The sequence below is a fragment of the Scomber scombrus genome, chromosome 2, assembly GCF_963691925.1.
Source record: "Scomber scombrus chromosome 2, fScoSco1.1, whole genome shotgun sequence".
In the NCBI taxonomy this organism is placed as follows: Eukaryota; Metazoa; Chordata; class Actinopteri; order Scombriformes; family Scombridae; genus Scomber; species Scomber scombrus.
This window is the reverse complement of record NC_084971.1, coordinates 7,597,102-7,669,190: the sequence shown is the minus strand read 5'-3', so window position 1 is coordinate 7,669,190 and position 72,089 is coordinate 7,597,102. Positions and strand designations below refer to the sequence as shown.

The window sequence follows — 72,089 nt, the reverse complement described above, 5'->3', positions numbered from 1 at the left end:
TGATCACAACCAAACCATCTGTCTAAAGCAGTGGTGGAGGTGAGGTAGTCCTGTTGCAACAGGGAGGAGAAGAAGGGACACCTGCGGTTCGCCCTCTTACATGCCTAGGTAGACAGCAATCCCCCCGGGTCCCAGCCATGTGGAAGGTTGCCAGCTTCACTTAGGTCAGATACTTTATATGGCTGGCATGGTGGCAGGGGAAAGAAGAGTTCAACTCTCAGCATGGTCTGTGCAACGACCTGTGTGTGATCTCTTTTTGCGGGTGTATGCAGAGAGCAAACAAGCATGAAGAGGGCCTTATGGTACACAATAAGAAGGGGAAATGTTAAAAAGGATAGGGACTTAGTGAATGAGAAACAATGTAGATGAATGAACGTTGATACATTAAAGAAATGACTGCGGTCCTGCCCTACATACAATATGAGTCAGCCTCTGTGTGTGTGATGTGTGTTCATAATAGTATGTGTCATTCCCCGGGGTGTCTTTGACCACGGCTACAGCCACTCCAACAGGCCGTAGAATCAGGTAGCACCAGGTACTAGCAGGCGTTAACAGCTATAACCTCACTCCTTCTTTCCCAGGTTGGAGTGTAATAGAGAGTAGTGATATGGCTGGCCAGGGGGTAACACTGCTGCCTCAACACTCGTAAAGGAAACAGATGAGGACCATTCAAAACTCGGGTGCACTCATTCCGCCTGATAAATAGTCGTGATATTCTGTTACTGCTTTCTTGAGCAGCCCTTGGAAAAAACAGCAGGAAAGCACATACAGTGTACATGCATAAACATGGCATGTATGACGTGTGTGTCATATGCACAGCAGTAATCTCCTCCAGAGGTTTCAATTTGCTTACTATTTCAGAGCAATGTCATCACTTACTTCTTTACTTTCACCATGTGTTTTACTATAAGGACGTTTTCTACATGTGCATCACAGTTTGATGTCTCACTCAGTTAAAGTCTTCGCTTGGCATTTTTGTATAGTATGCACATTGTTTTAGGCTTATTCAATAAAGCCTATTGTTCCAACAAATCCCTGCTTTATATTCTTGAATAACCTTGACTGCCTCTGCACTGAATGCACCACTTGGGGATCCAGGGACTCTCTTTGTCATTAAGAGCTGTTACACAGTAAATCTGGAAACTAGATTGCAGGGCAGTGAGCTGTGGCAGGGTTCAGGAAGGTAGCGGCAAAGGCGGGATTGACAGCATTGGCAGTTAAATCAAACAGACGAGGGGGAAATACAAATATTTGACTGGGATTCAATTGGCTTTTGATCAGACTCAATAAGAGGTATTATAAACCAAGTAAGGTTGGGGGGGGGGGGGGGGGGGTAATAGGACGGGCAGCAGCCCTCTGTATCACCACTGTGACAAACAAATTTCAGGTTATTAGCAGATAATGCAGTGGGTGGTAGAGGAGAACGAGGTGAATGAAGGAGATTATTCAGAGAAAATAAAGAATGAGGGAGTAAGTAAATGAATATATGCAGATACAAAATACCAGTGGGAATGACTGCTGTATTGAGGAGACGAGAAGACAGGGAAGCAAGGTGAATGCTGATTGGATCAAGGATGGCATAGGTGACAATTTTGATGCAACCTTTAATTAGCAGATTTTGTTTTGATCTGACTTCGATTTTGACTAAGTAGAAAGTGATGAGGGGAAAATAGCCAACACTCACGTCAAAGATTAGCGTGAAATACAGCAGCACCAAAATGGTGAAATAAATTAGGGAGACGGGGACGAACAATGTCAAAGTGTCTAGAGTTGTAGCTCAAGATCATGGGGAAAGCATGATTCATTTGAAAGACAGCTTGACAAAGTTTCATTATTACATGTTCCTCATTTAATTTGAGCAGCAAAAAACACAGAGGATCCATGTACTTGTATCAGCTGCTTGTAGAGTTTGCAGGGCTTGCCTTATCTAAAACAGGAAGAGGCAGAGCCAGGTGACCTTTCATCTTACTGGGCCGGTTCATTTCTTATGAAAGTGGTGGCACTGTGGAGACTGCATTTACACCAGGCTGAGATCTGACAAGAATGAGTTTTGAGTCCATTTACACCATCAATTAACCCTGTAAAGCCCAAATATAGAAAAAAATGTTACTTTTCACATATTGTTGTAGGAGCCCTCTGAGACAGAAATGAAACGGTTTAGGGAACCTGGTTGGGAGCACAATTTCCGTATTTGTACTCACATTCTGTGAACAAATACACAGAAAAACTACAGGGTTCATTTGCAGAGTTGATTGCTTATTTGGCCCCATTACAGTATACATCATGAATAATGATCACATAGTCTTTTTTTTAATGAATGGTCAATTATTAATTAAAGACAAACAAACAGGATAAAATTGTTTTTACAAATCTGAATTTCATCTTAGTCCTCATATTGAGCCATGTGCATTTGCAATGACGGTCGCAAAGACAGTTCTTCCTCTGAAAAGCAAAGATGACTCACTGCATAGTGTGTTGGCGTGTCCTTTATTGTAGTGTCTCTTTATTTTCACGGGGAAATGTGCAATGAGGTCCTTGCGTACATCTAGTAGGAGGGTCCACAAAACCTCTAAGCCAGGACCCCATTTGGTGAACTTCATCTGGATAGGAGAACAGGGAATGTATATCATTCCCAATACAGTAAGTAGTTTTATTTGCCATTCCCAACTTTTTTTGTCTGGATTCCAAATGTCTTTCCATCACTGACTGACTCAGTGCCTCCCCTTCCATCTCCTCCAGAAATGTAAGGCAAAGTTGATGTTACCTCTGATAACACTAGCTATAACAATATTCTAGCATGAGAGAGATGTTATAGCATTGCTTCTACCAGTAATTGTAAAGCCAGTCTGAAACTGTTGTTAATATCTGTTAATTTGTTTATCTGACTCAAAATCATCCCATGCTTGTGAATGGTGCTCATATTGCAGAATAAATTAGTCACACCTCCTTCACTGCAGCTCTGATTGGACGATTAAACCGAGCAAACCTGCTGCTGTGATGTTGCCGTTGTCGCCGGCTCTTCTAAATAAAACTGCTGTGAGACAATTCTCACAACACTCACAGCCAATGCTGGAACGCCACTGCAATTCAATTAGGTTTAGGTCATGTGATTTCACATCATGAGCAGCACATGATGAGGATATAAGCCCTACTAACAATCAGAGTATAATTGAGCTGGATGATTGAGAAGATTTGCCCTTAAGAGAGCTGAAAACAAAACAAGAATGAGTCTGTGCATGATTTAAATTGCAATCATGTTAATGGCTGGCTCGGTTCTACTGATGATTGCTCTTTCTTCCACATCTGTTTATAACATGCATTTTCATTAAACATAAATAGCTTCATTTCTTTATAGACAATGTGTGAGCCACATGTAAACACAAGAGTCGAGCCACTGCCGAAATTCAAAAACAGCATTTGGAGCCTGCTGTCACTTTGACAAACAAAAGATGAGAAATGAGCAGATGTTATGTAATTAATGCCCTGAAAGGTTTGTTTACATCAGTAATATTTGTAACCACAGGAGTGACATTTTTCAATAATGATCCTTTGGTACAAAGAGAAATACTTTTTTTCATCTATAAGTCAAACTGCATACTGTATGTTAATTGATCTCATTCATACAGTCAAAAAATACAAAGCCTTCAAGAAAAGCTCCACTCTTACAAATCGTGGGGTTAAAGAGAGACACACACAGATGCACACATGCACCAGTGCTTGAAAGTAACTCAAGTGCATGTAGTCAAGTACAGTACTTGTACAATTATGGCCCATTATACTTTTACTCAACTACATTTAAGAGGAATATATTACTACATTTCTTTTAAGACAGACAACCTATAATGAGTTTATAAACTAATGCATTGTTAAGGATTTAACAACTCAACAGTAAATAAAGTTCTAATTGGCTCCACCTCTAACAGCTACAACATTAAAATGCTATGTGTAAGAGTTGAACATGTGCGAATCACTTGGCGACATCGCTCTCAAAGCAATACTGCATTCTGATTGGCTCTCATATAAGTTAAGTACAAGTTGGTAGGCCAAATCACATTAGGCAGTATTAAGGTATTACAGTATACCAGGATATTTAGAAAGATTGATTGATGATTTTCAATACCGTCAAAAGTACAAACATACTTTCTATTAAACTGATAGAGAGATGCTGTATAGAGGTGATGTATTGTGGTGCACATCACACGTCAGGCAGCTGAGCTGAGAAAGATGGCGACTGGGAGTGGTGGGAATAAAATTACAGGACGAAAAAAAATAAAATAAAATACCTCTGCCTCTGTTTGGGAGTATTTTGGCTTTGGTCGTGATGATAAAGGTGAGCCAGCCGACATGGATGAAGCTGTGTGTACTATTTGCCTCAATAAAGCAGCTACAGACTGTAACACCACCCACACATCATCTACGTTCAGCCTCCTGCTATGTGGGTATCCGCCCTGGTAACAAGTGTCATTTGGTCCTTCAGCAAGAATCCATCGAAGGGGGGCACTTATTTCCTCTCTATTTATTATGCTATGGGCAATAAGTATTTAAACCCCCGAAAATATAGTCTAAGAACGTGAACTGCATATTAGACACACAACACTGTCAGCTGGACAACATCATACATGCTGCAATAACTTCTACCACTAGCAGCTAAAGTGTTTCTTTTTCTTTTTGACTGTCATACAACAAATACCCCGATGAAATGTCAGGAAGTTATGAAAAAACAGATACCGTCCAAGCCTGATGTGATAGGTTAAAAAGTCGCGGCTACTCAAAATGTCCCGTTATAATGAGCTATTCATGACGACGTACGGCACGGACTGTGTAAAATAACACTAATGTGCAATGACTGTGTTTGTACTGCATTAAATTTATGCATAGAAATTTGATGTGTGAAATAATCCGTCCCCCCTGGCTACGCTTTTGTCTACATGTTACAGTACGCAGTTGCATTAGTGGATCATAATGTGGCTTAGTGGAAACTGACACCTGTTATTAACCCGTAATGACAGACCATCTCCATTCTATAAACTCGCAAATTATCAACGGGTCAAATCGCTTTGATGCCTGGTCACACGGATCTCCATTTTGTCACATTCACATGGCAGTTTCTCCAATCTGTCTGACCAATTAACCCCCACCTCCCTAAAAAAAAAAACAATACATGTGGCGGTGAGCAGGCCTCTATTTTCCACGATCTCAGATCACAGTCTATGAGGGTTTTTTTTTTTGTATGTGTATGTCCCTTTGATATCAAATAGCAAACAAACCCAAAAAGCGAACAATAATGTATCCGTGAACCGATGGATGGCCTGTGTGCCATTAATGACCAAAGGCATTCACCCACAGTGTTCAAACAGCCAAACCAACTGCTGCAGCATCCAAGCTACTGGTTCAATACTGTTCATAATGGGCATACTGGAACACTTTTATCTGGTGCATTCCACAGACCAATTGTGCACATTTGATAGTTTTTGTGCAGAAGGATTTTAAAAAGAAAACATGAAAGTTTGACTCATTACTGTTGACTTTGGGGACACTTTGACTCAGATGATTGGACAGCTACAAATACAAAAACTGCAGTCTTGGATCCACAATTGTAGTTCTGTATTTCAGCCTTCCACACATTCCAGAAAAAAGGAGAGAAATAAGCCATTTTATTTTTATTTTCTTCTTTAGAAAACGATAACTACACCTAATTCAAAAATAAAAAAATAAATAAATGATTCTGCAGCCTTGTACTTATACCAAATTTGCTCCTGGATTAACCATGAAACATGTGTTGCCTAGAAATGTGCACATCAGGATAGAAAGAAAAATTATATATAATATTAGTAAAAGAAATAGATTACGCCTCCTTATTAACAAATTACACAGCTCAGCACAAGTGAACTCAGAAAATCGACTTCAGTATATTATTGTTTCCTTGTAGTCAAAGAGTTTGCATCATTCCAGCCGACAGACAGAATGGCCCCTATCTATTCTCTATCCCCAGCGTAGTTTGCATAATTTATACACATGTTCATAGCAGACTTTTACTATAATTTATGAGTGGGGGGGTTCACAAGTGTGGCTGATAAATTCCAGTAAATTCCTCTGTTACCTCAACGGAGGCTGAGATTTCAAGCTTTCTAATCAAGCAGCGCCAGCTCAGTTCTGTTTTTTTTTGTTGTGGGTGCTCTAATCTCCCAGGAACCCTGAAACTACCAGCCGTACACAATGTGCTGGGCTTAGATTTTCTGTGACCTGACTGTGCGTGCAGCGGACTTCTAAGTGAGCAATGATGATGTGTTTGTTGATGCAGTGTTGCAAAAATCAGCTTGCCACAGTATTACAGATGCTTGCTATTAGGGCTGTCGCGGTGAATTTCCCCCTGTGCTGATTTAGGGTTGCTCAACAGTGCAGTATGCTGTATTAGGGCTTTTTTTGTTGTTGTGAAAATCATGTTAGTCTGAATATGTGCCAGCTGAATGGAGTGGCACTACCTTACAAACACGGACAACACTTTAAATTGTGTGGTGGAAGGAAACAACGCTGGCCTACAGCCGAGACCCCTTAAACCTGAGATTTATGAATGGAATCTGGCTGGACGCCCCTTTAGATTGCATGATTGGTGGAAAGCTACTTTACCTCGCAGGTTAAATAAAAAGTCGGCCACGTGGTGACCCGGTAGACTTTAAACATGTAACAGGAGACTGCACAAAGTGGGCAGGATCCTCCAGAGCTGCCAGACTGGGGCTGCAAAATATTTAATAATACACACGCACTGAAATGCAAAACAAGAAGGGCCTAGTCTCATGAAAAAAAAGAATAACGGCAGCATATTTAGTATTGCAGTTATTATGACAGCCCTAGTTACTATTTTAAACATATTCCACGGATTTGTGCTTTAAAAGAAAAAAGAAAGAAGAAAAGAAAAAACTAAGTCTATGTAGGGTTAGGTCAAAATGGTCCTGCTCCATTTGGGATGACCAAATATACATTTAACAAAAGCAATTTGCAAAATCAGAAACATCGCCAGTATCCCGTTTGGCAAATAACAGTGTCGAACAAATTGTCACTTGTAAACTGCAGCTACATTTGCAAGACTAATCACAGTCCTCTTGCATGCTCATACATGGCTCACAAGAATGGTGTTTCTTCTAATTATTCTTTCAATTATTCAGTAATGTCAAAGTTAACACGACAGTGAATTATCTCATTAAACAGGCCCAGGTTCACCAAGCTCCACTGTTAACTAATGCCATAGTAAACTTTTATGTCACCTTTTATTTGCACAGAGCAATGTACAAAACATGCAGATAAAATAAGTATAATTGTATTTATAATGTGGAACAATGCTGAACATTGCTTTCAACAGTTACATCACTGGGTAGATTGTATCAGCTGTAGCCAATTAATGTTAATTATGTGGGCCACAATGAAACTTGGCTGTTATCTGGTTACTGTGCTCTCTGCAAACTCGTGACTGTATTCAGCCAAAGATCACACTTGTGCAACACTATAATCTGTGTTTTTTTGCAATGTCGACAGAATGGACTATTTCAGTGAAGAAGAAAAAAATTGCTGATCACATCAGCTTCCATTTATAAGTCGTACAAATGCATTTAATCAACATTCCATATCTAATGTTGCTCATCTCCTTTTTGGGTTGTGAGTTAGCTACAGGTTGTGAACATTAATTGGACAAAAAGGTGATTACAGATATAAATTGAATCTTAACTTAATTAGATTGAACATGGGATTTCAAAAGGATTTGCATTCAATAAGCGGACTCAATTTGATCAAATGTTTTTTGAGCAGCAGCCCTTAATGTTCCTTTTACTGCTAGCTCAAGCAATATGGCACTTGAGATATCTGTTGATGTAAAAACTAGAGGGCTGTCCTGGTGGTCTGGGAGTTTAAATGTCCCCATTTTCAGCCTGACCAGGCACCACTTTTCCATCCCTCCTCTCTTTCCCCTTATTTCCTGTCACCTTTATGCTTTTTCCTGCCCAAATTAAGACAAAAATCACCCCCCAAACTATAATATTGTGCGGACACACGGGACATTGTTACAACATGCAACCTGAGGGCTTATCACTATAAAACTGCTTTAACTACAATAACAGGTGGTTCGATTGGAATGTTTGATGTTGAAATTGCTGTCTGTCTTTTAAATGATTAACCCTGAAGCTGGCTTGAGGCAATGAAGTCGCAGCCTGCAGCCAATCAAACCAGCTGTGTGCTGCTGTAATGTCTTGCTTAAGCAAAAGTGACCTGCACTCCACAGCCTCATTCAACCTTCATATCCCCAGACAGACCATGTTGAGTTATTGGCATGATGACATTATGTGAATAATATGCATTTTTAATAGAAGACATATTGTTTATCATTTCTAAACAAAGCTTAGTTTTAATTTGTTTCTAATTTACACATTTCAATACAAAAAAGCTTTTCACTCATTCATGACAATGCCTGACACAGTAGTACAAATACTACATACAGTATAGTATATATTCTATTTAAAACATTTATACCTTGCTGTTGTGTGTTGTTAAATAACAAGTTAACTAGTTCTGTTTCAGCTCTGAGTTGATTTCTCTAGTTTCTGGCTAGCATGTAAGGACCAACCGAGGCTGTCGTCTTTAATAGGCTTCGCTGAAAAGACAACTGTGTTCTGCTAGTGACAGTCGGAATAAAGCATGATAATGAACACTCAAAGTGACAGTGAAGGGCCTGATTTAGACTCTTCACAGCCTCGATGAGAGATGCTGTTTATCCGTCAAGTGGACCTCAACATCTGCTGCTGATGAAAGCGCAGATGAGATGAGATGGGAAAGAAAGGGATGAGAATGGGGTGCAAAGTGGCGACGACACTAATTCATTGTGATGTCCTGGTTAATTCAAATGGAGCAACGTGGCAACGGTTGCTGTTTGTGGGGTTTTTAGATAAAGGATTTCAAAAAGGGAAGTGATTCATTCCACACCGTTTTCATTTCAAGGAATTGTTTCAACCTTGTTTGTTTCTAATTAATGTATCTGCGCGTAGTGGTGTGGTCTAATAAAACGCATACCGAATGGAAGCAGTGGAAGTGACACAAGTGGGCATATTATAAAACATACTCGTTAGACCGGTCCCTTTTGTTTCCCTGAGATAGAGAGTGTGTTTTTTTTTTATATATTTAATGGTGTCTATTCAATTCCTTTGATTGTGTTATCCTGGTTCTCCTCGACTTCAGTGCTGCCTTTTAGCTGGCTTGTCAGGCGAGGCTGATTTACTGCAGTGCTGCTGCTGACATTGGCTTGGACTGATGTGCCTCTTTTCTCAACGATAGACACTCCTCAGCCAACTAACTAACAAACCAATCAAATACAATCAGTCAGAGTGGTCTGATCCCCTGTGTCAAAGAGGGAAAAAAGGCTTTCTCACTCTGCCATGGTCCTAATATGATGTGCTATATCTCTTTCTTTTTTTAAATTTATTTGGTAAGCGTGAAACTTTTGATACTTTTGATATTTCGTTAGAAGCTGAACAGTGCCTTGTTACAAAGATACAAAGCAGTGCAGATTAATTGAGGTTAAAGGGAACAGAGGCCTGATCATAAGAGATAATCAGGTCTCCATCACCTCAGAGTATTAACTGTTTCTTCCCAGTTTACCTGCTGTAGCCATTGTTTATACTCACTAACTGAATTCATCATTGTAAAGCAACACAATTTAAACACTTTGGCTGTGATACAAAGATCTACTATTAGAGTTGAAGGAAAGATTATAAGATAACATTTTACATGTGTATTTGAGACCGCTGTTCCGATTCTCATTTCCAACCATGTGTCAGGAAAGTCCGTAGCCATGATGACGAAGATCACCGAACTTTAAAGGTAGCAGTAACTTTAACCCACGACATATTTACCAACCTTAACAAAGTTATTGTCATTTCAACCCAAACTGTCATTGTCATTTCAACCCAAACCATGATCTTTCTCTGAAGCTAACCAGGTGGTTTTTGTGCCTAAACCTAACCACACCTTAACCACAACACACATTATTCTCCAACAGTGATTTGAAATGGACTGGATAGCAGACAAACAATCATGTCCTGCCAAGTACTGCAGGTAGGGGGTGCCAGATTACAAAACACTCCAATGTGTCGTTCGGAAGCATATGGTCAAATGGCATATTTTACTATTTAATTTGGAGATCTTGCTGAAACAGGTATGAGTTAAACGAGTTATAAGTTTTTAGACTTCTCAGAATTTGTTAATGTTTCTCCATCCCCTGACTCCTTCCTCTGGCTTTTCTTCTTCTGCTTTCTTTAAATCTTGATTGAGTTGTACCTTATTTATCTCCATCTATTTGTGTCTCCACTATTACATCTTGCATTTCTCCCTTGACTCTCAGCTCCCCTCTCTACATTCCTTCCTACGCTCTGGAACTATAAAAGAGCCTCAGTGTTAAACATCAGACAGTGCATGAAGCCATACCTAAACTTGCATGTGTTAATTAGAGCAATTGAATGTGATGTCGAGGGAATCGTAGAAAATAGGGAGTTTACATTCTTATATTCCTATCAAGCTACATGAATGCTTTAACAAGCTAAATAAACAGGACACTGAAAACAACACTGTTAGAAGAACAAAACAAATACCTTCGCTTCACTTCTAACGATCCACTCACTTTTTGGACTTCTGTTTTTTCTAACGATCCACTCACTTTTTGGACTTCTGTTTTGCAAATTAAGTGATGAAACGTGTCCATCCTGTGACCTTTAACTCAGTTCTCTCCTCACGGTTTGCTCATGTAGGTGATGGTCGTTGAGTGTGAACAAGATACACTGGTGCTGACATGAAAGAACAAAACAAACTCCCCAGAATTTGCTAAGGAGTCTGCTATGGGAAACCCACTTTGAGCAAATTAAGGTGGAAAGTAAACAATGAAAATGCATGAACATAATTTCAGAATGGAGTAAATGGAATTTACCCTCCACTAGAGCCTTTGTCATGTTTAGAAGAAGAATTACTAATTAAAAAGGCACCGGTGTTGACTGTTGGTAAGAAATAGGAAACAAACAGAGGACTCCTGAATCCTAATCTCACTATTTTTGGATTCATCTTCCACCCTGACTTTTTTACTACAAAGTTTTAAAACAGCATCACGCTACTTCCAGACATCAGAATTCAAAAGTCCTCTCTGATGAAAGATGTATTTTGCTTATTGTTCCCCCAGTTGGATGTTTGAGCTTCACTGTGCAGATTGATGTATGTGCAGAGCTTGACACTCCTAAAAGGAGGAGATGCAATTTTAAAAAGGATTTCAATGAGGTAATTGGACTTCCATATCTGACACATATTATTCCACGCAGAGACTTTTTATATACCTTACAGCATGTCTGGAGAGGGATCTTTAACATAGGTCATATCAGGTGTTTGAACAAATGACAAATGTTGACATTTTTTGCAGGGACAGTCTTGCACACAACCTTTTTTTCGAGCAGTTTGGTTTGACATTTTGTCTACAGTAGCGCCTCATTGTCTTCAAAGCTCCTGAGAACGGGAGAAAGTACAAAATCCTGTTAACAGTCTCACCGTTTGCACAGTGAGAAAAAAAAGAAAAAGAAAAAAAAGATCAGAAGTTATCAAAACCATTGAAGTGTGTCTTTAACCAGTGAGATTACTAGGCTGAAATTACCTTTGTATAATACCCGATAACGCCGGGTTCTGTCATGTAGCACTGACCTGCGTACATACTCATCTAACCTTTGAGGGTAGCAGATGATTGCACCACAGAGCGACAGACCTCTCATTTTGCCTATTTCAATCTCTCCAATAACACTGTTGCCGACTGCTATATTCTGCTGAATCTGCTTCGATTTAAACTGAAGAAGAAGCTGCTGCACTTGTTAATCATGTTCTTAAGGTTGATTGCTTATCTGATGGAGCCTGTATTTTATAGAAGCAGCTTGTTTTAAAATATCAAAGTCTCCCTACCTGTGATTGAAGCTGTGTCTGAGCTGGAGCGCGGTTTTGCGCTTGCCAAAATCTAAAGCCTCCCATCTTTTCCATCCCGCTTCACTTGAATCTTTTGATTTTCAGCTCCATCTATTCAGAGCACAAAATCACGAGTCCTGCCCCTCCGAATCTAACCGTCGGCTTGATGTATCCTGTAGCCCGTCGCTCATTCCCCCCTGTGTCATTTACTCTCCACCTACAGCTTCACCTTTTTACGCCACTTTTCAGAAGTAGTTGCCACCCGGAGAATTACACCCACGTGGGGGATGAACCCGTGGAAGTATCAAAAAAGGAGCCTGTTGCTTTTGCATCCACCGCCTCTGGGTATGTCGGGTAACCGCAGAAAAAAAAAAAAAAAAAGTGATATCGGAATCAGAGTTAAGTGTGTTTCGTTGTGGAAGGGTTAAGCTTCGTTTTGAGAAAGCCTGGGGGCGATGTAAAAGGTAGAGGAGATGGATTGAGGTATTTCTCCTATTGCAGGCCTTAAGGGGTTAAAAAAAAATCACTCCACTCAGGTTGAGATGCAGGTTTGATTCGCCTCAGCAAGCTGGTGTGAGTGTATGACTGGTGATGTATGTGCCCCCCCCCCTTCATGTGTGTGTTTTTTGTAAGAGAGAGATGAAGTTTATCTGTGCATGTGTGCGTGTGTGTGTGTGTGTGTGTGTGTGTGTGTGTGTGTGTGTGTGTGTGTGTGTGTGTGTGTGTGTGTGTTTGCGTTGTTATTCTGTCTGCAATAAATAGACAGACACTTGAGCATTGCCCCCTGGCTCTTCTCGCTTTAGTGCATCTCAGACTAGCTAAGCCCCCCGGAGCCAAACATCTAACTGGATCTGTCAATATTGACACAGACGAAACACACTTTCTCCATACCCGCGGTAACTAGAATATAATCCTTCATGTTCAAAAACTTGTTGGAATAAACCGCTTAAACCGACATGCATTCTTATTTCCTAATACAGACAAAATCCTTGACCGAGCCAAGACTCTCCAAGGTGTTCCTCTCATACACTGGAAGGATGTACAAGCACAATACCCGCTTCTGTCGCAACCCTGTGACATAGTCATCTCAAACATGCTTCAGAAGAGTTGATATTAAAGCTACATTACCGTATTTCTTCAAATAAAAGACACAAGTCAATTAAAAAGTGGGGTTTTGATAATGGTCGGGGGCGTGGTCGACGCAAACAAATAAAGGCTGACCTCAAAAAAATGGGCCAGCGGAAAAAAAACAAGGTTGAATAAACGCCTGTTATACAATGTGCAAGGCAGTTAAGCATAATAGTATGGAGCCCTCTAGCTGACCGAGAGGGGGGAGGGGGGCGGAGGAGTTACAATGTTCTTTAAATACGGGGGTTAATGGTGCATACTTTTATAATAATGACAGCAGCAAACACTTCGTGAGCACAGGTATCCAAGGTAACCGGGCAGGAAGTCAAGCGCCAGAATTATGCACACGTGGTTTATCTGTAATGCAGTGACAAAAATTGAACACACAAGACAATGAAGCATCGTACTACTTTGTACTTTAAATATATTATATTTTATATGTTTGTTGATACTTGCATATTGTATATATATTTGAAGACATCTGTCAATGTTAGTAATCTTCTGTACTGCTTTGGCAATATATATTTCTGTCAATAAATCTGAATTTGTACTAAATATGAACAAATATACTTATCAAAAAGAGGGAGTTAGAAATAAAGGCCTCTAATATAATATAAGCCTGCTTCTAATAAAGGCCTGGTGTCCTCTGCAGTTGAGGTAAATAAAGGCCCCGGTCACTATTAGAGGAAATATGGCACTCACTCATGAAGAAATGTCATTGAAAATCCTTCATAACAGACTTGGTGGCTTCACAACTGCACATCACACAGATTCAAAATATGACTGCTGAAATTTAAAGAAATCATGGCACTTTTTTTTTTTAAGAATAAAAGGAAACTAAATCTCATGCCTGAAAAAAAGTTGTGACTCTTACCTTTTTATAAAATACAACTCCTGAATCCTCTGAGTAATAGCACAGCATTTCATAGAAGAACCCAAATGCAGATGAAGAGATTAATGTATTATAACAATAGCATATATCAGTATGCTCCCTGTATAATATTATATTTCATAACAGCGAGGCCTTGTACAAGAGTTGATGAAGTTAGCCTACATGAGATTTCTCCAGAGTAAGCGCTCCACAGTTTGACTCAAACAAAAAAGGTAGCTATCCCGTTACAGGCCGGCACATAGAGCCGGATGACATTTACTGTCTGTGCCTGTCGGTCAGAGCATTATCCAATCAGACAGTGACATATGGTGAGAAATAAGGCCTTTGTCTTGAGAGATCTAAAGATAAGAATCGTATTTCCATTAAATCAATGAGCTGTGTGCTTTACTGCGATGAATAATGCATCGCTCCTTCAAACCTGCCCCAGTCCTCCCTCCGCTCCCCCGTCCTTCCCCACTACTCCCCCCTCTTGCTCGGTGTTTGCGATGCGCCCCGTCGAACCATGTCTCGAGTGTTTCCATACCTTTTGCACTTCATAATAAAGTGAAGGTCTTGATCCCTCTCCGAGAGGCGCTGCTTCATTTTCGCTTAACAACCCTCCCCGGGTTGACTGATGAGGACGGCGGGGGGGGTTGCGCAACGGAGATGTCAACGGGACCTTTTGTTAGTCAATGATATGCCCTTTGAAATGATACACAGCCTGGGAACAGATGCTAAACAACTTCTTTTTTTTTTATACTCTCTAAAAATGTCTCTTGGATTTAAACAAAACAAAACAAAATCAGAACAAAAAGGAGCAAGCGAGACAGTGAAATGACATCCTAGCTTCTCCCGCCCAACAAACTGTCTCCCTGCGTGTGCCACACCGCATTAGCCCATGTCGTGTACCTCCTCTCTTTTTGTCTGTCTCTTCTTCAACACCTCTACCTTTCCTCAGATCCATTAGCTCCATTAAGTCCCATTCACTATCTCCCCTGCTGTGAACGTAAACCTGGCCAACATCCTTTTACGCCCTGCTCGCTCTGACAAGGCTTCTGGACACACAATAGACCCGGTCCCCACTTCCTTAATAACTCTCTGTATAGAAGTCTACGGACGCGTGTAAAGCCCTATTGATCCCCTGTAGAGAGGCAAGGCTAGCGGTCCACTGTGGTGTGCAAGCGTTGACCTTGTCTCCCTCCGTGTAATTAATTAAAACTTCACAGCGGGGCTGACAGCTGATGGATCGCCCTCTTGTTGATTGTTACTGTTGTGGTAATCACACACACACACACACACACAGGCACATACACACACAAGTGCAGGCACGCTGAGGTGTGTCCATTCGTGCCGTGTTGAGAAGGACTATGAGCACTGAGGGGAGGAAAAAGTGATTGCTGTGGTCTGTTAATGGTGACGCCAGCAGTGCAGAATGGTGTGCATTAGGTGCCAGTGTGTGTATGTGGGGGCAATTGAGTGTTTAATTGAAAAAGATGCGTTCTTGCTGCCCTAATGCCATTCCTATCGCAGAGGTGTTATTAACTATAGTCGCAGGATGTGTGTGTGCGCGTGTGTGTGTGTGTGAGTGTTTTTGTGTTCACTTCCTCATACTTCCCACACATAACAGCCCTCTGTCTACCTGTGTCTTTGTACTCTATCCCTTTCCCTCCCTTCATCCCACTCAGCCAAGCAAAACTACAGTGTGTCAACCCTGTTTCATCATTTTCTGTTCACTCTTTCAAAGTGAACACCCCACTTCCCCCCCGAAACCCTCCCCAAACCCCACTCTCTCTCGCTCTCCTCTCTTAGCCACGCTGAGACTGTTTGCACGGGCACTGATTTGCTATCAGCCTACAGAACGTTTGAGTCTTTGGATTAATATCGCAGATGACACATTGAACGTATAAGCACCTGAACATTAGTGTGTGACTTTGAGACTGTAGCTACCTGCATGGAAATAATGGATTTCAATGTTTTTTTTTTTTCTTTCTTCTGTTTATCAGATGTACCAAGAGAGAAGACTGGAGCTTCCTTCAATCATACTTTCTCCTGCGGTGCTGTTTTGATAAGGAGAGAGAGGGGAAAAGTGTCTGGCAGTAAACACAAGGACTTGGAATCCAACAGTCGCCTCTCAGCTTTATTCTTAATCAAAGTTTATTCACTGTCACCAATCTTACTATCTCAAATACGGATGTGAACAGAGAGTCTTTACAAATGCTTTGAGTTATATTATTATAGGAGGGGTAAATCTTCACTGGCTTCGCATTTCTATTATGATTCACCTGTCAACGACTCGACTGCACGATGCATCTCAATGTATCGCATCCTAAATGTTCTATTTTACTGCACTTTTGCATCAAATAAAACAGGCAGTGAGAAAATCTGACCTCCCTTTTTATTTGAGTTTTTTTTAAGTTTGTCAAAAATCAGACTACAACTGTCTATAATATAAAAAGCTGCATCTTTTCAATATCAGCATCAGTGTGATTCACCTAAGGACGTAAACACTGCAAAAACACACACATGTAACGGCTACTCCACGAGCTTTACTCAATGACTGCATTACCTGGGCTTTGGTTTAGAATGTACACACAGTTATATTCTTTGCACCAGAGTTGGTTTTAGTAGTTTCAACGCTGCAGTGTTTCTCCGTCAGCCGGTCTCGTTACTGCTGGAGTAACGTTAGTCTCTGAGTGACAGCATAGAAAGTTCAAAATTTAGCAAACAAATTTCTGACATTTGTGAATCAATTAAGAATCTTCCACATCGCAATTCATCCTATAATGGAGAAATTTCCACACAGGCATGAACTAGGGGAATACGCAGGAAGCAATTATAGTAAACAATTTCTGACTCAACACCGCCCTAAAAAGTCTACCAATGAAGTGCCATTCTGTGCCATTTTTCTTTAAATGATATCCTCAATATTGTTCAATATAGATTAGTACCTCTGTCACAGATAATGTAATGTTATTGACCAGTTTTATTAATTACAAGTTTGTTTATGATCGTACTTTTTTCATCATTTTGTCATTACACAAAGCTGTTAGTACTAACCACTGGTCGCCCATTGCTAACATACAGTCATAAAAAAAACTTTAAGCTTGTTGATTGGATGTTTCTTGACAAAATTCATATTTTTGAGTTGCCTGTACCCCAAAGTTTTTCTGTACACAGTTTTGTACCTTTCCGTTTTCTAACACAGTTGCTCATCATTTCGACTGATGATCCAACCAGAAGAGTTTCATGCCCATCCAAGTCGCAAAAGTGCATAAAAACTTCCCAAAACAAGGGGCACCAGAAATAGCTCATTTCACTTTAAAATGTGCCCCTCTCAGTAGCAGATGACAGGCTGAAACCTCACAGAAAGAGGCCATCCTGTTAAAAAGAATATATACAATACTCCCTTATTTCAATTACAAGGTGTCACGGTCTGGAAAATGGGTAGATTTTGAACACTTGTGTCCACTCCCAAATTTAGTTGATCCTTTTAATATGACACCTTTGCTGAGGGTCAACTAAAGTTTAAAATATGGGGTTGTCTACAATCAACATCATATTTGGGTTTATGCTTATAAATAGGGTACAGAGAGGGCTGGTTAACTTATTCATAGCTACACTGTTATTGTGAGCCACAACTCCTAGCATTATACTTCACAGCTATACCCCAAGTCAGTCAAATGCATAACCTAACCTAACCTAACCTAACCTCAAGCAATAAGATTTATAACAGAGCAAAAAATCCATTACAGGATCACATCTTTAAAATTCTCTCATGACCTAGTATAAAATAAAAACTCATAATACCGGGGTTGGGGGAGGGGCTTGTAACTCAGTTTATGGAACCATATTTTTGGCACGCTTGTTGTAACCTCATTTGGCTCGTGATTAAAAAAAAAAAAAAAAAAAAAAAAAAAAGTATTGTGTCTGTACTCACTGTTCCTTGGAAAGCCAGAAAGCAGTTGGCAGCCAGGTTTCCAACCCCTCTCTCCAGCGGTGAGCTCTGCCATACAGAAACTCGCGGAGGCTCTGTCCTGCTCTGTCCAAGTCCTGAGCACCTCTACCACAGCAGGGAGGCACACTATCCAAAACATCCACAACCACTAATCAAATTCTTATCTATTCTTCTATTTTTCTTTAGTTCTAATCGTTTGTGTCATTTCAATTGACAAGTAGTGCCCATACTTACTCAGAAACTTGGTGCTTAATGTGTTTCCCACACTCAGTCTCTTCCAATCCCAGCTAGCTAAACTGACAGCTAACTATCGTAAACTACAGCCAGTTCCCGCCAATGCAGGGGAAAGCCCGACTGAGAAGAGCTCTGAAACCAGTTCACTCAATCAACCGAAAACCAGTTTAGAGGTGCATTACCGCCACCTACTGGACTGGAGTGTGGACCTTTACATTAGCAGAAACAAAATACAAATATAACAAAACAAAACAAAAAAACTACGTTTAAACTCTCAGATTCTAGCTATTACCCCCATTTCCTTCAGATATTTTATTAAGTTATTATAGAAATTGTTTGTTGTACTTCTAAGAATATTCCTAACAGTGAAACTTTTGTTATCTTTCTTTAATACAGATATCAGCTCCTTCCTTTCTCCTTCATATTCCCTCCATTCAAGCAGCACATGCTGAACAGTTTCCTGACATCCACAATGTCCACATTTACCAGTTGGGCGTTTTTAAATTTTATAAAATGTATGATTGAGAGCAGTATGCCCTATCTTGAGTCGAGTAATGTTGGTTTCTTCTTTCTGGTTCCTGCCCATCCTCCTTCTTGAACCTACTTGTTTTTGTATATTGTAAAGATGTCATTTATTTCCCAAATATCTGCCATTTTTTTTGTATATGTTTTTTTATTGATTGTTTTAGCCTCAGAAAACTAGGACATGAGAGGTTCAAATGCTGCTCTGAACAGCGGATATTTCGTTTGCACTGTAAAAAAGTTAATTCAACCATATTATGTAAAAAGTATTATACACCAAATATTATCTAGTCAGTCTGTATACATTTGTTAACAGAAATAAGAGCTGGACAATTACTTGAAATTCGTCAAAATTGCAATATTTGTCAAACTATCTTCACATCATATTCTAAACACTTAAGAAAACATCTTTGATTGTTACATATTCCCATAATCATTTTAATATGTTTTTCAACTGAAATGAGAATAATCATGTAAATGGAGCTTTAGCAAAAGTCCTGTTAGGAGGACTATCTTTTGCACGCTCGGGCCTGTAGTTTTAGTTGTCAAAACATGTGTCATTCCAATCCCTCAGGTATGCTCACTCATAATTTCCTTGCTGTCATTGCCCAGGTTGTTCGCATCAGCTGGTCTTATCTAACCAGTAGCACAGTGACACATCTTCATTGTCAGCCTATCATATTGCTGCTGTATTTTTAAATATGTCATCTCCCTCTGTGCATTAGTGCTGCTGCTGTGGTGCAGTTATGCGTGCCCCACCACCTTCCCATTCTCACCCAATCTTCACAGATTCGTCACTTCATCAACCTCATCAGCCTTATCAGTCTCAGCAGAAGTCATCAGCCACCAACACCATCAGTGTCTGGACTCCATAGGGGGATTTATCTAGCTGCTGCCCAGGACTGATACCCCTCGATTCAAAATCCTCCAGTACTCTAAGCACCAAATACTTTTGACAAGACTTAGTCATCAATATCATCTGTAGAATAAACTATTATTTTCACTTCATTCACTTGCATCTCCTGATTGAAACATTATCATTCCCTCAAATATTTCAAATCATATTGCAATGCAATATCAGTCAAAATAATCAGAATTACATATTTATTCTAAATCATTCAGTCATAACTGAAATACATTCAATAAAACACTATGTAAACAGAATTAGTGCAGGGTTCTGCATAATTACTCATTTGTCCCTGGGTCAAATTTGTTTGGTGTAGCATTACCACTAAGATGGAACAATGTCAGGTTTGAAAGGCTTGTAAAATGACATGTGGCTTTAATTGCTGTGGTTTAAATATACCTATAGCCAGTACTGAACATTATGTCATTAGGAGCATGAAGCTGGGTCTGCTACTGATTGTAGGCATTAGACATATTTCATTTAGCAGCAGAGGTAGACTGGGCGCAGGGCTGAGCGTGTTTTAATGCACGAGAGAAACTCAGTTGGATAATTGCTGTTAATACATTTACACGCAATGCAACGGAGATGACAGGTTTTGTCATTAGAAAGCACACAGTTTTTCTTCACTGTACACATCTCCTTTACAGATAACCCACTGCTCCGCTGGGAAATGTATCAACATATTTAGATATATGTATTTTTGGTTCGGCTGACATGGGATAAAATTACGTTTTCATGGAAGTGTACACAAGCAGAACTCACTGCTACAACCAAATATTTTTCAATTCACTCTCCTTTTCAGTGCACACATTTCACATCACCCACTGGAAAACTGGTCATGTGAGTCCATCACCAAAAAAAATCTGTTTTATTATCTGCAAGGATTGAGCTGTACTATGCTGGTTTCACATTGATATTACATTTTTTAAAATCACTTTCAGACAAACACCAGACAATAATCAGGATATTTAAGTACATAAAAACACACTGACTGAGTTTATTAAGCAGACTTGGCAACAGACAGCCATCAATAAATCAATGACAACTCCAGGAAAACCCGATTGCTGAATTCTGGACTTCTGTATTCACAAATCCTGGAACAGATAAAGTACTCAGAAAAACTATTGAATTCCAATCATCTCAGCTTGCCTTTTTCTCCAAAAGACATCAAAGTTGCAACTGTACAAATGATCTCCACTGTTTTCTGCTGAAAAAACGTTGAGGAGAGGATTATGCAGCCAAGACTTAAGAGATTCCGTCTGGAACGTCAGTGAAACCACAACAATACCTCGGTGTCTCCCTCTCCGTCTTGGGGGAGCTGAATTGAGCTAATTAGCCATAATATCAGCAAGCAAACTCTCCTCGCTTCGTTGACACACACAACGTTGCCTAATTGACTGCCAGGAGTTTTAAGGCTTTAATACGGTGAAGAAGCAAGCTGTACCTTGGTGATTATGAGGTTTGGGGATATACAGCATTACATATAGCACACTCTTGCAGAACCAATCCAATGTCACGAACTTCGAATGCAACACTGCTTGAATAAACAAAGATGTGCTCAAACATTCACAAAAGCACAAAAGCAAAGAGAAAACATTCACCATAGCAGTTTGAAGCTAAAGGCATTTGTATTTAGGCTGATGCTCTGAATACCAAAAAACACACACAAATGAAAACCCCTCTGCTAACTTAAATGCTTCATCGCTGTTGTACTTTGCACATCCATTAGACCATGAATCCTTCAATTATCACAATGGCAGTATCAGGTTATATTTATTGTTCTACTTCCATGTCTCCCAGTTAAGACGCAGTGCTTAGAAGATATTATATGAACAGCCCTGAGACGTAGGCCTTCTCAGAGTCACATACACACACAACCACACACACACACACACACACACACACACACACACACACACATACATACACATTCACTAGAGACTGATCATAACTTATTATGCCAACCACATAACAAAACAATTTCAGAATTGGATGGGGCTGGGGTGGAGGGATGAGCAGAGTTGGAGTGGGAGAAAAGCAAGGATATTGAACATAAACATCTATTTTCTGATGGGGGGATTCGGGTGGGGTAGATGGCCTCTTGAGTCATTTAGACGATTCATCCATTTTTAAAAGGGATTTGATGGAAACCTGCCCCCTCCCGTCTGAATCTTTCAAGCATTTCCCCTGACTCTGACGATGAGCAGGACCTCCCTGTCTTCCTGTCCATCAGCCCCGAGCAGCGCACTCAGACCTCAGCTGTGGTGTGTGCATGAACAGTATACCTGCACGAATATATCGACTGTTATATTTGTTTAAGTGTTCGTGCCGTCTTGACTGGATTAAATCTTTCATTCTCTCAGAGAGCGAGAAAGAGAAAGAGACAGAGAGAGAACAAGGGAGTGGGAGGAATATGATGGGGGCCTCACCTAACCTCCAGGGAAAGGCCAGTGCATTAGACAGAGAACAGATCAGTTCCAGCTAAGATGAATATGAGCACATAGATTGGTCTACTGTCTGGGGAGTTTCAGGAATGCAGTTTTGTGTACGCTGAAGCTGCAAGGCTTGGAGGCAGCGAGTGAGGAGGGCAGGGAAGGAGGCAATCACTGCATAACCAAACAGACCCCGAGCGCAGCGCATCAGAGCCAAGGGCCAAGCTGAGACAGATACAGATTGCTTATTGAGCTGTTTTTAGAGTGACGGTATTAACAGCATATGGCTGAAAAGGAGTGTTTTTCTCAGAATAGTTAGTGCTCTGTGGCTTTGACAGTCTGTGGAATTTGTGGAGGGTATGCTATGGGGAGATCGTGTTTGTATACTAATTTGCCCGCGGTTATATAATGACAATTATATAATTGCATATTTCGTGTTGATTGTCTTGGTGATGGTCTTCATTTTCCTCCTCCATCTTATCAGTTGTAATCGTCATAATTGTGGCATATAAAGTGTTATGTTCATTCACCAGAATCAACAGTGACTAATTACTACCATCATCATAACCATAACCATCATCATCAGTGTTACATAAATAATTTTCGGTGTTTTGTTGCTGTCTTGTTGTGCTTCAGCTGCTCTATTTATATCAGTGATATGGCCTTTGTACATTTAAGTGTGTCACAAGGATGTGTGTCTTGCGATGCAAATTTAAAGCTACACTTATCAGTATTTCTGTATTAACAATGAATACAATTACTTATAATTGTAATGTGAAAAGTGTTGCTTGTATGACAAATGATTACAACTCTGCAGGTCCCTTTTTAATGGATTTTAGCTCATTATTCTGATTGTGCAGCCCTCGACTTTACTGTTTGGCTCAGTCTCACTGTTTGCATCAACCCTGAAGCAGGCAACTTGTTTTCAATAATAATAGTAAAAAAAACATTTAAAAAAAAAAGCTCTGATAAACCAACTTTACTCTACCTGCCAAGCTCCAAATGACAAAGAAACTAGCTATTTGAGCAAAAATGAGCATGTGGAGTTGGTGATGACCAAAACAGAGGTAAAAGAAGAGTGAATATTTGATTTACATTTACCATGACACGAGAAACAAGACTTCTTTAGCTTCATAAAATGATAATATGTTAATGTTGTGTCTTCAACTTACTCTGCTGTCCCCTTGTGGCCAGAATGATCAATTATTGCTGCTTTAAAGGACCACTGTGTAAGATTTAGTGGCATCTAGAAGTGAGGTTGATGTTTGCAACTAACTGAATATCCCTTCCCCTCAACCCTTACCTTCCAAGCATGTAGGAGAACCTAAGGTGCAAAGCCTTCTCTAGAGCCAATTTTTGGTTTGTCCATTCTGGGCTACTGTAGAAACATGGTGGTGCACTAGGACCCACTCCCTCTGTAGATATAAAGGGCTCATTTTAAGGTAACAAAAACACAACAATTATAATTTTCCGGTTATTAATAATTAAAACATACTTATGAATATTATATTCCAAATCTGCCAATAGATCCCCCAAACTCTAGGGCACTGGTCCTTTAAGACTTAACCACAGTGTTTTCAATAATGTTTATCACCATGAGAAGAATCAGTTGGAATACATCACAGTGGTGTTATCCCTGCTTTCTGACATTGCTAACTGAGTCAGAAGTGCCAATATCTGGAATTTATAGGTGTTGTCAAAGAACGCTGGCTGCTCTGAGACATAAACAATAAGGTGATCCATCATCATTTTTTAAATTGCAATGCTTAGCTCTCACATCCCTTGTCATGATTGGCTGAATCTTATCACAGACACAAGACAAAAAAAATTGTGTCATGTCAACTAAGCAACATTTTTACTTTATGTTGTTGTTTATGGTTATATTCAGTGGTATGTTTTTAATGATATATTAATGACACACATATTTGTTGCTTATAGTCTTATCTGTACTTGCCTGCTCTGTAACTTCTGTCCATAGTTCGTGTTCCTCTTTGCCCTAAATGACACCGGCATTCTTTATGGTCTGATTTTTTAAATGTATTTTAGCATCATGCCAAGATGCAAGAGTTGAAAATGATCTATCTGACAGTTACTGGTGTATTTACATAAATAGAGATGGATTCTCTCTTTGAAAATAAACCAATTACCTAAAGTAGCATCAGTTTCATCTTCCTCTCTTCTCCCTCTTCCTCCTCTTCCATTTCTTACCAGCACCATTCACTGCTGTCATGCCCAGATCCCCAATCACCATTTCTTCACCCCCTCTTTCCTTCACCTCTCCCTATCTCACTTTAACACCTCAACCTCCCGAGGCCCCTGCTCCTCCATCCATACCGCCGTTCTCTCACGCTCTCTCACTCATCCTGACCTAATCTACTGTCCAGGCCCTCCTTTGAGCCCCATTTCTCCCTACTTCCTTCCTACCACCCCTTGCTTTTTCTCCCCACCACTCCTCTGCTATCCCTCCATCCATCAGGCTGAGTAATGGCCATCAGGGCAGGGAGTCACCCTGCAGCTGTCTGGGACAGACACTGATCACACACACAGTCACTTTGGGCTGAGGGCACAACCATCCATTTTGTACATGGTCTCGTCCTGCTCACAGCACATTGCATTTTCTAGGCTAAAGCAATTACAGGAGCCCAAATGGTACAAATGAATTTGTTCACATTCATTTTGGGTGAAAGGGTAAAGAGTATTACTTTGCTCTTTATAGACAGCTGTACTGTTTATTTAATTGTATTTGCCTATGAATTGACTTAGTGTTGAAAGCTGTCAAATAGGAGTGGGAAAGTTATCAGCAGCAGATTATATTTGCTGTGCTATTGATCAGGTTTCTTCTCAACCTTGATTATTGCAACAGGGAGAGGGGCTGACTCTGGTGTTCACATTTACGTAGTTTGATTATTGACCTGCTCTGCTCACTTTTACAGTTTCTCCAGCATTTATGACTCTGGGGCTTCGGGAAGTCAATGAGCTAACATCACGGAAATTAACACAGTTCTTTTCTGCTTCTGCACTGATCACCAAGAGTATATTTAAACCATCCCCAACTCATTTTCCTGTGCAGTGATTGTGTACTTAAATCCAAACAACACAGACTCCTGTTGACATATTGAAAGGGACTATACCTCCCTTTTACTGGCTTGTCATCGGGGCACAACTCAGTCCTACTGCGGTCTCTGAAGTGCAGTTTTGAACAGCGGTTGAGTATAGGCCTATTGAAGGGCACTGTAATAGACTTGTGGTATATCCTGTGGGTGCTAACCCCCTTAATGATATCTTAATTGCCTTTTTGTTCATATTATGAAATTTTAATGGCCTACTGAGCTTTTACCTACAGCCCGGCCTTAGTCTGTTAGCCTCTCACATCATAGCCGGTTATGATATCATTTGTCAAAAATTATGTCCCATTTGTCATTTTGGAGCCAATAAATTATAAATGTGCCAAGAGTGAAAGGGGAGAGACCATAGGTGTTTTTCTTTTTCATGAGCGAACAACCAGGGGTGTAGAGAGTGAAGTCAAATGCAGTTTACCAAAGTCTTTCTAAAGTATTTTTTCTTATGCTCACGTGACAGTGTGGATTCAGCATGGTAAATCGTCCGGATTATTGGAATGGAGTCCTGTCCGGTGCACCCAGCAAAGCCCTGGACAGGCTCCAGTATGTACAGAACTCAGCTGCCAGGGTTCTCACCTGCACCGAGCCCTGGCAACACATCACCCCCATCCTCATCCACCTTCACTGATTCCCGGTCAAGTCCTGCATCTCCTACAAAATCCTCCTCCTCACCAAGAAATCCCTCCATGCCCTTGCCCCCCAGAAGGTCTGTTTTCTACCCCTCACACCAGCCTGTGGACTTTTTGGGGAGTGAGCCTTCAGTGTGGCAGCCCCCACCCTTCACAACTCTCTCCTGGCAGAGAGTTACACAATGTTGCATTTTCTGACACTTTTGAAAAACCTCTTGAAAATGTACCTTACCTCAAAGGCATAAAATCAGTGCCATTATATTATTATGCTATTATATTATTTTTTTGTTCTTGTACTATTTCTTTTGTCTGCCTTATTGTGTGTAAAGAGTACTTGGATCCCTTGAAAGGTGTTCTTAAATGGAAGTTATTATTTTTATTAATCTCATACAGGGTCTTTTATGAGTGATTTAAAAATGAATTCATGATATGATGAGGAAGTTGGTGATATGCAAATGTTAGTGATTTAGTGACAAATTATTTGGATTTTTTTTTACATTACTAAGAACATCTGACAGTATGGGCATGTATAGACTGTTGGTCCCCCACTCTCCAGTTAGCTTTGATTTACTTCTGCCTGGAAAATATTACACCTTTTATTATTCTCTTTTTCATGGAAAACATTTTGACCCATCACACTTAAAGCACAGGTGTAAATAATGTAATTAATAATGAATGCTGAATTCTATTTAGCTGCTTTGGTTTCCAGGGTCCTGGTATTGTCAGATTGTCATGTAGCCATCATGAATATTGTTAGTTACACCTGAGCTTTTCCTAATACGTCAAGTCAAAATGTCCTGCTGTGAAAAAGGCTGGATAATGTGAAGAGTTTAGTTACTTCAGGTTACTTCCAGAAAAGCTCCACCCAACACCCATTTGAGCAGAGATGTAATCATCCACAATGACTGAAAACACTTATGTAGAGCCTTTATATCCACACATGTACGATACAAAAGTTGTTTGTTCATGTTTAAAGCTTTAAAAAGTTTCTCCTAAACCAACCACAACATAAGGTAAACTGGTTCACACTCAAAGTTCAAAAGTAGTCTTTTAAAGTTGACCTTTGCTTTGGTTGATATGCAACAAGGGTCCAATGCCAGAATTGATCTGTGGATGTTGCAGTTATGTGCCATGTGTCTTCGCCAGCAGGCTACCAGGGCACAGTCATACTTAATGTTTAACACATCATATGTGCACACAAACACTGTCATAGGTAGAGCCATAATGCCATTGAAGACACCAAATGTTCATCATCTGTATTATTTTGTTATTGCAGTGAGAATTCAGCAACATTAACATCCTACAGAATATGTTTAAGTTCTGCAGTTACATGAAAATGACACATGGTGGACTTTCATAACTGTCTGATATTATTTAGGGGCAATATCTTATACACCTGCAGTGTGTGTTTACAGGCACACATTTAGTCCATTATGTAAGTTAAATAACTTAGAAGAAGAGCTTTTAGTGTGTAGTCAAACATTTCTTGGGCAGTTGGAGTGGCACAGAGAGGGAATAGAATCAACCACAGCATTGTGAGTAGAAACCAGTGTCCAAATTCCAGTCGTCCCCCCTCATTTCCAGAAATATTAAAAAGAAACCGCGCAGACGCGAGGGGGCGACGTTGGTCTCTGTAACACACTGACAGAGAGGAGAGAGAGCGGAGAGGAGGAGAGAGAGAGGAGAGGAAAGAGAGAGAGGAGAGAGGAGCTGCTGTGCGCTCTGCTCTGAGATCCGGCTCCAGTGTCAGCTCGATTCAGTCACACAGCTCCTGCTCAGACATGGGTAGAAATTCATCTAACGTCTCCTCTTTGTTTCTTCTGACTTGTATGGCGAGATGCAGAATCGCGTATCACTCGCTGTTTAATCCACTCCACAATGGGCACGTCGCTTTGCATTACGGCCGATATTGTTGCAGCCCATCTATTACATTTGGAATTAGAGACTTATGCTAATTAACTTCAATTACGCTCTTTTTCATCTTTTTGTCATCATCCTCCAAATGGTGCACAAGTAGTTAGACCCCCACTATTTTGTGTCTCTCTCACAACCATTCAATTTGCATATTTAATTTATGCTTTATGAATTAAATTAGAGAATGATGCAACTGAATACAGTTAAGGCCAGCATGTTAGGGGGTTAATGATAAGAATAAGGGAAGATATGGGGACTAATGGGCTCCAGGCTATTAGCAACACGGTAAGACCAAAGTAGGATGCTTCATTACACTGATTTAAAGTAAGTCATGTGTGATACTGCTCTCATGGAACCTAGTATCACACTGAAGCTCACTGCCAAACAGCGCAAGAGATATAACTTTAATTAAAATATTTGTTTTATTATGTCTTGATGTGTGTACATCTCTGTGAGAGAGAGAGAGGGGGGGAGGATAGCCATGGCACAGTAGGGTATTGCGTCACTAGCTATCTTTACTTGCGCAGACTCTTTACATGGTGGTCTTTGGCTGTGGGCATCCTTTCTACATTCTGACTCATGCATTAGTTTCAGAGCATTGCTTTAATACCTAACTGTTGACATAATTGCATCAATGGCAACCTTGCGAGGGTCGTGGGCCTTTATTTGGCAGATTAAGAGCTATATGTTACATTGGAGGGGAAGAAATAGTGAAACAAGGCACACAGTAATGATCATAATAAATACCTGTTTTTTTTCCTCCAGTATAACGTTTCAAAAAGATCAGCATTCCCTCAGCTGCTGCAATATTATCTCCACCCAGCACCGCCAATTCCAACTGTCACCAACTATAATTCGACTTTCTTAATTCACTGGATGTGTAAAACATTTAATTTCCCTGCTACAACTGAGGCTGGGTCTGGAGGGGAGAGAGGGGAGAAGAGGAGAGGAGAGGAGAGGAGAGGAGAGGAGAGGAAAGGAGAACAGCGCAGCGGCACTTAACTGGTTTTGTTATGAGGGCCCGATGTGTTCTCTGGCTGGCGTTGCGGAGCCCCAATCAGGTGCCATTACACCCGGTGTTTGAGAATACCATTGGCTGGTGGGGAAAGGAGCTGTGCGCAAAACCAACCCCGCTGCTCACACTCGCCTTACAGAAGCCGAGCTGAGAGCATCATCCGCTTTGAGCGCTTAGGCGCAGTGATTACATCCTCACACAGAGAGATAGAGAAAAAGTCCTGTTATTCGCCAGTCTTCGTTTAGAAGTTGCATTCGTTTTAGATTTCGGCGGTGCGTAAATAGGAGTTGTTTCTTTCTTTTTTTCTTTCTTTCTTTGTTTTACTCGCGTGGAATTTCCTATTTTGTTGTGTGACTTTTATGTGAAGAAGGAGCAGTCTGTTCTGTGCACAGGGAGTGTTGGCTATGCGTCCTGGCTCCAGTCTGCAATGTTTGCGCTGACGCCAAAACTCACAGACCGGTGCAGAATTGATTAAAACAGAGAAGCTCGGATCAAATGGCTGTGCTTCTCACAGCTGAAACGACACAATGTTCCACTGACCCGAGGCAGAGGAGAGGAATTTCAAAATCGGACAGCCTTGTTGCTGTTAATTTCACTGCCTTTTTACGGACAGAAGAAATGAGAAATGCTCATTTCTTGTGAGAAAAAGGAATAACACTTTTTTTTCCGTCTTGAAGTGCACTTTGATAGAGGGAGAGGAGATGATTTGGTTAGTATTCCTGCTCTCCATCCTGGATGGAGCTGTCTCCCAGCTACACTACTCCGTGCCAGAGGAGCAGGAACCTGGCTCTGTGGTTGGGAATATTGCAGAGGATTTAGGGCTGGACATTACCAAACTTTCCGCTCGCCGCTTCCAGACTGTGCCTAGTTCACGGACACCTTATCTGGAGGTGAACTTAGAAAACGGTGCGCTCTTGGTGAAGGAGAAAATTGACCGGGAAGAAATCTGTAAGCAGACCATCCCGTGCCTATTGCACCTGGAGGTGTTTCTGGAGAACCCGCTGGAGCTCTTTCGCGTGGAGATTGAGGTGATGGATATCAACGACAACGCACCCAGCTTTGCCGAGACGGACATTTCCGTGGAGATATCGGAGAGCGCCATCCCCGGGACCCGTTTCCCGGTGGAGAACGCCTTCGACCCTGACGTGGGCACAAACGCTCTCAGCACATATGCCATAACGAATAATAACTATTTTTACCTTGACGTGCAAACACAGAGCGACGGAAACAAGTTCGCGGAGCTGGTGCTGGAGAAGCCGCTGGACAGGGAGCAGCAGGCGGTGCACCGCTATGTGCTGACGGCTGTGGATGGGGGCATCCCGCAGCGGACCGGCACGGCTCTCCTGGTCGTTAAAGTTCTGGACTCTAATGATAACGCACCTACATTTGACCAATCTGTGTATACTGTTAACCTGCGGGAAAACTCACCCCTAGGCACCTTGGTCATACAGCTCAACGCCACGGATGTTGACGAGGGACAAAACGGGGAAATAGTTTATTCTTTCAGCAATCACAACACCCCAAGGATAAAGGACTTATTCAATATTGATGCCAGAACAGGTAGGATAGAGGTGGCGGGCGAGGTGGACTTTGAAGAGAGCAACACGCACCAGATTTACGTCCAGGCTAAAGATATGGGGGCTAACGCAGTCCCAGCGCACTGCAAAGTGCTGGTGAAACTCGTGGACGTGAACGACAACACACCAGAGATCGGTTTCAGCACTGTGACTGAATCCGTGAGCGAGCAGGACGCCCCGGGCACCGTGATCGCACTTTTTAGCGTCTCAGACCGGGACTCTGGTGAGAATGGGCAAATGAGCTGCGAAATACTGGGAGGCGTTCCTTTCAAGCTCAAATCGTCGTTTAAAAACTACTACACCATCGTGACGGACGGGCCGCTGGACAGAGAGAACACAGATTCGTACACCATCACCGTGGTGGCCAAAGATAAGGGTCAGCCTTCTCTCGCCACCAGCAAGTCTATTAAAGTGCACGTTTCCGACGAGAATGACAATGCGCCCAGTTTTACGCAAGCTGTTTATGATGTGTATGTGACTGAGAATAACGTGCCAGGTGCTTTCATTCATGCCGTGAGCGCTTTGGACCCTGATATAGGACAGAACGCTCTTATTACCTACTCCATATTGGAGTGTGACATACAGGGCATGTCTGTGGACACGTATGTATCCATAAACCAGGACACCGGTTACCTTTACGCACTGCGCTCTTTTGATTATGAACAGCTGAAGGAGTTTAGCTTCATGGTCCAGGCTAAAGACTCGGGTGCAGCTGAGCTCTTCTCTAATGCCACTGTAAATGTGATTATAGTTGACCAAAATGACAACGCTCCCTCTGTAATTGCCCCCATTGGTAAAAACGGCACAGCCAAAGAGCACCTGCCTCGCTCTGCGGAGCCCGGCTACCTGGTGACGCGCATTGTGGCCATGGATGCGGATGACGGCGAGAACGCACGGCTGTCCTACAGCATCCTGCGGGGCAACGAGATGGGGATGTTCCGCATGGACTGGAGGACAGGGGAGCTGAGGACAGCCCGCAGGATCTCTCCTAAGCGGGACCCGCAGGGCTACTATGACCTGCTGATTGAAGTGAGGGACCATGGGCAGCCTCCTCTCTCGTCCTCGGCGAGTGTGAGTGTAATATTAGTGGACAGCGTGGTCGAGGGCCGCAGCGGGGATCGTGGCTCGGCCTCCAAGGCAAAGGAGACCTCCCTTGACCTCACCCTTATTCTCATCATAGCCCTTGGCTCCGTTTCCTTCATCTTCCTCCTGGCCATGATCGTACTGGCCGTGCGCTGCCAAAAGGACAAGAAGCTCAACCTGTACACGTGCCTGATGGCCGGTGACTGCTGCCTGTGTTGCAGCTCCTGCTGCAGCAGGCAGGCTCGGGGCCGGAAACAGAAGAAGCTGAGTAAATCAGACATCATGTTAGTTCAGAGCACCAACGTGACGTCAGGGGTCGGGCCCGTTGGGCAGGTGCCTGTGGAGGAGTCTGGTGTGGGCGGCGTGGGAGGGGGCTTCGGCTCCCACCACCACCAGAACCAGAACTCCTACTGCTACCAGGTGTGTCTGACACCGGAGTCAGCCAAAACGGATCTGATGTTCCTCAAACCGTGCAGCCCCTCCCGCAACAATGACACGGATCACACCAACCCCTGTGGCGCCATAGTCACGGGTTACAGTGACCAACAGCCGGACATCATATCCAACGGCAGTATTCTCTCTAATGAGGTAAGAGAAGCCTGAATCACATTTTTTATTGCCCATCGTTTCACTTAACTCCTGCATTAAAAGTTCCCATAACCACGATTTAAAGGGTTAACCTGATTTTAAAGCTCTTCCAGAAATCAACATCTGTGCCTGTTTCATGTCAAAGTATGTTATCCATTCAGGTCATGCGCGCAGCCCAAGTCTCGCAGAAGATGGAAATGATATTGACTTGGCTGTTCTGCTCTGTGGCCTTTAATCATTGCCATGCATACTACTGATTGGACGTGTCAATTGTTAAATCTCATGCGGCCTTTTAGTTATATTCGCAATAGACTGCTGTCAGATCAACCTTTATGTCGTGCGCAGTAGGCTGTTATCTTCTGAGTGTGACAGAGCTTGTCTGTGTCGGCATCAAGTGCTTATAATTTCCAGATTGTAAGACACCTTTCTTTTCTCTTTTTTGTGCTATATTGGGTGATAAAGGTTTAATTTGACCCTTATATTAACTTATTTACAGGAACGCGCACACATGGATAGATATTTTTTTTTTAGGGGTAAAGATCAAAATGACTTAATTATGAATATTTGGGTTCAATGTGTGTCAAGGTGTGGCATTTATCACCACAATGAGTCTAAATAATATACATTCTTGACCCAATTTTAGCAGAAACCTTTGTAAAAATCTCACCAAGAGCGCATTTCTGATGGTTTGGGGACACCAGTGGCTTTCCCTAATTGCTCCTTTCCCCCCTGCAGAAAACTGAGATGATAGATGAGAAGGTCAGAGGAAGTTTGGGGTGGCAAATATCATCAAGAGGAAGGGAGGAGACGAGTGATTTGACGGGTCTGTTTTGTGTTGAGCTTGTGCGTTCTGCTCAGGGGAGCTGAGGAGTTGAAGCTTTTTTGTTGATTGCGGTGAGGCTGGAGTTGAGCCAGACAGCCAGTCACAGCCTTGCCTTTTGCTGTGTGTTAAGTATTCTGCGCACGACCCAGCACGGCAGCACCGTGAACAAAGGTTGTTCAGTTTCAGCATCGGGCGGCTCAATCATTTACACATTCAATCGCCTCCCTAACCCACTCTCCCCTGCTCTCGTCTCCTCTCGCCCTCTCACTCACCAAGTGGATGCGCGCAACGTCGGTACCCAGCCTCACTCTGCCACAGCATAACTCCTCTCCTAACACTGTTGCACGTTAACAACCAATGTGTGCATTCGTGCTCGGTTATGTTTCTGTTATGAAGCCATGAACCTCTCTGCTTTTATATTAAGTCGTGTGTCTATTTGCCATTAAAAGTGATCCAATGTGTGTTTCTGTGCGTTTTCTAGACAAAACACCAACGAGCAGAACTCAGCTATCTGGTGGACAGACCCAGACGTGTCAACAGGTAGGGAGAAGCACACATTCTCTCTCTCTCTCTCTCTCTCTCTCTCTCTCTCTCACACACACACACACACACACACACACACACACACACACACACACACACACACACACACACACACACACACACACACACACACACACACACACACACACACACCATATCATTACCAATGTGCAGTGTCTAGTGAACCAGTTACCATCCACCATCAGAGGACTTGTAACATCCAATAGGCGTCATGGAGCCACAGGCTATTCACATATCTATAAAATTGAATATTACACCCATCAGTATGAATCCCATATATTCCGCATGGTTAATTGTGGCTTTGAGAGCCTACATGATTCCCAATGTATCCATAACATTGCTCTTCAATTTGGCATCAGTCCCATAACTGACAGTGCAGTGCCTATTAAAGCTCTAATGCTGGATTTCATTACATGTCATGTGTAACATCCAATTTAAGACTCTCGACGGCCCCCGTGACTGTATTAATGTGGTGTTGATTTCTGATTCCCCCTCTCTGTCTCTTTCTCTCTGTCTCTTGTTCCCTCACTGCCCCTCATTTTAATCCCCCCCCGTTCCGATACCGTATCTCGACCTCTGTGTCTGCACACTTCATTATTATCATACCACCGTGCCGCCTTCTCCTCCCTCTCTGACTCGACTGCCTGCATTCTTCCTCTCACGCCTCCCTGCTGCCGCTTTCAGTTCGGCATTCCAAGAGGCAGACATCGTCAGCTCCAAAGACAGTGGTCATGGCGACAGCGAGCAAGGCGACAGTGACCACGACGCCACCAACCGGGGTCAGATGGCCGGTGAGTTTCTCAACCCTTCTCACATCATATAATTACACTGTCATTTCAGTGCTCAAACACCCCACTTCCCTCCTCGGTCTCGACAGTGTGTGTGTGTGTGTTTGTGACTGCGTATGGGGATAATGCAGAATTGTTGGTGCGGACTGGTGACTTTTAATTTCCTTAATTTGAGAGTGTGCAAAGGCCCGAGCTCTGGGTTCCTGGGTTGGCTGGCATGAACAACCCCAGAGGTGTTGATTGTATTTCACACCCGGGTGAAAGGGAGAAATATTTGGGGAAATCGCTTCTCTTTCTTCCTGTCTTGCTTCCACCCCTCCTTCTCTCTTTCGAACTGCGCTTGCTGTTTCATCAAATGGCGCTGAAAGGACAACGACTTGCGGCGAGGCAGCGTGAGCTCTATAGTGCTTTAGTGGCACAAATCAATAGGTTCACTCAAGTGAAAGGAAGAGGCATGGAAGCTAAATTGACATAATGAGATGCATTTCAATCAGCTCTATGAATTGCTTCACAGTCAGTGCATTGTACTTCTTTTGTTGGTTATAGATTTAGCTGATCAAACACATAAGCAGCTTTTTTCCTCTTTCATTGTGTTAATCCAAATCTTTGTAGCTTTGGCATAAGTGAGAGCAAAGGAACATTTCCCTTTAGCTTCAGGTTCATTTACTGACTCTGATTTCTCTTCTGCATTTTACAGTGCAGTGGATCTTTTTAGACAAGGCTTTAAGTCTTATCATAAGACTCCCCTTGTTCTCTCTAAATTTCTATTAGGTTAGTACCTGTTTATTGATCAAAGTGGAGTCAGACAAAAAGTGGAGCGATACAAAATCTCATTCCATATTGAATTGCCCTTTCCTTCTGAGGGATTGTTCCACACGGCTCGCATAAGACCCCTGTCTAGACTGGAGCCTGCCAAATATCATATCAGTGCTGGGAATACAAATAGAACAGATTAGATAGGTGTTGTAGAATAGTGAATGGTCCTCATCAGATTCCATGGTGTTTGACATTATTAATGAACCAAACCAAAATAGAGAGCCAATATGCAGCGGTGGTTGTGTCACTCCCAACCTTGGCTGATGAAACAGGTTGGGAAGGTCAAACTGGGCGAGACTGAAATGCAGAGCTGGAATACATCCAAAGGCTCTCTGCTTTTTTTATATCAAGAAGAATTTGTTTTCTGTGGAATAAATGTTAACCTGTATGATGAAAAATATATTCAGAGTTGAAAGCTCTTCCATCAGAATGTGATGCATGCATGTCTGAAGCAGCACAGCCATGCAGAGCTGGACTGGTTCTTTCTTTCTTTTTTACTCAACAGACCAGACACAGAAACACACAAGAAAGAGCAGAGATGACATGGAACATGTGCTACAGCTATGAATATGTGATATGCAACTTAGCCTTGATAGGATGCTTCAAAGACTGTCCAGAGGGTTCATTTTAACACTTATGTAGAATATTGCACTGAATTTCATAACATCTCAGTTTATAAAGTGATAGTGTTTTTTGTAGCAGGGGTTACAGGCCTGCATTTAATAACTAATAACAAGTGTCCTCAGCTTTATTTGGCTCTGAGCGTGTTCATTTGGCACTGGCCTGGTTGGTGCTGTGCTCTGTATTTCATATGAGGAACCAACATTTGTTCCTCATGTTGGATTTAGAAGGGAACAGCTTTAACACTCCACGGGAGGTAACGTCACGTGACTGGTATTTTGGAAAGAGGGACACTTGAGTTTCACAGACTTCTGTAAACAAAACCAGACAGAATGTGTGTGTGTGTGTGTGTGTGTGTAAGGGTATACCATTGTCTGATTTAATATGTAGGCGTCTACATGATACCTGTATGTAATCCGCTTGTCTGCGCTGTGTGTTTTGTGTAGGAGAAAACGAGGCTAGGTGATGATGTCTGTATTGAAAAGGAGTTCTCCTCGGAGACGGTGAGCTGGGAGGCTTAAATGAGATTCAGTTTAAGAGGAGAGAGTGGTAGCTGATGTCTGGCACCGTGCCAGCTGTATATTGCCTCTATATAAGCTTACCTATTGCTCATTTATGTCTATGTATGACTTTTTTTTTACTGGGTTAATATGAGAATCAGATTACTGCTGGTTGTCACATGTGGGTTTTATGCTACACTATGTTTGTGCACGTTATTGTGCGCACCCGCCTCTAAGAGTTTTGTGCTGAGTGCGTGTTTTTCGGTCGAGAGCCAAACTGAATAAGCATCAGCCATGACTATGTATAGACCAAGTGTATTTTTATGTCTTTCTGCAGCATTTGTGTGCACACACAAATCCACACACACACACTCATATATTTAGCATGCTCCTGCATTGTGTGTGTGTGTGTGTGTGTGTGTGTTTGTCTGACACACACATATTCTCTTCCAGGGTTTGTGGCAGGGTCTCATCCTTCATTCTGTCTCCCCCACACGTTGGCTCTCTGCAACACTCGGCTGATCAGTAATTCATTTCTAGAACCTTTGCATAGCAATTATCAAAGGAGGGTTAGAGGCAAGGTTTTCTCACGGGACCGCGCGGCACAGTCTCCCTTTTTTTGGTGCACCTAGGAATATTTCAAATCAAGGGGAAACCATTTCCAGTTGGCATATCATCAACTACACCTGCCGTAGCTTCCCGCTCGGCCGCCCGTCTGACACTTTAGAAAATAAGTCTCCTGACGTGGTTTTAAATCAAAGGGACACTGCCTGTGAGGCTGAAATATCACCGGATACCTTTAAAAAGTGGGCAAATGGCTTTTTAAAAAAAAGCAGCATGACTGGGGTGAGACACTACCATACGTTTTTATTTTTATATTTCTTACCCCCTTTTTCACCCTCTTTCTTTAGGTTGTTTCATTCAAATTAGATGCAGTTTTTTCTCATTATTTCCCTCCCCATCTTCCTAAATAGGAGATTGCAGTGTAGAGTGAGAAATCATAACAAAAAAAGAAAAAAAAGGGGGTGACAGATAAAAGAGGAGGCATGATGAAATATTCATCAGAGAAAAAAGAAAAAGAAAAAAAAAAGGCGTCTCAGAAACATTCGATCAGCTGTGGAAGTCTGCGTGACGGGCGGGAGACTGGAAATGATCATTATCATGACGTTTGTTTTGGTGAGAACAACAGTCATGACAAATGGGACAATTAAATCACTGTGGCAATGGTGTATTAGATGTCTGATTATGAATTAGTGGCGGGCACCGTGTTGCAGTTTCCCATGTCAGTAAGCTGTCAGAGGAGTTTAGCAAACAGGGCTTTGAAACAGGCCCTCTCCTAGGACTCAGACGCAACCAAATCTGGTGCTTGCCGTGCAGCGGAATGACCATTTGTTGCATATGTCAAAACAGTTTTGATATATGAAGATGGATGTGATCCTTGAGACCAAAATAACCTCTCGGGTGTACAAGTTCAAAAGCTCACATGTAAAAAAAACAAAAAACAGGGAGATCTCTCTCACTGTGAAGGTAAAGAATATAAAAGATAGCCCTGTGTGTGTGCACATTTAGCCACCTTAGTCAAACTCAAATAATAAGCTGAGCACTCTGAATGATTTGAATAGCACCCAATGGATGAAAAAGAACCATAGACCTTCTTGACATTCAGTACTAGCATAAATAAATATACCTTGAATATGCTGGAAACATAAGATCAAAAAGATGTGTTCAGAAAGTGGCGTTGGATACGTATTCTCTATTTATTTTCTAATCTATGGTGACTGAAGTGGAACACGAGTTAAAAGCAATGTCCTGGGTGTCATAAATATGCTTTATCCATGAGTGACACACACTTTTATCCTTTCAGCCCCAGAGACAGAACATCTGCTTCATCCAGGCTGCTAGGGCTAAACTTGTAATGATGAATTATGATGTTAAGATACCTTGTTCAAAGTGAGCACAAGTGTTGGGCAATCTGATCTGTTATCAGAAGCTTCAATTACACTCTTCTCTAATGTATGCACAAGAGAAACTACATTACTTTTTGCTTACATGTGCGGCCTGGGAGTACCTCGTTATGAATCTCTACAAGGCAACTTGGTAAAAGGATCATTTTGGCTTATTGCAACTGGGGTGTAATAGTTTTTCCTAATGATAACAACACTGTACTTACCAAGTTCATTGATGGGATCTGTAGTATAATTAGACAAGAAATACAAGTAAAGAGACTGAAGAAGTCTTACTGCTTTGAAGCAAAACCCTGTGTTAGCTGAATCTGCATGGAAGAGGGAACAAAGGCACATCACTGCACTCTTTTCCTGTGTAATTTAAGACATTTCAGGTGAAGTACATTTTCAGTTTTACCTAAAATTAAATGGTTTAGATGAGTGGACCCCAACCTCTGGGTTGTGGACCAGTAGTTGGGGTCCACTGCCTGGAATTTACCATGGATTTTATACTACAGGAAGTCATCAGTAGGCAAAGTGAACTGTTTGTCATCACCCATTATTCATTCGGCAAATGTTATATACCCTCTAACCTGAAACCTAACCCCTCCACTCATGTGATTGTCTTTTTCATGCCCTGTTGGACTTTGTGTCACAATGTCACTGTGTTCCCAATTACTCAATGGTGTCACAACTAAGCACAATGATGGCCAAAACTTTGAAAGTAAGACCTGACTTATAGTAGACTAGACTCAAAATAATACCCAAAACAATCAGAATCACTTTATTCTCCACCTTTATTGCCCAAAAGTAAATCAGCAGGAGTCGGGTGTGTGTGTGTGTGTGTGTGTGTGTGTGTTTGTGTGTGTGTGGGGGGGGGGGTCTTAGTGTACACAGTCTTGTGTCTGACTCAATGCTGTATACAACATAGCACGCTGCTTTCAAAGAGTATATCAAGTGATGAAAAGCATACGAAACAGCGATCGATAATCAGTGGTCATCCAGAACCTCTCTAACAATATATAAGGGAGGGTATTAATCAAACAGACACTGTTAGGGCAAGCAGCCATCTTGGCTCTCCTTCCCGGCCCAGTTGCCTTGTAGCACACATCGAAAATGGTAGCTGTCTCTCAGAGACTGGGAACAATTTCTGTGTGTGTCATTTCTGGATATGGAAGGAGCCATCTTGTTCTCTGTTTTGGCCCTGGGAGGTCTCTGGTTTACTCATCACAGACTCACTGGCCAGCTCGTGTAAGGAAGCTATGTTGCTCCCCTGCCGACCTAAGCTGCTGTCCAAATATTGACGTTTTGTGTCTGTATTCTCTCTGGAACAGTGGAGGACAAGATGAAAAACAGAGGTATGGATAGAAGACGCCCTCTACCTGAGGGAGAGGGAGTTGAATTTTTTTTTTTTTAGGTTAAAAAAGAGATAAAGAGAGAGGAAGAAACAGGCAAAGAGGATTAAATGTGAGCGGCAATAACAAGAGACAAAGACACAGAAAGAGGCTAAGAGACACAGAGGGACTAATAGAGAAGAAAGAGAGAGAGAGACAGAGGAACGAGTGCAGGGAGGGACTGCAAATCTGAGCGCGGCAGACACATACCCGCAAAGTGAATTCAAAACATGGGGCTTGTGTTTTCCCAGGATTTGTTTTCCTTCATTTCCTCACTCCCAGTTGCTGGATGTATGTCAGGCAGCAGCAATTAGTCAAATCACACCGACGTGGGATTTCAGAAACATGCAGAGATGTAATGGAAAAGAAAAAAAAAGGAACAGAAGTGCTGATTGCTTATTAGCAAGTAGATTGTGTTTGCATTGTGTAGCATCGTTTACTTGCGGGTGTGTGCGTGCAAGTGTGTGTGTGTGTGTGTGTGTGATACTCCCTGCCTGATGAGGTCACGATGAGAGATAGAGCTGCTGGCAGGTTCCTGTCATTGCCAGTCACTGGTTGGTTTTGTTTCCTGCCTGGGGAAGAAAAGGTGCTTGACGCAGGGGATGAACAGCCACCGGGTGTCATGTGCGTGTGGTCTGTCTGTCTGTTGACTTGCGTACAGTTCCACATCTCTGCAGTAGGAGAAAGATTTTTAAGCGTGTGAGTGTTTGCAAACATACATGGTGATGTCGCCTTTTTTTTTTTTAAAAGAGCGAGCCGCAAGGCACAAAAAATCGCAGTTTGGAAGCTCGTGACAAGAGTTTCTGCAAGCCTGACGTACGGTAAACAGTGACTGCAGCAGACTATATTTACACATCAAGTACAATATGCCCTTGTGCATATTCGGTAATATACTGAGATATGAAAAATATGGAACAAACTGAGCTCTCTCTCAATCCTTTAACATTAACCGTGTATCTGCATGCATGTGTAGGAGTGTGTGTGTGTGTGTGTCCTTTCTGCACAGTTGCATGCATGTTTTTTTTTGCACCTGATCTTCACCCTCCCTGCTGATTCCGTTCGCACGTTTAGAAGCATCGCCGCTACGAGCCACTTTATCTGCGCAACAGCACAGAGATGACTAGAGGGCCTGAGGTCAAAAGAGGAAATTAATTAGCACCAAAAAGTCCATTGGAAGGCCAAAGGCTAAATGCAAGATGGGAATGAACAGAAATACCATGATTTATATGTCTCACCCCCTTTCCCCCACCCAACCTTAAAGGACGGCATAAATATACATTCATTTCAGGGGTGAATCTGAGGGTAAATGCAAGTAAACGCCACTCAAAAAATTGGAATTTGCATTTATTTACAAAGCTCTCCCGATAGTCGCACTCCAGCGCTCTTCACGTTGTAAAAAATAAGATCGCTCGTATTGTTCTCCACCGAATCACGCTTTCTCTTCTTGAGTACACAGCTGCCACTGAACCACAACCGGTAAGTGAGAGGTGGTGATAAAAACAAATGAACCTTTTGGCAGCGAACGCACTGACTGGTAAACAGACGTTGACGTCTTTGAAACTTGCCGAATCAAACATAATCTGTTGAATAAAACACAAAAGAAAGTAGCTGTCAGCTCTTATGTGAAGCTATTCTTTTTTTTATTTGTTGTATCTTCCTCAAATCCTGCGCTTTACTCAAAGTAAATAACTAAAGCACAGTGAGGCAGCATGTTGTAGACTTATAGTGAACTCCTTATATCCCACGGGAAAATGAAATCACGCTGTTAATCCTCAGCTGATATAATGAACTCTATTAAAGTTTCAACATAATTTTACATCTACAGTTTTTCTTACAGTATCTACATTTTTCTTTTCATTTATTCAGCTTCTCACTTGAAGCGTGCCAACACTCCAGCCCTACATGACCCTGAAGAGTTAGATAAGAGGGTGTAGAAAAAAAACAGCTGGCTGGAGGTTCAAAAATATTTCTGTATAATAAGGATGAATTAAATGTTTAATTGGAATTTTTTTCATTTTGAATCTGTTCAATAAGTCTTGTCCTTCGCTGCCCACCTCTGTCTAACCCCTCTCCTGTCTCCATCTGCGAGGGCTGGGTCTCCCCCTGTCTTTTTTGGCCATTGCTCTTTCCATCTGCGATCGCCCGGGTCTCCCCTCTCCTTCCTTATGGCTCCTGCGGTCTCGCTGCTCCTCCTGCCTGCTGTCTCTGTCTGTGAAATCTGTGACTCCTCCGTCTGTTTGTCCCCCGCTGTCTCTTGTCTGTGAGACCTCGCGCATCTCCTCTGGCTTTCTGGTCTCTGCAGCCTTGTGGCCCTGTCTCGCTCCCCCGCGAGGCCTGAATTAGCAACAAAATTCCATCCACACAGTGCACACACAGACACAAAGGGTAGGATCAGCCACTATTGCTGGTTCTCAGGCGGTTAATAACAATAAACGCGACTTATACACGTGCAGTGGATGACATTTGCAGTGAGAACAAGTTGTAATATTAAATAAATGAAGTCAGAGTAATGTGTTTTGATTACACTCGTTGTAGCTGCTCTAATCAAATTATGAAGTCTGTGAAGTTTTTTTGATCTGAAGACGAGTTGAGCATAATTTAGATCTGTAATAATAATGAAAATCACATTCCCTTGTATTTGTTCTGCCTGTTTTCTTTCCTTTCTGTCTTCAGTGCCTTGATGTCATAAGGAGACTAGTGGACAGAGCTGTTTTTTAGGTTTAAGTGAGCTTAGGTGGTCGCCTAGGGCACCACCAGTTGGATGGGCATACTAGAGTAGGAATAGGGCTTGTTGTAATTAATTTCAGGCACCCAATCTAGATTTGAAAGGTGGTTACTGATGTCCAGTGTGTGCAGAGGAGGGTTAGGGTTAGGGTTAGGGTTAGACACTGAGGAAAGGGTTGACACTTGACATATTATTGATGGAAACTGCTGGTTTCTCCTTATTTTGCAATGCCGGTTATATAACTAGCATACTCAAGTTTCCATGCAAACATTGCGAGCGGGTGACCCACTGAGCCACAAAACATATATAATAAGACTAGTTTCATTTAATTACATGACAGCTAGCGGCAGCCGCTGATGTGAGCAGTGCAGTTGCCGCTGTCTATTTCAGACATTTTGCAAGCGGAACAAACACCTCTAAAGAGCTGCTGCTGAAAAACTTGAGCAACGTGTGATAATGTTGAAATGTTCTAAATGCTTTCCTTCCTGCCACAGGTTCACACTGGATGTTTAGTTCACAATTTTTCAAGTCTTTTATAAAACAACATTCAAGTGCCTATATGAACATTGAAACAGGTTTTGCTTGTTGTAATCATTCCTCCTGTGCATACTAACAATTAAAGGATTCCCTCCAAAGACATTACATTGTAAGTGATGGGAGGAGGGGCAAAATCCACAGTTCTCATTTTGAGAAAGAAATTATTTAAAACATTTTTTACAGATAATATAGGTCAAATAAAGTGGATATCTTCCACAGTTATAGCCAATGAGTGCTTTCCTGTTCAACTGTAGTGGAAGGATCATGACAAAAAGCTCAGAAGGAGGACTGTGGATTTTGTCCCCCCATCACTTACCTTTAAAGTACATTATGAAAGGATCATCTAATGACCAGTATGAGCAGGAGGAATGATTACAGCAAGAAAAATGGGTCAATGCCAAATATTTTAAGACAGTCAACCTTTCCTTTAATAAAGAGCTATTCAGCTGTAAAACATCTAGATTGCATCATCGTTACAAATTTTACCCCAGGCCCTAAAATGTGCACTTGTGTATAATGAAGGAAAAATGAGCTATATCACATCCCAAACATGATTATAACCAGAATCTAATGAGGAACTAGTGTGCATACAGAGGTGCTACATTGATAGATATTGTAATAATAATTAAAAAAAAGATTTAAAATTATCATAATTGTCATAAAATATTATAATGAAAGGATCAGACCCCTCAAGGCTGCCAGTAGGAGTCTAGCCAATATGATCTTGCCGCAATAGACAAAATACTTGCTAAACTGGCATCATATTGTTAGAGCACTGTCTGAAATGTACAATGTAGATAAGGTAGCATTCAATCTGACAGCAAACTGAAAATGCAAAATTTGGTAATGTGTACCATTGTATTCATGACCAGTGCTCACTCACACTGAGAGTAAAGATAATCCATGATAGGAAAGACATACTTGTTTCATCCCTTTCAAATCAGAAAAGTAAAGCTGTAATACCCTCTCATATAATAGCAGATAAATTTAAACAATCATATTTCTTCATTGGAATGGTTTTATTGATCTGTCCTGATAATTAAATGTGATATTCTTCCCTTGTCTCTGTGTATATACAGTATAATCCACATAGGCTTATCTCTCTCTGTAGCCTAATAGCTATTGATACGTGCGTGCTTACATTACATTGTTTGTGTGCGTGCTTGCCTCCTTTTAGTAGTAGACGAGCAGCGGCAGCATTATCGGTCCGATAGATCAGTAGAATAGATTTGTGTAAGTAGACCCTTTGATCTGAAGCCCTCTCAGCCTCGGGAGAATTACAGATTACAGATTGTCCGGTTTTCTTTGTCTCTCTCTCTCTTTCTCTCTCTCTCCCTCTTTTTCTGCCTCTCTTCTCCCGTAACGCATCTGTCTCTCACCTTAATCTGCCCGTCTCCCGCTTTGATCACGCCTTTCCCAGTGCCTCTCCCAGTGCCTTTCTCACATTGAAAAAAAGGGAAAAACTACAAATCCAATCTGCACAGGAGCAGAATGGCTGCAGGGTCTCATTATTATTATCTCTTGTTCCTCTCTCTCTCTTTCTCTTCCCTTTCATAATCTTGCTCATACTCTTCTCCCCCCCCCCCTGTGCTCCTCTCTTTATTCTCTCTAAGAGAGTGCAATTAACATAACTGGTACCTCTTTCATGCTGGTCGTGAGCGTGCACGAGTGTGTGTGTGTGTGTGTGTGTGTGTGTGTGTTATTCTATTATGTCATTTCAGATGTTAATTTAATCTTTTTTATGTTGATGTTTTGCTTTTGGCAGTAGCTCTGTGTCAATTACACACTTTGTCTGTTTGTATAGGGATGATTGACATTAGATTGTGATTAATCAGCCATTGAATATTTTGTTGCTTTTCGTGGTGCGTTTTTTTTTTTTTACATAATTGTCGTTTTTTGTGTGTGTGTGTGTAAAGATGATGGGATATGGATTCATGCATTGTCTCCTGGTGTTTGGGAATCAATTGTGAGTCTGAGGATGTTGATGTGTAGAGAAAGGGGGAAAGGGGGGTGGGGGGTGGGGGAAGGGGTGAAATGTTTTTGCAACACCACATCACTTTGATTGCACATTTCATTCAGAATGAATGAGGTGAGGAGGAAAGCAAACAATTCGCTTCATCAATGTTGGCCTTGTCTCTTTGATGAATAGCTTTTGCTGCACTTTTTCAGCCCACGACATTGGCAAATGATTGCTAACTTGTGTTCTCTCTTCTGGTCTCCTTCTCCCATCTCTTCCCTCCGTCTTGCTTTTCCACTCCAAATATCCTCACCACTTCTCTTCTCATGCTCCCTTGACTCCTCTTCTCTTTTTTTTTCTTTCCCTTTTAACTTATCATCCCTCTCTAATGTTCCATCCACATTTCCACCCACCTCATCCTGCTTCAACTTTCCATCCTTTCCATCCTTCCGTTTGTATTCTCCCTGCAGGCGCTGACCTGTTCTCTAACTGCACGGAGGAGTGCAAGGCCCTGGGCCACTCCGACCGCTGCTGGATGCCGTCCTTCGTGCCGTCCGACGGGCGCCAGGGTCCGGACTACCGCAGCAACCTGCACGTCCCCGGCATGGACGCTACGCTGCCCGACACTGAGGTACCCTCCTCCGTCAACCTCTCCGACCAACTCACCATGACCTCGTCCACCGCCTCGTCCAGCGATAGGTCATTCTCCACCTTTGGCAAGGACGGTCAAAGGTCACAGTCACACCACAGCCTTCACCATCACCTCCATCCGCAACAGCAGCAGTACAGCTCCAGCACGCTAGAGAGGAAAGAGTATGATAGGGGGACCCTACCGTACAAACCCACCTTTCTCTGTGAGTATCAGTATGAAAGTTCACTGGGACCTTATGACTTTGGTCTGGTCCAGTACAGATACTAAAAGGAGGGGGACACTGAATCTGCCTCTTGATTCTGATCGGGACTTTTTACGTTGTTTATCAACTTTTATTTCTTCTATTTTTAAGGAGTTTTTAAAAAAAATATGGCTTTATGTTTTTGTTGTATTGTTTCTTTTTTTTGTAAATTATAAACTTTTTTGTTGAATGTAAAATGTAATCTATTACTGCTAACTCCCCTTCTCCAAAACCCCACTTTAAAAAAAATAGCTCTAACCCCACCCTAATCCTTAATACTGTCTGTAATCATGTGATTTATTATAAAATAAACAAAATTTGAATCGGACTCATATTAGTTGGCTGTGGCCCCTTTTTCTTTCTTTTTCCTTTTCTCTAAATTCCCCCTCGCCCTGCCCTCCTCCCCTTGAGATCCCTTCCAATCCAGTCTTTTTATCTGATGCTCATATAAGTAAAGGTCACCAACACGAGCACACATCACATTTCTATTCTCGCCATCTTCACACACATGCAACCGAATGCTGTTTCGATGAAAACATGCTCAAGAGAGGAAATGAGTTATAGATCATCTCACGCTGCAAAGGACAGCTTTCTCTCTGTGTGCTCGGCAACGAGAGTTTTTGCTCGAACACGATGACTTCCCTACTGAATAGCTCGAAAGGTGAAGCACACACATCCCACGCTGCTTCTTTTTTCACAAGGACTGAAGTCCATTTTGTTCTAAAAAGGATGTCTGGAGTATCTATACTTGCTTGTGGATCAATACCTGACACAAAGAAGGGTGGGTGAGGTGCGCTGGCAACCATGAGGTCAAGATTCTTCAGTTGGGAAAGTCACTTACACACACACACATATGCACAAGTTCTGTGTGAGATAGGAAGGAAACTATTCAAATATGAAGGAGGTTTAATTTGGAAAATGAAACATATTGATATCCCTTAGAATAAAAAATGGAGTTTCCAGCTTGTATCTCTTAAGAAGCTGGATGGTATTATTTAAAGAGGGATGGCAGGACATTTGCCGCTTTCAATTGCTTTTCCGAGCTTCCACATTACATGAATATTCTATTAGCTCTAAGAGGAGAGAATGGATTCGATATCCACGTTTCAGTAGAGAAGTCATTTCCAGTCAAGTCACCACCATGTTAAACACCATCCTCCATGATACTGCATGCTGACTGTGACCTGCCTGTCTCTCAGGTAAACGATGAGCACCATAACCTGCTTTTCTTCTTGCTGTTGTTGTTGTTGTTGTTGCCTGTATTGTTTTCGACTTAGCAAACAGAGCCGAGCGGTCTTCTTCTTTGCACATCGGGTCCATGTGAAAAATAATTGGTATTTAGCCTTTAGGTGCTAGAGCCCGCTTTGCTCCAAATAGAGCTGCCTGCATGCCTGCTTGTCTCATCTGCCTCGCAGCGTTAGGATAAATGCATTCCATATTCACTAAGTCCAAAACTCACAACTTTATTCTATTTCATTTCCCCCTCTTATTCTTTTTTTGTTGTGATTTACGATTTCTCCTCCCGTTTGCCTTGTCTCTTGAAATAAATGGACCCTGTGGTTTTGTTGTTCATCAGTCTGTAAAAAAAATATGAGACTACTCCCAGAGGCTGAAGCTATATTAACCAATAGGCATCATGCTCTCCTTTTAAAAATAGCATCGTTTGCTACTAGTGGCTATGGCGATGCTCTGATCACCAGGGTTGCCTTGATAAAGGCTACATAAATGTTTAATGATCCATTTATAGATAATTAATGAAGCAATTAGCGCTCTGTGTATTTTTTATGCATGCATTATGTAGCCACCAAATTTTGAACATTTATCTTCGCTGATGGACGTTTTTACCCAATTCCCAAATTAGTTTTACCATTACACTGCGAGGACCAGCCTTTAGGGTGTATAAATAACTTCACAGAGAGTCTTTTGTGGCATGTATCCTTCAAGAGATGGTATTTCGGGCCGATTGTGTCACTAAAAAGTCTCCAGGGAAAGGGTGTCATTTGTCTTAACGAGTGTGTTCTCTGTGTCTTTTCAGCCCGCAAAAGGATTTGCTAGCTCGTTCCACGTGGACCTGTCGGAGACAGCGTGAATTTCTCTGCTAGACCACCAACACTGATGCTAGAGACAGCGAAATAAAACTAAACAAACAGCGACCTGGACAACAGCAACCTTGGTTAAACTTCATTATCTCGGGGTGGCGAACTGTAACGAAGCCTTGGCAGCGTTCACCGAGGGAGGGAAGGAGAAATAAATACTGAGTAGCTGTAAACCTCTAGATATCTGAGGAGCAATCCAAAGCCTTATTCCTCTCAGCAGGACTGAGAATGGGGCCCCGAAAAACACTCGACGATGTGAAGATTATAAAGTCATCAGCAGAAAGGAGAGAAGAACCTAAACGAACAGAGGAATACAAAACAAAGACGAAGGAGGACCGATTCACTCACGGAAGTGTTTTTGTCTTTTTTTTTGGTTTCTTTTTTGACTGAGGAGTTAGCCTCTAGAGATCTGTGTGTGCCTGTTTACATGAAGAAAAAAAAACTATGTTTCTGTACAAACTACACCAACGTCACACGGAACCCTTTAGCTATTTCTATGGTCACCACTAAGCCAACTGTACAGAGACTGTGTGTTGGGAGGGGGGGGGCATAAAAGGAGATGGACAGCTGGAATGAAAGCAGGATATTCAGTGAGAGACAGACAACTAGACAGAGAGAGAGAGAGAGAGAGCAGGTGTTGTACAGGTATAAAATGACAGAAAAAAAAGAAGACAATGGGACAAGCAGAGATGATGTGCAGTACTATAAATTCTGTATCTCCGGTTTTTTGACTTGACTGTCTTTATATAACTTCAATTTTTTTTGTTTCTGTTGTTCTTTCTGTGTGGTTCAAGTGTGCAGACTTTAACGTATTCCAACATACAGTTACAAAGCAGGAACATCCGGAGCCGGGGGTCCAAGCCCTCTTTCGAGTTTAGCCATTTCAGGAAGGGGGTAGAATTTTAAATAAATACTCTACGCAAGAAAAATGAGCTAAAACAATCGTCGAGTTCAGTTTGTCAATAAAACGTCACAAATGAATGTTCTCATTTCTAAACGAGCGACTCACAGATGTTTCACGCTCCTTCCTGAGCTGACTGCGGAGAAAGTGAAATGACCCTTTACCAGGATGTGGTTCCCTTAACGCCATTGGCCTATACATAAACAATCAGACACATTCAGTGGTTTTTATCATGTGTGCAAAGTGTTTACTGTGCTATTTTAAAAAGCTTATAAATGAATATAAATCTATATATATAACTATATATATACAATATACTTTTTTCTGAAAACTGTGTAACCATTGGTTAGTTTCTACACCTCATAATGTCATTCAATCTAATAATACCAAGTGCTACAAAAATCAAGACTTGTATTGACTAAAACAAGGAGGAGTGCTTCAACCTAAAAGAGCAAACCCCTTCACACCAACCAAGGATTAAGTTGATGTTCTTATTTGATTGTTACTTTTCACCGTTTACAAAAGCCGGGCCTTGTTGTGTGTAGCGAAGACACCAATTGAGTTGTTTTGGCCTGTTGTGTATTTTTAATAGCAGAATATGTGTTCATGTACAGGAAGGGGGACTATCACAATCGAGCTAGATATCAAAGGTTTTACAATCATACAAGAGAGGCATACACGCACTCACACACATATATACCCACGTGCACACACTTAAACACATTCACACACACACACACACAGGTCAAGTGGTGATAAATAAACAGTGTCATTGAAGTTCTCTAATGTGTGTTTTGTCACGTTCATCTGGGAATAAGCTCGGCAAACAAATCGCGCTGTAAACTTTCATTCCTTTGTCCTTAGTCAGTGGAAACACGCTGCACAGATGTTCACAGCCAACTGCAGCTTCTCAGAAGCTAAACCGTTCGTCCAATTGGAGTGAAGAACCTGCTTATTACTTAAAATCCTCGCATAGCACCTCTGCTCGCTGCTTTCCCTGTTGTTTTTAGAACGAGTTTTCATGAAAAACCATTCGACTATCCCCGATGAATCCCATTGACTTTCAAGATGTAATCACTATGGTTATGCTCTACTTTCCTCATTCCCTGACCTCAATAACTCATGAGAAAAAAAGAAAAAAAACTTTTTTGGTGCTTGTCAGTCAAGCTTTCTATCTATTTCTTCCAAAAAACCCACTGGTTCTATCTCCCTACTGTACACCCCCCCCCACCCCCCACCCTAAATCCCATCCCTTCACTCCAGTGTGATCCTCACATGTCCTGGCACAAGTTCACAGACGCCAGCAGAAGAAGAAGAAGAAGAAGAAGAAGAAGGAGAAGAAGAGCTCTGGAGTGCGAGGTCATGGGGGAGGCACGACAGTCCCTCACTTGACAACCTAAATACAGAGACGATCTGTTTGTGTCTATCACAAGATCGCCTCCTTTTTACCAGCGAGCGTACATGTGACTGGTGCATGTGACTGATCTGGTGGTTGCCTGCGTGAATGAATGGCCTTTGGGGTTCTGATTAAAATCTCACTCAGAAACAATCCAGTGGATGTTTATGTATGAGGCTGAAAAACGGGGATCAGAAAGAAGACAGTAATATTTTACAACTTAGCAATAACAAGGGTAATAAAGCTTAATAATAATAATAATAATAATAATAATAATAATAATAATAGTGTAATATTGAGGTGTTGCTCTACATCAACCTCTTTTTCATTCACATATTTCTTCATGTTAATATTACCCCCATTACCACTCTCTAGTGAGACTTTTCCACTATTATTGAAAGACATTTACCCTGATATCCTGGTTACTGTTAGCAGATTAGCCATATGTTACAGTTATTACAATATAATAATGTACAATCATCACCTATTAACCTGGAATGTTTCCCCTCCATATTACATTCATGAATTTGTCCAATGATTACTAAATTACAAATGATTAAACCCCGATGTTACGGATATTTCTGCATTCTATTACCACAATATTACAAGATTATTACATATGTAATTACATTAAAGTTTTCCCCAGTATTACGCCATGATAGCAAGATATTACATCCTTTATTACCTTGTTATTATGAGCTGTAATGTGAAAGATTACCTAGTATTGGGTTTTGTTTTTATATATCAATACAATACCTGAGTGTGGTAGCCAAAACTCATTTTTCTCAGTTCCTTTCATTGTGGAATGTAACATAAGTTAAATCTTACAATCCGCAATCATTGTGGTTGAGATAAGTCAGATTTAGAAAAAAAAAAAAAATGTATATGAGGAAATATCTGATCAAGTACTGTCAACTTTCAGTGCTTGACAGTTTTTGATATTACAGACACATTTCAGGAAAAAATCTGATAAAACTCTAATCTTAAAGTTCACTTTTCTTAAAAAAAAAAGAAAAAGAAAAAAAGAAGTACAGTTATCAGGATCAAAAGACTGAATCTCCAAGCTCAACATACTCAAAAACCTTTGAGGTTTGATACCCAGCAGAGCAAAACTCAGCAGCTCCAGTGCTACCAAGCAAGTGAGAACATATAGGCAAACATCTCGCCTGACATTCTATCAGCAGCTGTGAGTTCACCTGATCCGGTTGTCCTTCAAGGCGCCTCCATGGCAGACAGAGAGAATAAGAGTCATTACAACTGAATCATCTTGTCCATCTCTCCTCTCTTCTCCATACAAGGTTGAGTGAGGTGACCTAGCTGTCTGTCTGAGCCTCCGAGCCTGTCCCTCATATTCTTCCCTGGCAGACGCACTTCATTACTCTGGCTAAATAGACTTTCAAGAGACCCCATCAACCATCATTTACACAGCCCGGCCCCTATCACCTTTCTCCACGGCCACCTCATCAGACATACGCACCCTGCCATACTTACAGGCGCTACACGGCGTATACCCATGCAGACACACATGTAGAAACAGGACGCACATTCATCTCCCTCTCCTCGCCTGCCTCTGTTATCCCACACCACCCCATCAGTCAACACGCACACATATGCTCTCTCTCTCTCTCTCTCTCACACACACACACACACACACACACACACACACACACACACACACACACACACACACACACACACACACACACACACACACACACACACACACACACACACACACACACACACACACACACACACAGACAGGCATCCTTGGTCTTTATCCCCCAGCCACCTCATCAGGCCAGAGCAGACAGCTATTACAGTGTGCGCTCCGATGCCTATTTCTCCTCCCATCTCTTTCCTTATCTTGCTGGGCTGCTAGGTCTGCAACAACCTATTGACCTGTGATGTAACCTCTCTGCCCCGGTGACCTGGACCGACTCTGTGTGCATTTAACGGAATGCCTGCTATCTTTCCAGCCGCCAAACTCCATCCAACGGCTGCTCATTTTATTCGTTTCACCTCAGGTAAGGCAAGTTTGACATTGTGTTTGCCACCAGGGCCAAATGACTGTCGGGATGGTGTCACAATGTCAAGATGTTATAACAGTGTGAATTGGTTTCAGTTGGATTTACTGAAATGGTTTCACTCCAAACAGCAAAGAAGACGTCTTTAAACTTTCAGCATTTCGTGATATAACCTTTAAAATAAGGTTGATCATATAAATCCATAATGATGCATCATCAGCCCAAAGATTATTTTTTAATTAAGTCACTTCTGGAAATGACCCCGCTGAATGTGAATGCTTTCAAAGTCCGAACAAAACCTTTTTAATTACACTTCTGATGAAAGAAAACACGGTTAATTAATCTGTGGTTTGGCCCAACAGAAAGTGAAGTGTGTCAAAAGCAGACGCTCTCTACTTTCATTCATATTGTGCACGGTCTTTCTCAGGTCTTATTAAAGATGCTGTCTTTTGAGATGCCATCTTTTACAGTCTGATAACTCCACAACAATGAGGACAGACTACTAGAGAGCCATCCAGCCCAAAATGACCTTAATCTGTGCTTTTCTTATCTACTGTCAGGAATGAATAGGCGTCTGGCACTTTACAATTTCTTAAGATGACAGTCTTCAAAATGACTAGGACACCATTTATTGTATCTTCAAATATTGGTTACAAACCTGTCTGACACTCTTAAGACATAGTGTTTGTATTATGTAGTGCTCAACATTCATTACCTTAATTGCTAACATTGCTCATATTGACAGAGACACAGAGGATTATCACTAAGACCCGACCGATACTGGATTTTTTGGGCCTGATGCCGATAAAAAATTCAGACAAATTTGATATCTTGGCTGATAATCATATATATATTCAGAATATATACATACATTAAACACTTTTTTTGGCAATGATCCCTCAAATGTGTTTGTCAGTTGTCAACAGATGTGACCAAAATATGTAATGGAGGCATGATATTAAACAGTTTTTACAATAAAATGTATTCTATAGAATGACATCAGTGTATTGAAACAGCAAATTTCACTGGCAATTGAATAATTATAACTATAAATAAATAAAACCAAACATATCCACGTATATATTGTAACTGAATTAAGAAAGAGGATCAACCATACATAAAATGCTGCCTATATAAAAAAAATAAAAACAAAATATCTGTGCATATCAAACATGTATGCCAATACCAATATACTGTGATAGGCCGATATCGGCCGATATATTGGTTGGGTTGTAATTACCACCTTAATCTGCATTTCCCCTCGTTTCAAAAAGGGATTTTAGGTCATTGTCCCACTTAATAGTTTGTTGCATTTTCATTTGGTTTGGTTCGCTTTCACGCTGCACTTTGTCAAGTGTACCAAAAGTTCTGAACAATGCCTTATGGTCAAAATGATCACTTGTCTATTGGACAGACTAGAGAGGGGAAGTCCACCCCCCTCAACTACCTTCTTCACCTGAGTGAAACCTGAGATACACAAGTAATGAACCAACACCACATTTATGTGGTCTTGGGGGTGTCTGGTTTTACTATGGTGTTACTATCAAATAAATATTTTACAAGAAGGCGCCCAATATGAGCAGCAGACAAGGCAGGAAGCTGTTGAGCATTTCATTCTTCAAATTAGACAAGTGGGACAACACTGAAGGAGAAGGCGAGCCCTAATGAGAGAGAGAGAGTACATACAGTTCTTGTTACACAGATGAGCAAGGTATTGTCATGCATTTTAAAGCTTTTACACCTCAAATGAACAGCAACAGGGTTCACTTTCAAGCAGACCTGAGTTCACTTGTTTGGTCCGCACCAATGAAGTTCGAATGAGCCTTCAAACCACCCGAAACAAACCAAGCCATCTGAGGAAATGAACCAGGGTTTGTTTAAAGCGGACCAAACAGCTCTAGCGTGAAAGCAACCTTAGTGTTTTTAGTTCATTGTTTTGGTTTTACGGCCTCCAACTGGAGGATATTAAATACACCTAAATGCTGTTGACCAACCTCTCAAATTCAGCCAAAAAGCTCTACAACTCTATGGTATGCTACCTGCTCATGTAGCACCAAATGGCAGACAGCAGACAAGGTTAGCAACTAGCTGGTGAACATAGTGGAGCATCTAGCAGCTTAACAGACAGATATTCCCCTTAAGAGTTGGTGGAGATGAAAAGAGAAATAAAAAGAGATTCAATATTGGACCTACATTCATCAGGGAGCCAGAGACACGACTCCAAATAAATGTTACTGGATGTGTAAATAGGCTTTTTATTTTGCTAACCTAAGTTTATAAAGTGATATGTCAAGTAAGGTGATCTAGATAGTTGGTAGTATGACCCTTATGTGGCCAACAAAATCAAATATTCATCAAATTTGAGAGTTATTCCTGATTTGGCTTTCCAAGGCCAATAGATGTTTTTCAACTTTACAACAAGATACAAGAAGATAATATGCTGCCACAATAAAACGGATGTTTCGTTTTGATGTGAAATGAAATGTCAGTGGACAAGGCATTCCATACTATATGTAAAATGACATCTCTGAATAGAAAGACAGGATATGTCACTCCTCCGGGCTCTGTCATACCAGGGAAAAACACAAAGAATTTTCGGATCACAATTACTCTGCTTTACCCACCAACAATGCACACACACAAAAACGCTCATACCCATAGACACTCACAGGGGCCGGAAACGTTTCGCCCTCAGCCACCATCCTCTCTCATTCTATATTCAGGAAGTAGTGAGTTGGTAACCTGGGGTGACGGAATCAGGCCTCTGACTCACGCCCTGACCTCAAGGCGGGGAACAACCCAGTGGAGGACAGACCTCAGCCTCCGGCGCTAGGCTAACACAACATGGCTGACGGAGACAAACAGAATAACCACAGAGCCAGGATGACTATACTTTAAAAAAGAACAAACATTACTGAGAGCTATAGATGCCTGCATGCAAAGCAAAAAGAAAGAAAGAAAAGAGGGCTGGTTTAATGCTGGTATGCTAGCAGAACAAGACAACAGCCTTCATGGGAAAAAATAAAAGATTGTTAAAACAGAATTTGAAATCAGTAGCATGGAACAGTGAGTTTTGCAACCTGACTACTGAACACATCATTGCATTATAACACAAAACCAATAGAGAGTGGTCTAGTGTAGCCAGTGGAGATTTTTTAACCAAGGTCCACCAGTGGCGGAGGAGACATTTCTACAGTTTATTGCAGTCCAAAGAATAGTTTCCATTTATACATATATTTATAGATCAATCCTTCTCTTTGTCCAAGCTCCTTGTCTCGAGCTGATTGTCTACTTGGGCAGACCAGAGAAATACTTCATAAACCCAAATCAACAAACGAATGCAGTCTGATCTTATAGTCTCAATAGTCTCAAATAGTCTCAAACTGTGGCCTTCACAGGAGGCTCGGTTCGCGGACTCCGGCGTGATGGTTGCCACGGAAACCGAGTGCTCATTGACTCACTTCATACCTGCCCCAATCTTCAAGTAAACTAAAAAGAAAAGTTTTCAGACTGACTTTATCAGTAAATGCCATTTTCTTTAAATTTGTGAAATAACACTTGGCTAACAGTCTGCACTGCAGGAGATATGAGTGAGATTTGTTTCCTCCAAGTTTTGTATATCAATACGTTTCAAGCTGAAATAACACCTGGGGAAAATCCTCTATGTATGCACTCTATGCAGAAACACCTTATTTATCATGTCTAAGACATTACATGAATGCCTCATTCATATTGATGTCTTCTCTTTCAACTTTCCTGTGTCACTGACAGACTCCAAAATAGGATCCTTTCTGGATGATCGAGATAGATTTTGACACTATATCACTTTATCCACTCAGTTTTAGTTGCCTTTTTCATTCCAATTGTCCCAATAATTGATATCAGGCTATCCACAGGGGCACTTAAAATGACATCAATTAGGCTTCAGGAATCAATTTAATTACAAAAACAACCAAGCAGGGAGTTAGTTTTAGTAAAAGTTACCTTGGGGACTTCAGCTGTAGCTATGGTGGTAAGTGCAGGTAAATACAGACCACAGAAAAACAACACCTGCCTCATTCTGAGATGTAAAAAAACCCCCCAGCTAAAAACAGTAACAGTAAAAGCTGAACAGAGAATACCTGACCAGCTGGAACAAAAAACAAAAGGTTCAGTTTGAGGGAAGAGTTGCTGAGTCAAAACCTGGCATTCATTTCAAGGAGATGTGTCAGGCAGAAGGAGAGGGTGTTGGTGAGGGCAGAGAGGTCTGTAGGGTGGTGTAACAACAAAGCCAGTAGCCCCTGGAGACCAACCTTATCTGACGCCCTGTCTCTGCCCCCATATCCGCTCCCCCGCCCACCTCCCCCACCCTTCACCTCCCAACCCTGGATATGCAGGTGCAGAAATGCCAAGTGAAACATGAGGGCTTTTTTTAAAATTTTTTCTCTTCCAGTCATGCCCCCCTCAAAAGGAGAACACCTGGTCCCAAAAGAGGAGAATGAGGAGAGGAGGGCAGGGGAGGGGATGGAAGGGTATGATCCAGTGATGCCACCCCCCTCGTATGTCTACCTCTTTGCCCATCTCTCTTATTTCTTTCCACCTTCCTCAAATTCATGCCCTGCCTCTCCCCTTCCCTCCCTCCTTTCCTCTCCCGTTCCGCTGTCTAGCTCTCAGCTGTCAGACTGAGAAATGGCAGGCGAGACAGGGGTCTTCTGCCTGGGGAGATGGGCAAAAGAGGACGGAGGCCTCCAGACGCACATGTGTTCATGTGCAGACACCACACACACACACACATGTACTGTGTGTACCAGTCCACACCTGCCAACCAGTGAACATATTGTGTAACAGCTCCATATTTTTGACATTAAGCATGACAGATTTTTGTACCTTAACGGGCCAAAAAAGGTATTAAAGTGAAAACAAGATTAGCACTGAGATGAGTGACATTTGTCATTTTCACAGCCAATCATCACTCCTGATTTTTGTGTATGCCTGTGCCCTCTTCCCAGAGTGTACCTCATATTTATGGAAATATTATAAAGAAAAAAAAATCCTACTGAGATATTTCCGGCAATCAGAATTGGATGATGAGGTTGGAACATCACAGGGAAGTTTGCTACCTGAGTTTCCTAATTGGGATGCAATGACAAGCACCTTCTCAGTATGATGGTATTAAAAAAAAAGTTAAAAATAGTTAAAAGTTAAAAATAGGCATTAAAAACAGTTTATGTGAGTAAGATAGTAAGTTATATCAAATGCAGCTTTATTACACATGTAGATGTATTTTGCCATAGGTCATTATTGCTTCCAGTTTAATTTTAACTAAGATATGTCATGTGTGTTGTGTGTAAACTGTGCATGAACTATGCATGACATTCCTTTTTCCCTGATAAGCGATAGATTGGGATTCATTAGATCAAACGCTAATATCCAACGAGTCAGCTCACAGCACCTTCATTATCGGCGTGATATGCTGACAAGATCAAAGAAAACACACGCACCGACTCTGAACTTTGTTCTGCAAGTTTTTTCAGACTGCGTGCGTTGAAAGTTCAGTCACTGTGCATTAGCCAGACGACTTACTTGTTACTCAATCATCAACAGACCTGCGCTATTTGATGATATGGCCCCTTCAAAACTGATGTAACCCAAAGCCCAAAATATATGCCTCACAGCTGATCAAAGTCATTGTGCACACCTAACACAATGTAATGTATCACTGGAGCTGCTTAACAGGGAAAATTACAGTTAAAAAAAGTATAATTCCGAGTTATTATATGTTTACTGTCTGTTAGTCGTTAATTTGACTGTCATGCTGTTTTGTAATTTGTCAATCATGTCTTATTTTGAGCTTCATAAATACAGTGAGGCCTCCTCCATGGCAGCTACATATTTAAAAGATGAAGGAGAACGCACTTAAAGTGTATTTCAAAAAGGCGTAGAGAAGAGAAATTGCTCTTATAAATGCTGTCATACTGCCATGCTGCCTTTTGAAGCTCCTTGTTTTGCCGTTTTCACTTTCTGGAGTCTTATTGTCCCCATGAGGCAACCAGTAGTAAAGTCACTGCACCTGGGTAAGAAATGGCCTGGCACATAATCTTCTCTACAATTAAAACAAAACTGTTTTTACACTTCAGCTTTTGTATAGATTTAATAAACATGATATATTGTGTTAATTGGGGAGATTTGAGTTTGAATGTGGATTATTTTAGTCAAAGCCAGTGCTAGCTGTAGCTTCAAATTTAGGGTACAGATATGAGAGTGGTATCAATCCTCTCATCTAACTCTGAGTGAGAAAGCGAAAGCACATATTTCCCCAAATTTTAAACCATTCTCACTTGAGCAAGGAAGTGATTAGCTTAGCTTAGCATCATGTCTAGGAGCAGGGCAGCACCTCGCTTATTTCTGTCATTTAAATATATAAATATATACTATTACATTTAAATCTGTCTAATGAATATATTTTATCAAGTTTTTTTTATTTTTAAATCCATACAATCCCCCCCCCCCCCCCCCCAATAAACTGTAGTTTTCATGGAGTAATGTGCTATAACAGTTTTTTGGTGAACATCAGGTGGATGCAGTGACTTACTGGGGTTTGTTGTTGTGAGGATTCCAGGCAAACAGTAGAAACCAAAACCAAAAATACAATTTTTGGATGAAACATTAGTGGTTTTTACATTTATATTTCTGCGAGGATAAAACAGAAAATACAGAGTGTGTTAATTAGTGAGCTTTAGAGCAGTTCTTAAGTGTATTTTTTATTCCTAGGCTAGCTGTTTCCACTCTTTATCTAACTCAAAGAAAGCAAATAAGTGAGTGAGCTGCAACTGTTCAGAACCCCACTATGTTATTTCAAGAAATACAGTATGTCACAATCTAATATTTTTCTCATCCAAAAAGCATGTATTGTTATGTCAACAGATTTTTTCAAGTGATTTTTATAAAAATCTTACACACAGTGAAATGAAAGATATCTTTGGCATCAGTTTCTCTCTTACTGGTTGTTGCAGTCATTCCATTCTGTGAATAGCAGTCCCACAATACACCCAGAGAAAGCTCAATAATAATGTGCAATTCCTCATGGGCTCCCAGGCTTTTGGTTCAGGGCTCTTTCTTTCCTTCCCGAGGTGTCATCATCAGGCCTTTGATGGAAAAGCGTTTGCAGAGGGGTAAAATTGGAAGGAGCAAATGAGCATGTATTTTTTTTTTAATTTTTTATTCCTGACGAGTATTGTAGTTAACAAATGCCTTTGGGAGATCAAAGCGGGGTCTTTGTTCAGTGAAACATTTGTTCAAGTCTTGTTTAGTTAGCGATTATGCTGGGGAGGAAATAAATGTATCTTTGACAACTGTCTCTGCGAGGAACGTGGAGTGTTTGTATTCTCAGGCAAGGTACATGGACTGAAGATGTATACATGAAAGCAGAGCGAGTGATACAGTAGCAGTGGTGGGAGAAAATGGAATCTAACACTGTCAGTCACAATGTGAAAAACCCCCTCGTGTGACACTCCTGTGGCACTTTCATCCCTCATAACATGTGGAGACAAGAGGCAACAAGCCACGTCTGCCCTCAGAGAGAAAAGGCAGCGCCGGTCCTCGGTTGGCAGGTGCTGGTGAAGCGATGCTGCATTTGTGAGCCGAAAACGACACAGAGGAAACAAACAGCGTATGACAGTTCCAAAAAAAATAAAAAATACACATTTGTTACCTGTAGAAAAGGTTCACAACCCCGATTGTTCTGCTCATCTGTTGCATGCCCTTGCATCACTGTGTATAATCTGTAATGCATCTGCAAAGTAAAAGTTGAAGGGGAGGCACCCTGCCGCTGAGAGGAGTGGTGTGCAGGTTAAGTAGTTCAGATACTCTTTCTACCTCATATACACATGTATGCACAAAAGACCTACCACCATGACCTGTGTGAAGGAAAAGTGAAAAAATAAGCATACAAGCTCTTTTATTTGGATAGCAGCACAAACGTAAAGTAAGTGGAGTACGTGATGACTAAATCCCATCTCGAAGGTCTCAAATTGAGTATTTATCCAGCAAGACACTGTGTGTGTTTCCACATGTGTGTCTGCGTATGTGTGCATAGTGCTGCTTGGTTTACTTCACAGAGTGCATTGTACAGTATTTCATCTACAGTTCAGAACCCGTAATTTCATACTGAAGGTTACAGCCATCTACTACTTTATTATTTTGCCCGCGCCTTCACTCTTTCTCTGCCATACACACACATACTTGCTCACACACGCACACACAAACACCGAAATACACAATACGCGAGTTTCATATTCACTGCTATTTGGTGTGACTTGCAGTAATGGTAAACGCTGTGATAAATGCAGACTTTGTCCTACTTATTAACACTGACTAGCATCAGATGTGATGGAGTGAGTGGAAGCAGCTTGACATTAAAGGTAATGCTTTCAAACAAGGCTCCCCAGACCCCAGTCAAATGGAGTCATTATATCCAAAGACTCCCCCATTACAGTAACTATACATCTCCCGCTGTGCCCTCTCACTGTATTGCCACTTAAAATATATAGTAACCAGGAACAGGGTGAGAAGGCTACTTTCTTGGCAGTGTCTGGATTTCGAAGAAGCTCTTTGAAGGGAGGTTGTTTTATCACAATCATGGACAGGTACAAAAATAAGGGCCAGAAAAGAGGAATTGATTATCTTGGTATTCCTGTTAAAGGGAGAGAAAATGGGCTTGAGGCACTGTTTTTTTTAGTGACTTTGTCTTTTTTTCTGTCAGCACAGTATCTGTTTTGTCACTGACTTAAAAAGAAACCAGCAACCTTTTTCCTCTTGTATTTAATTTAACTCTGCTTTGGAGGTCTGGATGAGTGAATAACAGGTAAAGGAGAAGAAAAAAACAAGTTCTGTCAAATATGTCCTTACCTGGGTGGCAGAATTGGAGCTGCACGGTTCAGCCTTTTAAGCATAATCAAGCATTCTGGGTTTTATCGACAAAACACGAGAGCATAAACAACAAACAACCCCACAGGAGAACCGAGAGCGAAAATGTTTCAGCCAACCAGAGGCGGGTCTCCAAGGTTACATGTTGCATTTAATCCCCTGAACCCCCCACAGGCCTGATGCTGGAAGAATTTTGTTGATGTCTTGGGTTGTCTGCACACTGTGTTTGTGTGCGTGTGTGTGCATGTGCATCTTCTTTCCCCCCCGAGCCACAGTTAAACCCCACTGACATCAGCAGCCATGTCTTATTTCCCTATTACAAAGGTCCCACTGTAACGCAGTGTGTCAGAGCAGGGACTACTGTCTCACACACACACACACACACACACACACAAACACACACACTCACAATCATTAGCACACATGCCGTGTCTCTCTCATACACAAGCACACACTCACACACACCAGAGGGAGAGAGCAAGAGAGCAGAAAAAAGGCACAAAAACAAATTAAACCAAGTGCAAGATAGGCCTTTCATTATAATTACCATATTCAATAAAACACAGATTAGATAAAGGAAGAGAAGCTCTGGGAAAGAGGAAAGACTTTGTACGTGTGTGTGGGTGTGTGTGTGTGTTTGTGTGTCTATATTTCTCCATGAACTTGAAAGATGAGTAGAGGATTGTGCATAATTTACACTGTAGTTTTCAAAGAGGCCGCTATTCCGCAGATGGCACAAATTACGGCGGCAGTGCTCCTTCACTCCGTTTTACTCGAGCATCTTAAGTCTGTCTAAAGTACTGAACCTGAAGTAATTATAGCATCCAATCAATTTTAAACTAATTTGAGGTTTGGCAGTTAGCTGTCGGTACATTATTTGCAAGTCAGTTCATTTATTTTATTTTTTTCAAGTGAGTCTAGTATTTACGCCCCTGCAGTCAATGATGACTTCAACAGCAATTTTACAGCTGAATGTAGCACTTTTACACCATATTCAGTTTTGAAATTTGATTAAATTATGAATTACATCTACCAAATGACTCTAAAAGTGTCACCAGCTCTTGTTAAATTAGCTTTTTTATAACCAAGCTGATATCTGATTAAACTGTACACTGTATGTGTGTTTACAGTCATATGTGATGAGGATGCTGGCCTCAACCATAGTGACAGTGGAGTCCAGTCGCATCTATTATTTAGTGTAAAAATATATCTTTTTTTTTAATGCTATTATGCTTGCAAAGGTACTGTAAGAACATAATATGCTGTGTTGTGCTGAGCTGAAATTAATGTTTGGAATTCAGCAGTCTTCCCTTTTTGTTGATGGACAATGTCTCCTCCCAGCTACCGAAAGCTGAGAAAAGGAAACAAAAGTGTGCATGGAGGTGTGGCGGATCTGGCAGTAGCTCAGAAAACAAACAAATACAACAATCCAGCCTTTTTTTTTTTTTTAACACACTGAGAAATGCCCAACAAAATTTCCCCAAAACCCAAGGGGATGTCTTCAAATAGCTGTTCAAGCAACAGTGTAAAACCCAGAGAGAAAAGCAGCAAATCCTCACATTTTGAGGAGGTGAAACAAGCAAATGTTTTACAGTGATGCTGGATACATGTCCTATTGTTCATGATTCAGTGTAGATTTAGACTGTGGTTGCTGATGGTCCATGTAACGGTTATCATTTCAGTTTTCCATATACAAAATCAATAAAATAAGTTTTATAACTAAGTTTGGGAACAAAGACCACCCCTCAAACCCTTCTCATTACTGCACAAGCAGGACTGCAGTCACAACCTATCCGCTCTTCTCCCCTTCATCTCAGTTCTCACTTAAAATGGGCGATACTGGGCGATCCCACGCCTAACCCTAACCGGGACCCTGATTCTGACCTCATTCTTTCATCCCCAACCCTTCGACCCTCTACCCTCATCCTTTCATCCCTTCATCCCTCCACCACTAACCCTTCTACCTTTGTCGCAATAAATCTTTAAACTCATACCCGAGGTGGCGCGATCTTGGTTAGCGAATAGAACATTTGATAATTACTATCTCTTAAGCTATATGGTGAATGTGTGTATATTCATGAGTTTGCACCTTTGCCCAAAGTGCACTGAGCAGGTAAAGCCTGTGTCTGCCAGCCAATGTACGCCAGTTGAGTCAATCCAGCCCTTTCAGGCATTCCAAGGCATGAATAGAAATAAAGCTGCTCTAATTTTATAATTTTCATATTAAATCCAACATGCCATAAATAGAAAATTAGAAAAAAAACCATTCCAAAATCTTTATATATTGATCTGATGAACAAACAAATTATTACATTTTCCAACTGTCCATTATAGATAGACTATCTCTTACATGGAAAATTGAGTGTTACATGGACAGCTGATCTGTCCGTGCAGCTGAGGTTGATGTTTCAGCTAACAGGCAAAGACATCTTATTGAAGGGTGTCTGGATTGCAGAGTGGATCTCTCTCTTTCTTTTTTTTTTTTCCACTAACAGATTAAAGCTGCATACCAAGCTGGGCACTGTGGGAACGAGCAGCATCTGGACTGTCTGTAAATTTAAAAGGCTAAAAGTTAAATGAGACAGCTCTCTTTCCATTTTGGCTAAAGCTAAATTAGTCCTACCCACCTCTCCCATTTCCTATGTGGACAAACAGGAAAAAAGAGGATAAAAACAACTCAAAGAAGAAACCAGTTTTCAGAGTAATGACTTTTTCCACAGCCTTTAAAACCGCGCTATCAAAATTAATTTCAGAATGACGTATCAATATTAGTATTCTGCACACAAGGGTGGAAATGTATTAATATTCCATTTAGAGAAAGTCAAGCCATTCATTGAGAAAGTGCTCTGTGTGTTAAAGTCAAGGTTAAGTTAACATAACGTTAGAGGGAGAAAACAACAAGGAGGAAATACGACTATTGAGTGGAGACCCTGCAGAATGGGTGGTGGTGGTGGTGGTGGTGGTGGTGGGGGTGAATCAGGATCAAATCCATGCAACACACTAATTCTAAGCAGGCTTTGAGTATTTTAGTGTGTTTCAAAAAAAAATAAAGTGTACTCACAACATTTGGTGTGCATACTAAAAAGCCCTTGATTTTGGAGTGTGTTGTTGATGGACACTATTCTCCCACAAAGCAATGAACAAATGAAATGAAGGAGCTACTCACAGCTGAACAAAATGGAAAGTGAGAGCGGATGGTGGTGAAACAGCTCCAGGAACACAGCAGAAAACCAAAAAAGAAATTGCTGTGTTTTTGTGACACCATTCCCTGCTATATTAAACAGTGTAATATGTTGATTTCTTGTGGATTAATTGCTATAAACAATATACTAAGATTAGTCAATAGCATAACCTTGTTGTGTATGTTGTGGAATTGGGACATAGCTACTATCCTTAATAGAAAGGAAGGAAGGAGAAGAAGCTGGTACTGTAGGTTAGGTGATTCAAATGACTTATTTTGGAAGAAACATGAACTTACTATCAGTAAGTACAATGAACTACAGTATAAGCTAGAATGCACCTGAGCTGTTTGAATGGAGGTGGTTTGCACTGAGGCATGTCATCAAATCTGAATCCAGTATCAAATAATCCCTTATTGAATCCAGTGTAGTTCATCTTTTAACATTTGTGACTACAGCCCAACCGATACTGGGCTTTTGGGGCCGATATTGATATTAAGGAGTGAAAAAAATTCCGATATTAATATATTGGCCGATAATATGCACAGAATATATATATGAAAAATGATCCCTCAAATGTGATGAAGGTATTATATTTTACAGTTTAAAAATAAACATTATTGTATAAAATGACATCAGTGAACCAAAAATGTTGCTTAAATTACCCTTTTATAAATAAAAAAAAACTATATTGGCACATATAAGTCAACATATTCACTGATACTGATATATCTGTGATAGGTCAATATCGGCCGATAATATTGGCTGACCAATATATCGGCCGGGCTCTATTTGTAACTATGTTGAAAATACCTTAAAGAGGAACTGATTTCATACACTGTGTTACATTTATTTGTCAGCCTTAAAAAAAACATATGGGCATCTGCAGGGACCCCAAACTTTGAACACCAATCCGGCATTAAACCCCCCAGATGATGTCATCACCAGAGCAGGTTGAAAAAAGGATACCATCAAGTTGCACTGTGGGAATTTTCGGATCCGGCGTTTTAGGATTTGATGCATTCTAGGTACCAAAAATTGGAATATCTTGTACTCTGCTGCTTTGATTATGAGCCACCTGGCTGTCCAATTGTGCAATACTGAATCTGAACCTGAAAACTCCAAACCCAACCTCTTCACACTAATATCTAATCTGAGATCTGCATTTTGGTGCCTGAGAAAGCAGAAACACAGCAGTATTGAGTGGTGGTTTAAATTATGCTTCCAACCCAGTAAAACAACATGTGCAGCATGATGTGTAGCGTTAATATGTACATGATGCATTTACTATAACTATATATATCAGCAAATTATTTCCCTCCTTTAAACTCAAAAATGCACATTTGCAACCATAGAGTGGTGTTTGTTTCTCTAACAAACTATCTCTGGCTTGCAAGAAGCACATTAGATACCAGGCAAAAGGTTTCACTGAAGTTTCAATTACACTATAACATGATCTGCCACTGGCAACAACTCTAGCACCATCAAGAAATGAGAAGTTTGCTGCACTTGAATGTTTTATACTTTGCCAAACACAGATACAAGATCTAATATGAGATTCTTTAGTCTGGTAGCTTACCCAAATTGAATCCTGTCTGAACCCTGCCTTAGATACACCATCCTAAAAATGTAGTGCTCTACATTTTGTATTTATTTGTGAATCTGTGTGTATGCAAGTGTGTGTGTTTTTGTTTGCTTACACATTACTCCCCCGTGGTGATGCAATCCAAGCCGATTTATTTATTTGCTCCTTAATTTGTCAAACAAGGTCAAACGCCCTGGTGACATTTTATTGAGACTCCTTTAGCCACTGTTTACACCCCAGCCAGACACACGGATTTCTTCTTCACGCAGACAAACACAGACACACAACCTTTTATCTCCTGAACATTTACAAAGCTGTTGGTGCCCCCCTGCCAGCTAAAACCCAGCATGCCCTCCTTATAAAGCCAATGAATTTCATGCAACAGCCGCTGCGACATCTGACTATCAGGTAGAAGAGCTGTACAGACCCATACTAATAAACCTTAATCATCTCCATTAAAAACATTCACAGTGAGACACTCAAAATCCACGTGTTCATATGTGTGTGTGTGTGTGTGTGTGTGTGCCAAACCTTCCTACATAGCCACTCCGAATACTCTTTTCTGCACATCCAAACTGCCTCCTAAGGAAACACCTGCACAGACACACACACACACACACACACACACACACACACACACACACACACACACACAAACACAAACACAAACACAAACACAAACACACACACGCACGCACGCACGCACGCACGCACGCACGCACGCACGCACGCACGCACACACACACACACACACACACACACACACACACACACACACACACACACACAGAGACACACACAGACAGTAATGATAATAATGTAAAAGTTTGTGTGTACACAGATCCGGAACACACGTGTACACACAGGTTGTTCCCCAGGCGCACACCGACTTTGTTTAGAAGTAAACACCGTTGATCGCCTGTTCTCTCCTGGGTGGATCATTGCGGCTACGTCTCTTCCTCTGTGGGGTCTCCAACTGTGACTGAGGCAGAACTAATGCAGTTAGCCACGGAAGTCTGGCAGACGGAGCCATAAACGTTGTGTTGTTCTGTACCTGTGTGTCCCCCCCCCCCCCCCTTTCCCTCTCTGCGTGCATCCTATCAATTTCCTTGGCACTAATGGCTAAGCATGTCTGGAAATGGCAACAGGACACTGCATTGAAAAAGACATGATGTGAGATTTTTTTCCTGAGATATGTGTGGTGAATTTGAGTTTAGTCACGACTGGAAGAATTCCGCTGGGATATTTTGTCTGATTTTTCAAACTTATACATGGAAATGCATGAAATCAGCTTGTAGCCTGAGGCCAGCAACTCTCTGGGGGGAAAACAAGTTTTTAAAAAAAGGGCACCTCTTATCTGTGCAAGTTCACAGTTAGGGGGCCTTTTTTTTGCCCTAAGGTCATGCCAGAAGAGCACTTGAACTAACAAGAGGGCCAACAAGAAGAGCACTTCCTGGGTACTTACCCAAACCATGCCAGGTGCTCTTATGGTGTGATTTTAAGGAACAAATGAACCATGGAAATGTTCACACATATGTCCAGTAAATGGAAGTAAAAAAAAAAAAAAAGCAATTTTGCTCCTAGAAGAGAAAAGGCAGCACACAGTCATGCTCAAGCAATTAGAACCACTTCCATTGCAGAGTACCTCAGCAATTTAGTGTTACAATTTTATAAAGTAGGGACACTCAGAAAAGGCAGATTGAAAAAAAAGAGAATGGACAAAATAAACAGAACAGAGTATGGCTCAAAAGTTCTTCACGGCAACTTCATGGCATCTCTTTGATAGACCCTTGTTAGACTATATGTATATCTATACATGTATAGACTCCAACTACAAGTGAGCTAACCCCGATAACGCCACTATGACGAGTGTTGGGCAAGTTACTTGAAAATTGCAATCATTTACTCATGACACATTCATTATTGTAAAACTGATGATATCACTTTATTCATTACTCAGCAGAAAAAGTAACGTTACATTACTTGTTGCTTTACTTTTGTAAACTCAGCCGTCAACTCCGTCAATGTTGCCTTTAAAGAGCTCTAAATCCTCCATACCCACATCATCGTGCATCTTCTCTATTTAACTTTATAAAAATAGAAAAATGAGACTATTGTGGTTTAACACACTTTGGAGGGATTTACTAATCAAACAGAAACTGCAAACAGCTCTCAAGAAGTCCTGACCTCAGCTGCACAATTCATAACCTCTCCAATTCATGTAGGCGTAACCGTGGGTAACAAGCCAGCTGAGAACCTCCAACAAGTGAACGCAGAGACTACACTGAAATCATCGCTCCATTAATCACGCAAGGAAGCGAGCATGCTGACAAGTGTATAAGTTACAGAATAGTAACTGTGATATTACTGTATTTGAAATTGTAATCTCTAACATTATTTGTTTCTGAAACGAGTAATGACATTACTGTGACACGTTGCAGAGTAGTGTATTACTGCCCAACGTTGACCATGACACCATTGGGATTATTCAATCCCACTGTGGAAAGGTCTTCCACAGCCACAGATGACAGCATGTAGTCACATGTCATAGCAGGGAAAGCAATGACATTGTCAGTGTCTCAGTGCTATTCAAGTATTCAAAGAAGTGATACTGGTGAGTCATCATGGACAATACTAGGATCATGAATTTGGAAAAACCAAATGGGATTCAGCCACATTTAATGGTATTAATTACATCCTGCTTTAACGTTTCAAAACATCTGCTTTGAAAAAGATCTACATGCATCTGTTCTCACAGGCTGAGTAGCATTTCACTCGGTGAGTCAGCTGACCTTTGCGTGTAAAGTCGGTGGAGTGCACCTCCAAATAGTGAAATATGGAGAAAAGATGACGCACAACAAAATCTCAAAGGAAAAAAAAACAAATAGCCAAGTTGCGGTTGTAAACCATATTAAAAAACCGAATGTTGTAGTCCAGGGAGACCTTCATCAAATGAAAGCACAAGAGGAAACATTTCTACAAATATTTCAATGCTCAAGAGAAAATAAAACCAATAATAAAACTGGAAAGCAGGGAACTGGGGAAGGAGGAGTGTGTCAAAACAACCCAAGAGCAAACCTAGATTATAAAGGAACCGTTCTCTAAAAGTATGAAAGAAGGAATGAAGGAAAATAAATGAAAGCACAAAGGACAAGGTTTCATGTGACAAAAAACCTGCAAAAAACAACATAAAACATCTCTGAAGTAGTTGTAGTAGTAGTAGAAGTAAAAAAAGAAAAAGTACTATACACTACTGATAATGAACAGGGACTATTTTCAGAAAACTTGCAATTGCAATTTCTTTTCAATCTAGAAATGTAACCCAGTTAACTCGAAAATTAAATATTTTCTCATATGGTGTGAATTAGATTTTTAAAAACTGGTGCAACAGCATCATTGTTTCAAAGTAGTTGTGAGAGTCAAAGGGCATAGTGTAAAAGCGACTTAGTTACAAGGTCAGTTTGAAGGATATGTGTGTGGGGAAGAAAAGCATTCAAAGTCAAGTTCCACATAATTGGATTTCAAGCAGCAAACCTTGCTTCACCATCTCTTTATCTCTGAAGGCAAACAGCAGAAACTTCACCAGCAAGGCTTCTGTGAAAGTCCTGCCATACATAAATATTTAAACATATTTATATAGGGCATAAATATTTAAAAAATATTTATATATATTTAAAAAATATGTATATATTTGTTTCACTTATGGAATCTATTTGCCTGGGTGACAAAAAAAAAAAGAAAAAGTTACCCAAGCTCTCACCCTCATGCACCTTTAATAGGAATTTATATTTGTAGTCTGACAATCTGTTCTGCTTTGGACACAAATATTCATCACTGGTGCGCTTCCGCAGAGCATTCTAACAAATCACTTTGGAGGCGGCTTTAATTAATGACTTGTGGTACGTGAGACAAAATGAGTGTTTCCACACTCTATTAGCATGTATGATAAATATACCTGTCTGAATACTGCTGATTACATTTCATATTAAATATCATCTAATGGTGTCACAGTGGTGGAAGATGTGCACCCAGCCTATGATCCTTCCTAATGTTACAGCAACGAGATCGGTGTGTTCACTGGCTTGAGATGCGTAGAAATCAGATGCAGCGTGGCAGTAAATTTAGCTGACACTTATTAACACATCAGATGCCCGTGTGCTACCATACATTTCTTTGCAAGTCTTTGTAGATCATTTCTTCGTACAGTTCCTTACTAAGCAATACACTCCTATAGATAGGTAGGCAGATAAATGGATAGCATTTGGTAGGCCAAAGGAATAAATATCTAAAAATGTCTTCATCAGATGTGTTTTATTACTGCACTAGGTTCCTCTTTCAATGCCAAGTGTTGCAAAAGCAAACAAACAAAGCTGGCAAAATAAACAATATATTTTCTAGGGCGTGTTTCAAAAGACACCAATCAATAAATGAATTCAAAAAGCTCTCTATGCGAGAGTTTGCCTCATCATAAAGAAAAGACCGTGCCAATAACAATATCTGCCTACTGTTGTTTGCGCTCGCATGTCTTTTTTTTTTTTTTCAAACAAAAAAGAAAAATGCTTTTGGGCAAATGCAGAGAACAAAGACACGAAAATTATAGTATATCAATGCGCTGCCTGGAGGAATCCATAACAGAAAAGCAATAAGAAGAAAACCGATAGCCTGATTTTGGTACGCTAGATTGCCTCTATCTAGATAGTTTACAGTGCTAACAATCTAAGAATAGAGCATTTTAGTGAAGTGTCTAACATTACATTGGCACACAGAGGAATGGCCACCCTGGGCTATCCTCACTGGCATCGGCCATTACGGTCATTATCAAGATGGATCACTGTCATTGACTTTTAATGGACAGGTGACCCATGTAACATGTGTGTGTGTGTGTGTGTGTGTACGTATGTGTCTGTGTGTGTGTGTGTGTGTGTGTGTGAAGTCTCAAAGCCTTTTGAAACTCATCAAGGCTCATTGCTGTTCTCGTGATTAGCAGAAGTTTCATGGCAATTCACGGAGCTCCGTATAACACAAGCATTCTTTCTCTCAAATTAATTAGCTTAAATTAGATGTCAAAATGGTTAATTATTATGATGAATGTTTTATTGCAATAATAGTGAGAGGAATTAGAACAATGTTAAATCGGGGCGCGCACACTCAATGCAGAGTTGTCAGAGAGAGTAATGGGTATAATTCATTTAATGGGAACAAAAATACCCACAGATTTTAATAGCAAGGACAGAGAGTGTGTGTGAGATAGAGGGAGAAGAGAAAGAGAGACAGAGGAGGAATAATGAATGCATCCGAAAATGCAACTCATCTCCCTTTGTCGTATAGAGCAGAATGAGGAGAGGCTGGAGAGAGTCTCTCAGCTCCGCCGTATTTGCCTTGCCGAGCTTAGAAGCACACTTTGAATAGAAATGAAGACAAAACCCTCACATTGCAAAGCTATAAATTCATAATAAATTATGTGAATGCTTTGACAACATTCATCGTCGTAAGAGCTGGTAATGACTGAGCCTTGCTCAAGTCAAGCACAGCGGAGTTTGATACTTGTTACATTTTCAAGTCTCAGACACTTTAACATCTTAGCTGTAGACCTTATAATGAAAATATTTCAACAGGCTTGGTAGCAGATCCTGCCATATATTATAGTATAGTAAATTATGTGAAAGTGTCATTCAACAAAAGGTGCACATATCTAACAACCAATCACTCAAATATTTGAAAGGGGCTTATATAAAGGGCCACAGCGTTAGTTCCTTAACTAGAAATCATGTATAATGTGTTTTTAATAACATTTTTGCTGATCATTTTCACAGTTTTAGATTGTTTTATTCATTCATTTATTTATTTTTCTCACAATGCCAGACTTGCATTGCTTTCCATTTGTGTACAGTACTGGTTTTATGTCCCTTTGGACTTTTTCCCTGTTTCTTTAGACTAGACTGTATATGAGAAAGTATACTTGAGTTGTACCTAAAATTCTATCATTCTAATTATTGGAGTTGCCTTTACCAGTTGGTTTGTTCTCTGTGTATTCCTGGTGTTCTCCCTCTGCCTCCCACTCTCTCTCTCTCTCTCTTTGCCCATCTACACACCTGTCCTGTATCAGTGTTGTCAGCCCTCCCCTTGCTCTCAGTATTCCCCTCAGCCTGTCAGCTCCTTGCCTGTTCTCAGTCTGGTCACCTGTTCCACATTCCCTCATTAGTTCAGTTTGTATTTAAGTCCAGGTTTTTCCGTTCACTTTTGTTGGATGCTTTGTTCTGTATTGTTTTTGTTCTGCTCAGCTTTGAGTTGTTTCAGTTTTACTTTGACTTGCTTGCTTTGTTTTTTTGCCTTTATGATCCTTGAATAAAGAAGTTATTTTTCAGCCTTGCTTTTGCCCTCTAGAGTCTTCTGCATTTGGGTCCACCTGCTCTGCTCCACTTAATGCAGACTGAGTGATGTAATCTATCACAGTGAACATTAAAGTCTACATTATTATTAGCAGCATCAGTGAGAACAA

At 41.1% G+C, this 72,089-nt stretch overlaps 1 protein-coding gene across 2 annotated transcripts; it reads left to right on the top strand.

The window, feature by feature from the left end:
- Window positions 1–29,394: 29,394 nt before the first annotated feature.
- Window positions 29,395–47,591, top strand: pcdh10a (protocadherin 10a). Of its 2 annotated transcripts, XM_062435093.1 has the most exons (5): window positions 29,395–31,941; window positions 33,246–33,304; window positions 34,013–34,119; window positions 45,080–45,240; window positions 47,538–47,591. In XM_062435093.1, exons 1-5 carry the CDS (start codon window positions 29,395–29,397, stop codon window positions 47,589–47,591), a joined length of 2,928 nt encoding a protein of 975 aa, XP_062291077.1. The 2 variants fall into 2 exon arrangements, with proteins under 2 accessions (XP_062291077.1, XP_062291070.1); XM_062435086.1 differs by lacking the exon at window positions 47,538–47,591 and having other exon boundaries at window positions 45,080–45,528.
- The last annotated feature ends 24,498 nt before the right edge of the window (window positions 47,592–72,089 follow it).

Coding starts and splice junctions, on each gene's coding strand:
- pcdh10a (XM_062435086.1), top strand. CDS start 29,395: ATGATTTGGTTAGTATTCCTGCTCTCCATCCTGGATGGAGCTGTCTCC. Junction 31,942..33,245: donor GCAGTATTCTCTCTAATGAG/GTAAGAGAAGCC, acceptor TGCGTTTTCTAG/ACAAAACACCAACGAGCAGA. Junction 34,120..45,079: donor CAACCGGGGTCAGATGGCCG/GTGAGTTTCTCA, acceptor TTCTCCCTGCAG/GCGCTGACCTGTTCTCTAAC.